Genomic DNA, 71,689 nt, shown 5'->3' on the forward strand with positions numbered 1-71,689 from the left:
GCTTCGGGTCTGTTATTTTGACAGCTCTGACGGTTGTTGGGCGCGCTCCTTTGTGGTCTTTGTTTGCCTTTTGCACGCTCCTCACATGGAGTTTATTTCCAGGGAGGGATAGGAAGCGATGTCACGTGGTTCCAAAGACACGACTGGCTATGAACCTTCAGACCAAACCCATCTGCTCTGCTTCATGAGGATGAATTCAGAACATGTCGGTCTGAACCGCCTGGTCTGAACATTTTCTGAACCAGAGAGCTGTAGGTAATGCGATTTTCGCAGACGTTTAACGCCGCGTGACTAAACAAAGGGCACCAATGAGAGTGTGCACACCGACGCGAAAAAACGCCACGCGCCAAAGCGTCAAAAAAAAAAAAACGCCTCGGGTTTGTTTTTGTTTTTTTGACGCCACGCGTCGAAATCTATTCGACCAATGAGAATGGCGCTTTTGCACACGTGTCTGGAGCTTCTGAAATTACAGTAAAACACAACTTGGGGGCGCTCAAACACAAAACTGCCTTGCTGAGCACACATACCAGCGAAGAAGATAGACGCCAAGTAGCGTCTACACAGCCGCGACGAAATAATGACGGACATTCTAAAATATCCCTGAACGAAGCACCAGTTGGAGCTACTGGTGCTTGAAATATTCATGTTTTCTTTGTATGATTCTGACAAGCGCGTAAATACTTGCTCTCTTCTTCTGAGTGAAAAGCGACTTTAAGAAGCGTAAAGTTGCGCAGCGCCACCTTGTGTACAGGAGTATTTCTGTTTTACATAAAGCGCCATCTAATGTCAGGGAAGAAAATTGCATGTTCGCTCGGCTCATCGTCAGCGAAAATCGCCTGGGTGTGAACACAAAAAACGTGGCGAAAAACGCTGGCGAATAACGCCTGGCGAATATTCGTACCGGTGTGTACGGGCCTTAAGGCGATTTAAGTTCAAACAAAACCAGAGAAGAGCAGAGATAAATAAGAAAAATGTCCTCAGACTCTACAGACCTCAAGAAAGTTAGAAGATAATTGAACAAGAAGCAGCTGTAAAAACCTTCTTGAACATTTCCAGGAGAAGATGCTTGATCACAAAGTTCAGCCCAAAAAAGAATTGCAGAGGATACAGCTTGGAATAACAGTCAAGCACAGTGGTGGCGACGTGATAATGTGGGCTCAAAAGCCTAAAACAGACAGACACACAGATTACAAGTGAAGGTGTGAGGCTCTATGTGTTCAGGAGCATTGAAGACCTGAACAAAACTGATCATTTTCTGTGATGCTGTGCACACGCTGGGCTCGGCAATGCACGTTCAAGCGCCCACGTCTGATCAAAAGTTCATGTGAACATGCGCATTTCGGCCTTCAGCATTCAAAACTGTCACCTTCACGCGCCAGGATGCAGATTTTTAATTTTAATTGTGCTGATCATGAAGAAGAAATGAACAATTGCGTTTTGTGGAGCTGTGAAAAAAAGCCTGAATCAAGATTCATCAGATTGGCACCGTGTTGACATTTCCCATCAAGCCTCTTCCAACTGCAGGTACGTGCGCTAGTATCAGGAAGTGACAGCATCGTGTGAAAACTTTTAGCATGCTCTTGAATGTGCGACACATGCCTAGCGTGTACGTACCACGATAAACTACAAAAACATTAGAGTTGCTGTGATGTCTCCAGTGCCTTCAGGTGTTCCAGAAACTACAGGGGCTTTCTGTTGTCCCTGCTACAGATAATCTGTGCCTCAGAGTTCACGTCAGCCTTCCTGTCACGCTGACTCTGTCATGGGTTACTCCTGTTTCCCACCAGGAGCTGCACCAGATCCATCAGGACAAAGGTCTGCCGGCTGCTCTGCAGGATCATTGAGCTTCTTCCTGTACGCGTTTGGAGGGCAGCAGAACACCACTGCCCCCTAGAGCGTACCTTGAGGTACTGCAGCATCTTTCTGTGCTGCACAGTTGTAACGTCTTGCTGCTGCTGCTGCTGCTTTGCTGCATCCCCTGTCATTCTGCTCACCTGGCAGGTGTGGCCAATGATCTTGATCAGCACCTGCCACGTATTTAAGTCAGAGGAAGCCTCAACCAGGGCAGGCATGCAAAGAGAGCAGAGCAGGGGGGTATACCAGAAAGCAGGTTATGCTAGTTACCACGGTTAACCTCAGCTTTCTGTTCCAAAAACAGAGGTATGTTTCAGGGTATGTCAAGTTGCCATAGCAACTCATGCTCTGAACATAAGCAGGGGGGTATTCCAGAAAGCATGTTTAAACTAGCCTGACTTTAAGCCTGAACTCTGGCTGAAATCCACCTGAACGTGCTTACTCTGGGTATGTCGGTTCCAAAAGATCGGATATGAGTTAGTGTAATTGCGCTCGACTTGGTAACCCTGGGTTAATGCACGTGCACAGCAGGTACATAAAGACATTCTCAATGGATCGCCGATTTACGGAGTCACCATGGAAACACGTGCAGAAAATAAGAGCGCTTTACGTCAGTGAGAAGGAGTCTGAGATTAATGACGGCGTATGAAGATTATGCGTCCATCAAAAAAGTAACACGGCTGCATCATCAAAAGAAAGAGTTTCTGCTTGGAGAAAAAAAACAGACAAAGTAAACACACGAGTTTCTGATCTCATTTCCATTTTCCTTGTGATATATATGTATATATATATATGTATATATATGTATATATATGTATATAACTATATGTATATATATGTATATAACTATATATATATATATATATATATATATATATATATATATATATATATATATATATATATATATCTATTTATATATATATATATAACTATTTATATATATATATATAACTATTTATATATATATATAACTATTTATATATATATATATATATATATATAACTATTTATATATATATATATATAACTATTTATATATATATATATATATAACTATTTATATATATATATATATATAACTATTTATATATATATATATATATAACTATTTATATATATATATATATAACTATTTATATATATATATATATATATATATATATAACTATTTATATATATATATATATATATATATATATATATATATAACTATTTATATATATATATATATATATATATATATATATATATATAACTATTTATATATATATATAACTATTTATATATATATATAACTATTTATATATATATATATATATATATATATATATATATATATATATATATATATATATATATATATATATATATATATATATATATATATATATATATATATATAACTTATCCAATTTTGCCACCTTAAATAAATTACTTCTATTGGTAACAAATAATTGAGTTAAATGTGTTCAACCTGATTTCTTACATCTATAAAACTCAATAATTGTTTATACAACTTAAATTTACATATTTATCTAACTAAATGTCATATCCAATTCAATTAATATTTTTATAACAATAAAAAGAACTAAAAATATGCATTTCATGCGTACAGTCTTTTATGAATTTTCCTATACTGTCATAACATCATGAGACAGTTGGGGTGCTATATAAACTCATCCTCCTCTTCCTCCCTCTCACTCATGGTGCAAAAAGAATTAAACATAACAGGACAAAATAACGACACAAAACACAGTAAAACAGCTAAACAACTAAACACATTTGGTCAAAAAGCCAGACTTAAACCCAAATCCGTCCAGACAGGCAAAGGGAATGGTATCCCACAATCCCTTGAGGTGCTGATCTAACACCAGCACCAAAGCTACACCTACTTGAAAGGATGGGAGAGGATGATGAGTTTATATAGCACCACTAGTGGAGGGTGATGTACAGTAAAGATTCAAGAGGTTTTTATTGCCATATTCTGTGTAGCTACACAGAGTAGGAATTTGCTGGGCCTTTTTGAGGAGAGAGCAGATGGATGGCTCCCACTTGAGGTCCTGCGTGATGGTGGTGCCGAGGAAACAGACAGAGTCCACTAGGGTGATGGGAGAGTCTGACAGGGTGAGAGGGGGTGAGGGGGCTGTGACTTTCCTGAAGTCCACTATCATCTCCACTGTCTTCTGGGTGTTCAGCTCCAGGTTGTTGATGCTGCACCACGACACCAGCCGGTCCACCTCCCTCCTATAGGCAGACTCATCATTATTAGAGATGAGTCCGATGAGGGTGGTGTCATCTGCAAACTTGATCAGTTTGACAGAGTCATGGCTGGAGGTGCAGCAGTTAGTGTACAGGGAGAAGAGCAGAGGGGAACGTACACAGCCCTGTGGAGTTCCTGTGCTGATGCACAGGTCTATTAGGTCTATTAGGAAGTCAGTGATCCACCTGCAGGTGGAGTCAGGCACGTTGAGCTGGAGGAGCTTTTCCTGGAGCAAAGAGGGGAGGATGGTGTTGAACGCAGAGCTGAAGTCCACGGAGTCCGCAGTTGCTCCAACTGGTGCTTGGTTCGGGGATATTTTAAAATGTCCGTCATTATTTCTTCGCGGCTGTGTAGATGCAACTCGGCGTCTATCTTCTTCGCTGGTATGTGTGCTCAGCAAGGCAGTTTTGTGTTTGAGCGCCCCCAAGTTGTGTTTTATTGTAACTTCAGAAGCTCCAGACACGTGTGCAAAAGCGCCATTCTCATATGTCGAATAGATTTCGACGCAACGCGTCAAAAAAAAAACGAACCCGAGGCGTTTTTTTTTTTTTTTTGACGCACCGACGCGTGCCGTTTTTTCGCGTCGGTGTGCACACTTTCATTGGTGCCCTTTGTTTAGTCACGAGGCGTGTGATTAAGCCTCCAAGAGTGATTGGTGGAGACAGTTAAAGGGGCGGGACTTTTCTGAAAACAGAGCTAAAGCTGCAGCAAAATCGTGGTACCGTCATTCTTATCAAAATGTGTTTGATAGAATAAACACAAAAAAATAGTATTTTATGATCTTTCATAATCCTAACTACTCTGTGTTTGATCAGGGCCTGTTTGGATGAACATAGAGCTGATATCCTGGAGATGATAAATGTTTTTAGATCAGTGAATGAGGGCAATTTCCCACGGCTCACTGGTTGAAAAACACTGGTCTATTAAATCGCTTCCAAGTTTGCTCTAAACAGGATTGATGTTCTCTATGACTCATTCATCCATTTTGTCACTGTTGCACCTTTTCCACTCACCATTAGCCTTGATTCCATTCGCAAAATGTTTTGATTGAATCAAAGATCGGATTAGATTTTAACCATGTACATGAGCCAAGAAAACCTTTTTCTGATTATAACAAACGTTTATATGCGCCACACTTTAGATCGGAATAAATCATTTGGACATGCACAGAACTCTTTAAAATACCGGAAGAGGAAACGAGTTTCACTGTAAACAAGCCAAGCTGCCTCATACCTAGATATGTGGCAGCTCGGTAATAGACGAGATGATTTTCTAAACACGCCTTTATTATTGTTATGGTTATTAAGAAGCGCCTGTTCGCTCATCATTTTAATTTCAATCCGTGTGGTCAGTGCTGTTTTTTGTGGCGGAATGAAGCTGGAAGAAGGGTTAGGAGAAGGCTAACATGCGCTAACAACATTTAGCTTTGGATGAACATAAAATCCATGCGGGAAATGGCGCAATCTGCATCTTGACTGCCCGCAAATATGTGGGAATACATAAAAAGCCAGTGTGTTACCTGGTGGAGACACAGTTCTACCGGGAGACATGGTTCTCCTGAGTCCGGTAGCTCAACCAGAGACAAAGCAGCCAACCCCTAGATCCGGCCCTGGGTTCTAATGTTTTTTTTGAAAGACAACAAGGCAAAGAACTCCAAACAGGCTGGGCTCTAACCTCATCTGCTCATGAAAACTATAAGATGAGCTGCAAAGCCGCAAAGGGGAGAGCTGCAAAAGCCCCAAAGTGTCCGGGCCATAGACATGATCCGTGTTCTTCCTAAGTTCGTCATGATATTGCCCGTCTGTTTGGTTCTGACTGTTGTCCTGACCTTATTCACTAACGTTACAGAGCAAAAAATTGGGGTAGTAAACATTGACCACTATGAAGCGTTTATTTAGTTTGTTTATGAGTCAGATCTGACGCCAATATTGGAAACAAAACGGCAAATCCTGTCGGGGAAGCACTGCGTTGATAAGGAAAACACAAATTTGTGACATTACAGAGTTTTACAGAGGAATGTTTTCAGTCTAACTTTGAATGTAGAAACTGAGTCGTCCTCTCTTACATGAGCTGGGAGTTTATTCCATAAAACAGGGGCTTGGTGGCTAAACGCTGTACCTCCAACTGTACTTTTACTAATTCAAGGAACCGCAAGCAGTCCTGCATTTAGTGCGCAAAGTGTTCTGTTTGGATGGTAAGGGACTATGAGGTCCTTAATATAGGACGGGGCCAGTCCTATATTAAGGACCTCAACTATCTTCAAAAGTTGATTTTCTCCAAAAAGGGAACTGACCATGGCCCCCAAGAAAAGCTAGGAATACGACGACCTCAAAAAGATTCTTGATGATATCAAAGCTACGCTGTATCCCCTTCTGGAACAAATGTCCGCTAAGCTAGCTCCACTGATTGAGCTAATGGAAGAGTTCCGAAGATTTCGGGCTCAAAACGAGCAACGAGAAAACCGGGTTGACATTTTGGAGAAAAGACTGGACGATGTGGAACAACAAGTAAGGATGAATAATGTCATTCTCACTGGAGTACCGATCAAAACTCGGGCTAAGCTAAATGCAGCTGGAGCTAGCATTGCTAAAGCTAATAGCGCTAGCATCGCTAGCAGTTCTGAAACGGAGATCGGTGCAGAGTCTCTGGTACAGCAAATGGAATCATTTCTCACGTCTAAAGGGATTTCCCTGGATCTAAACACCATAGAGACCTGCCACCGCTCCCCAGGAGAAAATAGACGGATAAACCAGCGATCCTCATCAGGTTTGTGAATCAAAAACACAAGCTAGCTCTGATGAATCAAAGGAAACACCTGGAAGGTTCGGCTGCTTATCTGAATGACCATCTGACCAGAAGGAATGCTGAAATCTCCAAACATGCCAGGCTTCTCAAGAAGCGTAAGCAGATTGAGAACACTTGGGTTAAAGGCTGCAGGACTTACGTCAAACCAGCCAAGGTTCTGGTTGTGAACACCATGAAGGACTTGGAGAAGTGTCTGGTCACGGACGTCTGAGCCAACATGCAATAATAAATCAAAGAGCCAAATCATTTCAAGAAATATGACGCCTTGATTCATCGCTTTCTCCGAATGTGTGACGTAGCCTGATTCTCAGCAGAGAGTTTTTGACCTGCAGACAACTTGACCTCAACTTTCACAGCCGCTGATATCAGCTGAAGAAGGAAATGGACCTGAATCTAATGTCTGCAGTCATAACAGTGAAGAAAACTATAAACTCTGTCTGTACCCAGAAGAATGGCTGACAATCAGCAGAAGAAGAAATGCCAACCTTGGACAACCGACAGATTATGGACCCTTTTTTTATTTTCCCCTTACAGCATTACTTTATTATAAAAAATAAAAAATACAAAAAAATAGTAAAACAAATGATTAATCAATTATTGAAAATGGTTAAATTGATCGACGTTTAATGAATATTACTTCACTTGCTCCAAAAATTGATAAATTGATTCAAAAATCTTTCCTAATGTAACATAATTTTGCACATGTTTTTAACTTTTGATACTTGATGAAATTTTGCTCTGAAAATCTTTTGTCTATTTTTTGTCTATTTTGTCTATTTTACGGATATAGTATTTTTTTTTTTATCATATGAATGACTTTTATAAGTAACATAATCTGCATATATTTTATATGATCTGTGACGTTGCCACAAATAGCATGCTGAGCACTGTTTTATGTATTTTGTTATGAATCCCTGCAGGGGCAAAATACTTGCTTTGTATGCCAATGTACTTTATCTGGTCAGAGCTTTATGTTTTGGGACTGTTATGAATAGACTTTGGGGAATGAGAAAAAGCAGCATGCCCCTTTAAGAAGAGGCGGATCTACGAGAGGGAGGCTGCCAATGACGCGCAGGCAGCAAGAGCAAACAGCTGATGCTTTAAAAAACAGAGAAAGACCGGGAGCGCGAAAGAGAAACTCAACGGATGGGCCGTGTCTGAGAAACTGCGTCGGATGTCCCAGAGCCGCTCCGTTTTCATGCTCCACACACTGGATTATACTCCCCACTTCCTGGAGGGCGGATTATTGCGTGGAACTTTCCTCAAGAAATCTACACGTCATCTGGAAAACGCCGGTGAGATCGACATCGAGCCTTTTTGTTTTTGTTTTGCAATGCATTGCTGGGACTGAGTTTACAAACTCCATTTAGTTGGACTCTAGGATATGAACAGAGACTTATATATATACATATGTAAAAATACGGTGGTGGTTGTATGTTTTGTTGGATGAACAGTTTTGGGCGTGGTGAATATATAATATACACCTGAACAAACCTCAAGTGGGACCTCTGAGTTGTCATTCTTTGTTTAATGTTTATGTTGCACGCACCTGTTTTTTCTTAATTTAAGCAGTTAATATTTTGAATTGCTTTATTGTACTCTTTTCCAACATTTAAGTTTGGAAAAGTTGTTACAAACTGATCTGCATTTACCATGTTGATTTCTAAAATAGTTATTTTTACATTACAATTAAGTAATTCATCTTTTTCATGTGCTTTATTGATATTTCAACATTCTTAATTCTGTCTGATAAATGTTATGAACCGGATATTGATAAATCATGTAATAAAATGGTTATAGTATAACGAGGTGGGCTTATATAAGTTTGCTTCCTTCCACTCCCTTTCAAGCAATATTTATTAATATGCCTAATTATCCTAAGTTTGATTAGTTACTGTATGAATGTATAACTGATGGTTGTATTGCTTTTGTGTATTTCTATTTGATTGCTTGAAATAAACCATTTCAAATCAAAATGATTCTGGAATCAACTGGGAGCCAATGGAGCGAAACTAACACAGGAGTGATGTGATCTCTTCTGCTAGTTCCTGCTAACAATCTAGCTGCTGCGTTCTGAACAAGCTGGAGACTTCTTAAGGAACTCTTAGGACACGCTGCTAACAAGGAGTTACAGTAATCCAGCCTCGACGTAACAAATGCATGGATGAGTTTTTCAGCATCACTCTTAGAAAGTAGATTTCTGATCTTAGCAATATTCCGCAGGTGAAAAAAGGCAGTTCTGCACGCCTGAGATATGTGAGCCTTAAATGATAAATCCTGGTCAAATAAAACCCCAAGGTTTCTAACTGTGGAATTTCCTGTAAATCATAAACATGGGGTCCTAAAATGGGTCCTAAAACTGAGCCCTGTGGGACCCCGTAGCTAACTGGAATACAGTGGGAAGACTGTCCATTTGCATCAACAAACCGATACTAACTAGTGCAGTTTCCGTACTGTGAGGTCTAAACCCCGACTGAAAGTCTTCAAAGTGGCTGTTGTCCTGTAGGTGGTGGTAAAGCTGCCTAACTACAACTCTTTCTGGATTTTAGAAATTAAGGGGAGGTGTGATTTTGGTCTATAGTTGGCCAATTCGCTATAGGATTTAAACTGGGCTTTTTCAGAAGACTGGTGCACATAACCCGTTTCCAGAGAGGTATTTATTATGGTTAACATGGAATCATTATTTAGCGGGAAGGTTTCTTTAAAAAGTCTAGTGGGGATTCAATTCAAACAGGTAGCAGAGGTTGAAGAAAACAGGAGAGAGTGTCTCACAGATCCCAAAGCTGTGATCTAAAACGTCCACTTTATGTTCAGAACAAACAATTAAAAGAAAGCTCATGATGACAAGAACAACCTTTTTAGTGTCTCTGACGATGAAACAACGTTTTTGATAGTTTTGGTCAAAAGAGGGTCCAAAAGGTTACTTCTGGTTGTCAATATCATGGGAAACTCAGATTTACATGTTTCTTCTTGACCTTTGCTGGGGGGCAGGGGAGTTCCCCTGTTTGCACTCTTCCAACCACCAAACCAAATCCAACTGAAGTGAGTTTTTCAGGGACCCAGATGGGAATGTGGGAACAGCAGGCAGACTGTCTTAGCTTGAATCTTGTTCTTTTCATGGTTGACCCAAGAAAAGCTGGCTGAACAAAAATGAAACACTGGAGAACACTTCCAGCCCCTCGCTGCTGCACTCTAGACCTCTTCAGGGGGTTCTGGAGCTCTGAATCCAGCTCCAGCGTCCAGACATTTCAGCAGAAACGGCAAAGTTTCTGTTCAAACAAGCCACAGACAACAGTGTCTGAGAGGCTCATCTGCCTGCTGGTTCACAGGCAAACAGGACACGCCCTCTTCCTTTATGTCCACGGGGCTGCTTCTGACCCTCCCAACCAACACCAAGCAGGCCACATGTGCCGGCTGCCCCCTCCTCCCGCCAAAGCTTGTCCCACCACCAATCACCCATCTGTTGCCTTGCAGCATCCCAGCAACCGTCTCCAAGCGTCTTCACGGTCAATTTTTTCAACCTTCAGCGGCAAACATCTTCTATGGTCATGAAAGCACTTTTGCTTGTGTTTTTATTTGGTTTTAGTGCGTTACCATTGAGATTTTTTTCATATTTATTTTTGTATCTTTGCTTTTCTTTTCTTTTTTAAGTCTGAGCTTTTTCTTTTTTATTATTTTATGGCACCTTGTTATACTGTGGTCGAGTTCAAGCCCCATCAACATGAAACTCACTGTGTGTGTGTCATTGAACACGTGCACCAAAGTAAACAACAAAACAAAACGGTAAATGTTTGTCCGGACCCACAGCCCTCCTCCCCTGACTTTCCTCCTTCTAACTGGTTTGAAATCCAAAGGAAATAAAACTAGGACGCTGCACAGCCTACAGTGAAGGGGATAAGTACAGTATATGATCCCTGACTGTTTTTTGTTTGTTTGTCCACTTAAAAAGAAATTGATAGACTGTCGTCCTAATGGTGGGTTCATTTAAACAGTGAGAGACAGAAAATTAGAATTTAAATAATTTGTATACATTTATTAACATTTCATTGAGGGAAGTAAGTATTTGATTCCCTAGTTCTGGTTCTGGTTCTGTTCTGGTTTACACAGACCAGTTAGACTCTTAGATCAACCCGTCATCTGAAGTGAAGACACCTGTTTGCAAGAACGTGAGCATCAATGCATCTATAGTTCTGGGGCTCCAAACCAGATCTGATACGGTGAGGTTTCCAAGATCCAAGAAGCATGTCAACACTCTAAAAAGAGTATTTGGGCTGTAGTTGGAAAGATAAACTTTTTTACATTGTTCTTACTTAATTATCTGGTTTGGTGAAAAGAAATCGTTTTCTTGAGTTCATTCAACAAAAAAATAACAAGTAGTTGTCTGACAGTTATTTTATTTTCAATCAACTTAATTCAATTAAGTTGGTGTAACTTTGGTGTGAAGCTGTTAACGCGTCATGACGTCATAATGTAAGGCAGTGCAAGGAATTATGGGATACCATTTTCTTTGCCTGTCTGGGCAGATTGGGGTGTAACCCTTGTGCTATCTTAGATGACCCCCCCCCCCCTTACATTGACGTGTTCTCCCTACCGTGACAAAGGTGGATAAAGAATAGAATAGAATAGAATGCCTTTATTGTCACTGTACACATGTACAATTCACATCACACACACATGCAGTGAAATTAAAGCCGCTCACTATTCAGTGCAAACATACAAGAGAGAAAAAACTCGCAGAATAATATAATAATAAAATAAAATAATTTCTCAAAATGAAGGGCACAATTTACAAATTACAAACTACAAAAGAACAAAATCTACAATAGAAATTTCTGCAGAGAGGTAGTTATGACAGACAGAAGAAACCTGCTGTGTCCATGAATGCAGAGATATATTGCACATAATGTATTGCACATGATGGGATGGTATTGCACATATTGGGATGGTTTTTACATGATGGGATGCGCATAGTGAGAGAGAGAGACATGGAGGTGGAGCTGTCAGTGACCGTGCATGTGGGAGTTCAGGATGGTTATGGCTCTTGGGAAAAAACTGTTTTTAAGGCGGTTTGTCCTTGATCTGATGCACCTGTAGCGCCTTCCTGAGGGCAACAGGTCAAACAGTCCAGAGCCAGGGTGGGAACTGTCTTTTATGATCTTCCCCGCTCTGCCTAGGCAACGGGAGGAATAGATGTCCGACAGGGAGGGGAGAGGGGAGCCGATGATCCTCTGAGCTGCTTTGACTACCCTCTGCAGTCTCTCCCTGTCCGCCATGGTGCTGCTGCCGTACCACACTGTAATGCAGTACGTCAGAAGGCTTTCTATGGACGTGCGGTAGAAGGTTGTCAGCAGGCTGGGGTCCAGATTGTGCTTCCTGAGGACCCGCAGAAAGTGGAGTCTCTGCTGAGCCTTCTTGATGACCTCTGTGATGTTCTCTGTCCAGGAGATGTTGTTGGACAATACAACACCCAGAAACCGGAAGGTGTGGACCCTCTCCACACGCTCTCCATTGATGTAGAAGGGAGCTGGGTCGGTGCTGTGCCTCCTGAAGTCCACGATGATCTCTTTGGTTTTCTTGGTGTTCAGAGCTAGGTTGTTGTCTGAGCACCAAGCTGCCAGCTTCAGGACCTCCTCCCTGTAGGCTGCCTCGTCTCCCTTTGAGATGAGTCCGAGAACTGTGGTGTCATCAGCAAACTTCACGATGAGGTTGCTGTCGTGCTGCGGACTGCAGTCGTAGGTGTAGAGGCAGTACAGGAGGGGGCTCAGCACACAGCCCTGTGGAGAGCCAGTGCTCAGCGTGCGTGTGGGGGAGAGGTGGGGGCCCAGCCTCACTGCCTGGGGCCGGTCAGTGAGGAAGTCCTTTACCCAGGCACATGTGAGGGGGGGCAGGGGGCAGGGGCCAAGGTGGAAAGATTTCATGTAATCCATGGACACCAGTGAAGATCACAAATCATTGAAGAAAAAAGGTTCAGAGCACTGTCTAGTGGGTCTAGATGACCCAACTCCCAATGGTAAAGTGCCTAGGACAGCAAAAGGGTTCCCTGTGAGTTTTTGTCCATTTGTTTTGTTGTCTATCTGTTTACTCTGTTTTAACTAGTAATTTAAACAGTTTATTTATTTCTGCACCATGAGTTAGAGTTTGGGAGAGGATGATGAGCAACCCCCTTGTGCGGAAAAATCGTATGTCCCAATATTAAAGACAGAGGTCACGACATGTGAGTTCTAGCCCTGTAATACGAGACATTACTGGGTCATTCATGTCTTTGATATGAAAATTACAAGGCCCATTGGTTGAATCTTTAGGAAAATGTGTTAACTTAAATTGTAGAAAAAAAAGTAAAAACATTTTTTTTAAGTTAGATCAACTTATCAAATTGAGTTGGATAACCATAAAAAATTAAGTTGAATAAACTTAATTCGATTAGGTGTTACCAATTAAAGTTGATTCAATTAAGTTGAATCAACTTTTTTTCTTTCAAGAGTGAAGGTCATGGAGTGCCCCCCCCCCCCCCCCCAGTCCCTACCTCAATCCTAAAGGAAACCTATGGAGAGAGCTGAAGATCAGAGTAACCAAGCAAACCAGATCTGAATATTTTATTTGCAGAACAAAATTCCTCCTGATATCTGAAGAAACCTGCTCATCAACCACCAGGAACCTCTGACCATTGTGCTTTATAATGGGAATTTATTTTTCTTACAAACCACTCTATTCGACAAGAAGGTTGAGATACTTATTTATGCCTATGTTATACTTACTTATGAAATGCAAATAAATAAATGCTTTTTTTTCCTTTGTGAGTTTGTATCCCAAGGGATGAAATACTTATTTTCTCCACTGTAACCACGCCACAGACCTGGTCTGGTGTAATGTTTATCATCAGTTCTATTTAACCGCAGTTTCTTTCTACATCTTCTTGAATATGTGGATGTTTGAACAGTGTTTGAGCTCATTACTGAACTCGTTCCAAAGTTTAGTTTCACACACCGACACAGAAACTTTTCTTTGTGGTTCTTATCAGTTTGATCTTGAAGTTCCTACATCTCCTCAGTTTGTTCCTCCTTCATTTTCTAAGAATTGTTTCTGGATATTGAATGGTAACGATTTCCCACTGACTCTGTATAGAAGTTGTTGGTGTAAAAATCCACAAGGTCAGACGAGTCATTGGACTACGCCACTTTTGCAAGCTCACCACGCGCACACCGTTCAAAATCTACAAATTCTGAACTGCAACATTTTTTCCACAGTAGCTTGTCAAACTTTGACAGGTGACTCCGCATCTTGATGTCTGTATTCTGATGGAGGATGTTGCTCCAGGTGGGAGAGAGCAGGAAGGCCCCCGGGTTAGTCACAGGATGTGTTTGGTGGCCTGCGACTAATGATGACGTCACACCATAAAAGAAGAACTTGGAGGTCCCGTTGTAACAACAAAGCTGCAGCATAGAGCGAGATGATCTTCTAAACAGCCTTTTATTATTGTTATGATTATAACTAAGTCACCGAGTCAAAACTGATAACTGCCGTAAAGCAAGTCAAAGTTTTATTAACACAGGATCATTATTTGCAGTACAGTACCATTATACCAATGACACCACAGCAAACGTGCGAAAAAGAAAATCACCATCGATGCAAAAACAAAAAAAATCAAACATGCAAGAAAACTGTGATGCACAGCACACTCGGTCAGATACGGCACTTATAAAATAATGTCCAGTATGAGAGGAAGTGACTTTAATAACAAAATGACAAACAAAATCGAAAAGAAGTAGTCCGCTTCTGCACTTGATTAGCCAATCATGTCGCGTGAGTCCGTGAGGAGCAGACAAACAAATCACAAAACCAAAAAACTAAAACAGGACAGCAGGGCACAGTATTCCAACACTGGTGCGTCACAAAACCTCACGCCCAGTCTTTAAAACCCCCAATAAAACAGGATTTACCTCTGCCGTGATCCACACTCTCAGCTCGAGCCAACTCACACTGCTCCCTGAGCTAACCGGCTTTCTCACAGGAAGCTAGCACCATGGCAACCACACATCAACTTCCTTTTTATACCCTCTGTACAATGCGTATAGCGTTCACTTATCGTTTTTTAAAATCCGTGTGCCCAGTGCTTTTTTTGGGCCAATATGTCACGGAAGAATAGTTTAGATTAGGTTAATGCGTGTTGACAACATTTAGATGTGGAAGAATCTGAACTGGAATTACATCAGCCTTTATTGTGTCTGGACCCGACTGGAAACACAAATTCACATGATTGTTTCCACGGTTTCTCAGGACCGCCTCCGAGAACAGACTGCGGTCCGAAAGCCTCCTCCGTTGCTGTGCAAGGCACCCCCCCCCTCCCCCGCCTAGCTACGAGTCAGGCTGCTCTGCTCAGAGACATTTAAATACAATGTGCGTGCGCGCACGATTGCACAACAGTACAAGCACAATGTGGGCAGGGTTAATCAGATTTTTTTATTTTTGGAACCACTGGCCCCTGGAGGGCACTTAAAGATGAAAACAGTTGCAAGTGGATCCAAGAATAACCGACTCAAAGATTTTAGTGCCAACCTAGTTGCATGTTAGTTTCAATTGTTTTAGACAGCTGTGTTGTCACAGTAACATTCAGTGTGGCAAGGGGGGGGGGGGGGGGGGCGCTGCACCTAGAATGAGGCTTCACGTCGTTTGAGCGACCAGCATTCATTCTTGCATTCTTTGAGGTCATGCAGTGTAATGTGGGCAGATTTATTTGACAAAGTGAAAGTGTAAAAGACAGTCCACAACCCAGACCCCTCACTCCCCACCCGGACCCATTTCCCTGAAAGCAGCTGACTTCCTTCAACAAACTGGCAGAGCGAAGGCAGACCAGACCCCTCCCACCCCTCCCAGACCCTCTTCACCTAAATCAGCAGACAGCCTCAGTGATCTGGCTGAGGGAAAATAGATGCAGCAAAACAGTTTGTGGACGTTTCAGGTAAGACGGGACTTTCTGACTGACTTTTGTTTGATTTGAGCTTTCCTGTTGATCAGAACAATTAAAATGAGTTTCTCTAACTTTTTCCTTGGCATTTAAAAACATTGTCTATGAATGAACTTCTAATGAAAAGGGAAATATGGCCTTTAGAGACAGCAAACAAGAGAACATGTTTTGACATTCAAATACAAAAAAGACACAACTATGGTTGTGGTTTTAGAATAAGCGCCTCTAGCGGTGACTGGATGAACTGCAACTGGTATTAGTGTAGAAACCATCATAGGAGCATAAATAAGATAACGTTTTCTTTAGCAAAGGCTTTCAGTAGATCTTTCTTAAAGATCCATTACTAGACTAATTTAGAGAACTGTGTGAAGCAGAGACACAACAGAACTCTTCAGGAGCAAAATAAGGACTGGTAAACTCATGAGGCTCATGTGAGATTCATGTGCAAAGATGTTTTGTTTTCTCTTAATATTTTTATGTCTGTGTTTGTAGTAAGTTTGTCTTCAACTCGCAACTCAAGATGAGGAGGATGCACCGTCCCTCTCCGATCCTTGCTTCGACAAGCAGCCCATTTCCGGGGCAAAAGAAATTCAGGTAAAAATGCATCCAAGATATTAGCCTCATGCGGATCAGAACTTCACACTCTTAAACAGGCTATCTTAGACAGGAACAAAGGTTCATTTGAACGTGGAATATTCTGGCTGCTAACCTAATAGTTTTGGTTATTTTACATTTCGCTGATTCATGTATCTGGTTCTTAAAGAAAACTTTATTGACAAAAATGACAATAGTTTTAGTTAAAATGTTTTAACTCTTTGGACAATTTTAGGTCTTGTGTAGTCTACACTCTTTTTGTTGTCCTGCTGCTTTGGCCTGTTTACTGGACTTCCTGTTCTCTTTGTTTGCATCTTCTCTGCACTCTCAGATCTGTGGGGACACAGTTCCCAGAGCTTCCAGTGAGCAGCCTGGCTCTGAGGGAGTCAGGACCTCTGCTGAGAGGTCTCCAATCCCTCAACAACCTGTCAGAGATGCTCCTCAGTACGAACTCTGACATCGTTCTTCCTGGATGTCAGACATTTGATGACATCAGACAAGAGATCGAGGACATGAAGCAGCACCTGGAAGAGTCAGAGCAGATAGCTGTTGGAGAACTGCAGCACCTCGATGAGGAGACTGAGAGTCTGACTGCAGAGCAAAGTTCTTTAGAGAAACAGAAGAAGAGGAGAGAAGGTGAACTAGGAGACTTGAGACTCCAGCTGCTCTCTCACAGGTCTTCTTTGCAGAGTTACAATGAAGCTCTGAAGACTGAGAAAGACAACCTGCGGTCTGCAGAAACAACTCTGTACAACATGAGAAAGAAAAGAGATGAAGCAGAGACAATGAGAAATGTTGGAGTTGCCATGATGTTCATTCCAATTGTGGGATTGATTCCTGGTAAGTAAATCCACAGAGCAACATCCACCAACAGAAAGTTTAATATGGAGTATTTCAGTCTGATTAGTGTCTCTTTTTCAGGGGCAGTCATGACTATTGTTGGTCAGAATGATCTAGACTCAGCCTCTGATCAGGTAGACAGAGCTCGCAGTGAGGTAGGGAGGTGTGAATCTCAGATAACGTCCTACTCCAATCAAGTGTCCCGCTATGGGGGACTCATCTCTCAAGCTCAGACCGACATCCAAGAGGCCAACAGGAGGATTCATGAAACTGGGCTCAAACTGCAAACCTTGTCTGTGACGCGATCAACTGTTGCAGACTTTCAGAGTAAAACTAGAAGAGCTGTCCATCAACTGGGGCTGCTGTGTGGAGTGGGGAGTGTGGCAGAGCTGCAGACCCGCCGTCTGATCCTGCTGGAGCCTGTGTTGAACGTGATGGAGGAAATGATGGCAGCTCTGGGACGGATGGACAGAGACGACCTGCTGCACTCTCAGAAGATGGAAAGCATCATCTGGGACATGAGAAACAACCAAAGGAGGTTGAAGGATAAAATAGCTCTGTGTGGCGATCATTCAGATGAAGGTTATTACTGAAACACTACATACTTTCTTGGAAAAAAAGGGGCTGATTTAGTGGATGATGTTGGTACACACAGTGATGCAGAGATGCTGAACTGATTGGAAGAATCAAAATAACAGCCACAGTGTGCTGAAAACCTACAGGAAACCACTGGCCTCCAGCATAGCCAGCCAGGGTTACATCACTAAGTATTGAAGTGAACTTTTCTCATCCTTTTTTGCTCCATTATACAAATAAATTCTTGAGATATTGTACAACATGATTTCTTTGATTCCATTTGTATGTTCTGTCTCTTCGAATTAAGTTCACCTATGATGAATAAAACAGACCTGTCACAACAATAGGCTGCATCCAAATGCAACAGATTTATGACCTCAGCTAAAAGTTCATAAAGCTAAATCAGGGTCAGGCAGACAGGGGTCAATGACAGGCATAAGATCATCAGAGGAGAGACAAGATGGTCAAACTCCCGGCGAGGGTCAGAGCAGGCGCCGGGCAAACAAATTCAGGGTCAAGAGACAGAAGATCAGGTCCAGATATAAAGCTCTGTAATGAATGCAGTAGCTCAAACAATACTTCACATTGAGCTGAGCTCAGTGCAGTGCTATAGTATGCTGTGGTTGATTGGATGAATGAGAGTCAGGTGTGTGGCATCCAGGAAGGGTGGCTAGAACTCTGAAGATGGTTCCCACTGGTGACCAGTGGGGGAGATACAGTTCTGACTTCTGACAGAGACTTCCTACAAGTGGCTCCACAAGCGAGGGGTCCTCCAAGGTCGAGGTCGGGCGCTGGTCTGTCCGGGTGACATCAGTGGAAGTCGCTGATCAGGGAGGGGTCAAAGATGTCGTCAGCGGCGACCCAGTAGCGTTCCTGTGGGCCGGCCCCCATCCATTTCCACCTGATATTGAAGATGACCCCCTCAGCGCCGGGAGTCTAGGATCTCCCTGACAAGATAGGCCGCCTCGCCATCCACCATCAAGAGGGGCGTGCTGACGTCACGCCATCTGGAGCTCCTCCGCCAGGCATTCAGGAGGCAGCTGGAGACGGTAGGACACGCGGGTGATCTGTCTGATTATTTGGAATGGACCCACGTACCTGGGACTGGGCGTTTTGCAAGGTAGTCGCAGCCGAAGGTTCCCACTGAGCAGGAACCAGATTGGGACCCTCTCTTCTGCGCCTGTTGGCCTGCACTTGGGTTAGACGGACGGCTTGCTTTAGCTGAACAAGAGCCGCCTCCCATGTCTCCTCACAGCGGCGGAACCACTCGTCCACAGATGGCAACTCTGTAGGTTCTCCTGACCAGGGAAAGTACAGGGGTGGAACCCCCAGCACACACTGACAGGGCGAGCACCCACGGCCGTCTTTTTGAGGGAGTTCTGTGACCTAGGGCGGCAGTGGTGCAGCGGTAGGGCGGTCGACCCATGATCATAAGATTGCAGCTTCGATTCCCGCCTTGCACGCCCATGTCTCGAAGTGTCCTTGGGCAAGACACTGAACCCCACCTTCCCTCTGGTTGGCGCCATTGTTCGGCAGCAGAGCCACCACCAGTGTGTGAATGTGTGTGGGTGAATGTGACTGTAAAGCACTTTGGGCCTTCGAAAGAGGGTAGAAAGCACTATATAAGTATACGCAATTTACCATATGCCATTTACCTCAACCCAAACATGGAATCGTGTTTTTTTTTGTTTTTTAAGCCTAGCCCTCACCTGAAACCTTAGCTTTACCCTTATCAGAAGCTGGGGAGCGTATGGTGTACTGGGGTTCTGTCCTCTACTCTCATGTACTGCACTTCTCCTCTCCTCTATTCTTGATGATTTATTACTCCATGCCTCTGTTTGGTGCGCTGTGATTCCCTCCTCCAGGGGAGTGGGAGTGATTCCAGATTCTGTGCTCCTGTACTTGGCTGTGGTCCTCACCTCTGGCTCATCTGTGCTCCTGTACCTGACTGTGTACCATGTCTCTGCTCCTGCTCCTACACTTGGCTGTGGATGTCGCCTCTGGCTCGTCTCGTGCCCCCAGCTGCCCCTCAACTCCATCTGGATGAAGCACATCTGCTGGACTATTTAAACATGTAGTTGTGGAGATAAGCTTATACTTCTCTATGGGTTCTGGTACATCGCCTTCTGTTCTGTCCTGTCATGTAGGCACCCCTGAGGTTTCTTCTTTTTTTACAGAATCCCAATTTTTAGAAGTTTTACCTTACTGCGAAGGAGGGTCTAAATGCAGGGACGCCCAGTTTAGTTTGGGCTGTTTAGTTTAGCCTTCAGCTATTGTATTCTATGACTTTATGATTCATGTTTATTACACAATTACCAGTATGAAGTCCATTAAGATAAGTGTCTCGTTCCTCTGTGTGAATTTAAGTCTTGTCTTTCCCTTCCTCCTGTGCTGCTACAGAACTTAATGTACCCTGTTTTGAGTGTGCTTAGTATTTCAATTTGCCTGCTTTCTGCAGTGGTTTTGTTTTGTAGTTTGTTTTTGTTATTAAAGCTCCTGTTGTCCTGGAACCTTCTGCCTCCTCATCCTCTCTGCTCCTGGGTGTTTCCTTCATCCCCCGTCATAACAAATAATGTAACCATCTCAGACCCAGCTGTTCTCCCTACCATGACAAAGGTGGATAAAGGTGGAAAGATTTCATGTAATCCATGGACACCAGTGAAGATCACAAATCATTGAAGAAAAAAGGTTCAGAGCACTGTCTAGTGGGGTCTAGATCACTAGACCTTTATTGCGCCACGAACCAGTTTGATGTCTGGCAAAATTCTCAGGGACCGGTATGTTACATGTGGCGGGCACACGCTGGAGCAACGCTAAACATTGTACATTGCACAGGTGTCTTCATCCTCTCCCCTTCTCACACTCATGGTGCTAAAAATAAGTAAACACAACAGGAGGAAATACCTGAGAGTGAAACAACAGAACTGCCAGATGAAAGGACCCGCATGCAAAAAGAAACACCCGTGCTCAACCCTATTTTGACCAAAGCCGGCAAAGGGGATTGATTTACTTCACTGTGATGCCAGCTCCAACAGTAACCCCTGCAGCCTGCGGAACTCCCACAGCAGACCAAACGTGCACGTGACCGATACTACAGTACAACAAAATAATGACTTCCATGAAAACTGTGGTATTTTCTAAACATAACAATAAACACGAATCATGACATGAGCAACGTCCTTTCTGCCCGCAACACTCCCTGGTCCCCATTATTATAACATTTAAACATGCCTTCAAAATAAGTGCATGGAAAATCCAACTCACCACAATGCTGAATGGTTGGAGTAAATCTCCCATTGGGATAAATCCGTATTTTAAGTAGGACTCCTGATACTATCTATTAAATGTAGCTTTCTTTTTTGGGAAGTGGAAGGCTCCTCTTCTGTCCCCTGGCTGGGCCTTTTCCACTTGGCAAATAAACTTTCCAAAGACGTTTTTTTTTTACGTTTTTTTTTACTCATTTTGGTAGTTCCTGGGTTTTATTTTAGTATCCTATCACGTGACTCAGACGAGCGAATTGGCCTGCGTCAAGAATAACATAGATGGATGGAACAGAGAATCGGGCAATTTTTCAAAATAAAACATCTTTCAGATTCCTAAATAAATAAAACGGAAGTCATGTAAGTTATTTTATTTTTTCTGTGTGGCCCGGTACCAAATGACACACGGACCGGTACCGGTCCACGGCCCGTGGGATGGGGACCACTTGTCTAGAAGACCCAACTCCTAATGTTAAAGTGCCCTTGATAGCACAAAGGTTAAAAACCACTGCGGTGTGATTCTTACAGACCACAATCGCTGCTCAATGCTGATGTAAAGGTGTTGGCTAAAATGATAGCATCCCGTCTGGAGAACGTGTGCAGTCTATAATATCCAAAGACAAAACAGCTTCATAAAAGGGCGACAATTGTTTTTAATACCCGCACACTTTTCAATTCAATTTATTCCAAACACTCAGCTGAACTTCCTGAGATTGTTATGTCTCTAGATACTGAAAAAGTATTTGATAGAGTGGAGTGGAAGTACATGTTTGCCGTACTAAAAAAATAAAAGTTATTTTCCTGGATTCGCCTTCTTTGCACATTTCACAAATCCAGTCTCCATACCAATGACGCTCACTCCGAGTATTTCCCTCTTGTACTCAGTACTCGACAGGGCTGTTCCTTATCGCCTTTGCTTTTTGCCATTGCTGTTGAGCCGTTGTCTATAATTTTAAGGTCTGCCCCATTGTGTAGAGGGGTTACTCTTAAAGGGAGTGAACACAAACTGTCCTTATATGCCGATGATTTGTCATTATATGTAACTGTTCCCATATTTTCCCTTACCTCGGTTGTGAGTATTTTAGAAAAATTCAGTTCCCTATCAGGCTGTAAATCAACGTGTATCAACGTGACCTGCTCTTATACAGATCTTGCACTAATTTCACTCCTCTTGTCACTAAAATGTATTCTGATGGGGGGCGTAGTCTCCCTCTCTCATTGATTAGGAAATAAATATTGTAAAAATAAATATTTTGCCCAAACTAATTTTCTAATTTCTGCCACTTCCTCTTTTACTATGGTAGCATTTGTGTAGCATAATTAAAAATAATAGTCAAAACCAGAAATGCTTTTGCATTTTCAAGATGAAGCTGCATTTTTTGACTCAAAAATTAAAAATGAAAAAGCAATGATAATGAAAATGGTATTTGACATTTCATTTTCAAAAAGTTCTCTGGTATAAATGTGTAGCAAAATTCATTTAGAAATGTCTAAATTGACAAATAAAATGGATTGACAGAAATGCTTTTTCATTTTCAGAATGAAGTTGCATCAAATGACTCAAAATTAAAGTGAAAGATCAATACTTCAAAATGCTTTTTCATTTTCTACTTAAAACCGTTTATTCAACTTCCCAAGATGGCCGCAAACCAGAGAGACGTGCGCAAGCCTGCTCCGATATTTTTTTTGCCAAAATCCTGTTTGTTCAAATTAACCAATTTGGGGAAAGTGTGCACGGGAAGCAAATTTTAATTGAATGAAAATGCCAACTCATGCCAAGATGGCCAAGGAAAAGAGGAAAACGGCAACACAGTCGAAGTTGTGTGACTTTGGAAAATCTCCAGAGCCAAAAACCAGCAAAGAAACAGCTGGCCCAGTGGAGGACGATGCTAATGCTAAAGAAGCTAGCTCTGTGCCCCGTACTCCGGCCAGAGCGGCCAGTGAACTTAAACTTGATGAAACTTGATGAAAAACAAGCTAGCAATCCTAACTCGCAGGCTTTATCATTTAAATTTGTGGATAATTTTACATAGTTAGGTATAGAAATCAGACGTAAACTAAACGACGTTGTTAGGGTTAACTATGAATCTTTGATAAATGAAACTACAGCCTCTGTTGATAGGTGGATGTCCTTACCTCTGTCCTTGATTGGAAGAATAAATGTTATAAAAATGAATATTCTCCCGAAAATGTTGTACGTGTTTCAGAATTTGCCATTGCCCCCACCTGATGATTTCTTTTCAAAAATAAAAAAACAATTTCTTGCATTTATTTGGAAAAATGATAAAGCACAAAATCGGTCATCCATAATGCAACTGCCAAATAACCAGGGTGGGTCAAAATGTCCAAATATAATTTGGTATCATTGGGCTACACAATTAAGATCAATAAAATTTTATTTTGAAACTATTAAGGCCCCCCATTGGAAAGAAATGGAATCTGTTGGTCTAGATTTACTACTGCAATATTATCTTTATTCAGATACGATTTTAACTTGAGTAAGAAAACTACAAATCCAATTGTTAAATACATGATAAGAATCTAGTCTAGGGTATACAAGCATACTAATGAAACTAATAACTTATCTTTGTACACCCCAATTTGGGGAAACCAGTATTTTATCCCAAGGAGGGCAGATATTGTCCTTCAAGACTGGTCTTCGAACTGACATGCAAGTATAACATTGATAGGAAATGTTTCTTTAAATTCCTTCAATTAAGGAGTTTTATTAGAGAAAGGCAGGGTGATCAATTAACTAAACAAAAAAAACATCACTCGAAAGAATGCTTTCTAAACATAGTCGGAATAAAGGCGCCATATCAGAATTTCATGATCTTTTGTTGTCCAAGTCTAAGGAAAACTCTGATTTTAAATTTAAGGCCTGGAATGAGGATCTCAAAACAACCTTGTCAAAGGAAGATTGGGAGTTAGCTTGTAGCAAAGTTCCCAAACAGATAATCAGTACTCGGTTTAGGGTTCTGCAAAACAAGTGGCTTTTGAGAACATAGATAACACCAGCTCAACTGAACCGATATGACAGTCATATCCCAGATATCTGTTGTAAGTGTGCTGAGGCTAAAGGGACTCTCTTCCACTGCATGTGGCAATGCCCTGAGATAAGAATTTTTTGGGAGGAGGTTAGAAAAGCAGTGGAGATGATTGTTTCAAAAACTGTTTCAACAAATCCTGTAATGTTTATTCTAGGTATCTTCTTCCTCTTTTGACTTCTCCCATCAGGGGTCGCCACAGCGAACAAGTTGCATGGTAAACCGGATGCCCTTCCTGATGCAACCTTCTCAAACTGGGCTTGGGACTGGCACAGAGGTAGAGAAGGGAACAGGGAGCAGCCCGGAGTCAAACCCTGGTTTCACGGACGGAAGGCGCCGCAAACCAGCACGAGCTAACCCGGCTCCCCTATGTTTGTTACGTTTATTCTAGGTATATATCCTTCAAATCCCAAGTTTACTACAAGCGAAAAAATTATGATTGACATGTGTTTTTTACAAGCAAAAAGAACCATTGCAATGTTTTGGTAGAAGAACCTGTAGGCCCAAGTTGACTCACTGGGGGAAACAGATGCTCATAGTTTTTCCATTAGAAAGGATGACATGTATTAGGAAAGGAAAGTTGGAACTGTTCGAAGACATGTGGGGTCCTCTAAAAAGTTTTGTTAGGAGTCTTAATTTGGAGAATGGATCTGTGGATGACCAAGACTAACTAAGAATACTCTTTAAACCTTAACTATTTAAAAAAAAAAAAAAAAAGAAAAATGCAGTTGTATTTGAAAAACGTATCAAAAGATGGCTTTCCTTTAATTTCCTGATTAGTTGAGGTTGATCTGTTTTTTGTTCTTGTTATTGTTTAGTTGTTTTTTGTCTGTTTTATTTTATTTATTCTATTTTATTTCACATGTACAAACTGGGTGTAAAGCTTGTGATTATGTTTGATAATGTAACAAAAATTAAAATAAAAACAATATTACAAAAAAAAAAAAAAACGCTTATTCTGTGTCATAATTTAAACGAAAATGCAGAGAGGGGATAGCATTTGCATTTTCATGAAAACTGACGAAATACGCAGAAATACAATTTTAATGTTAATTTTCTTTGTATGTGTCATCCATCATCAGAAAAATGCTAAAAACACGGTTTTCATTGGAGTGGGTCTTTAAGAGAGAAGACAAACTAGTGATCTAACAGGCTACTGAGCTCCTTCAAATGCACACTTGTTTACTCCTGTTAAAGCATGTTAGAGTTTGGTGGCACAGATTACTCAAAGGAAGAGCCTCTTTTGATTTTCTTGCCTTTTTTTCAGAGAAATACACATTTTCACCATAAAACCCATGAAAAGTTGATTGCTTTATTATAAATTTTGCAATTTGTTAAGGGAAGTTTTTTTGTGCTTTTTTGTTTTTGTATTTCTTAGAGTATTTGTCTTCTTGTCGAGCACTCCAACTGAAGGCAGACCAAGAATGAACTCTGAGTTGTGTTGAGAAGGAAAGCTCGACAAACAGCACAACTGTTTTAGACAAGCTTTATTGAATCAGTGCGAATGCATCAACAGGAAATGCAACCTCAGTCACAGGGTCACATGCGTGTGAAAATACAGGACAGGAATACAGGAAAATACAGCAAAATACAAGACTCGTCAGGCTACATGACAGACCAGCTATGCTAGCATTAGCCTCTATCTATCATTCCATCCAATCTGAGCATTTCTTTCTGAGCGCTGTAACTCTCCTGAAGCACAACACACATTTGTAAAACGATTACACAAAGACGGAACTCTAAGTATATGACACTATCTTAAACCAAGCACAAGAAAACCATTTGAATCAATTACAGACATTTCTCTGAAGCCACGTTACCTTGCATTCAATTCCCTCAACAGACTGAGGGGGAAAATGGGATACAGCCGAAGGCAGAACAGGTTTTTTAAAACAAGAAGAGTTTGATTATAGGGATTTAATATTCCTTCATTGGCCATGCTGAAAGTTAGTTAAAGTTCGTTGTGACACTTTTTGCTGTTGCTCCTGACCAAGAAAAACTCTTATTTCCATTTGTTTTATAGATATAATATAAATGTACCTTAACAATTTAAGATACATGTGGCACATGTGAAGTATAATATCATATCATGTTGTTTTATTAGCTAGACTATCATGCTTTACTAGCTTGTTTACTAGTTATGAAGTGTAAAGAAGCACTTATACACACTGTCTGGTTATGCTTAGATTTTGAGATGATTGTTTTTTGTTTCAAACATTTTTTGCATGACTTGGATTTCTTTTTTAGAGCCTGCTAGCTGAGTTTCTCCCCATCGTGTTGGTATGTTGGATGATTGAACTACATCTTAAAAACCTGCATGAGGTAATTACATCTAAAGTTGCCTCGAGGGAGATGCCTTGAGGAGCCGATCCATTAAGATGTTGGATTCCTCAAACTGTGATTTACAACTAAAACAAATGTCGCTCAGTGTTAGGAAACAACCTTAATGCTACAGGTCTTTAGGTATGAAATTCCATTGTTTCAGTAATAATTTTCTTCTCCTTCTCCAAACTCTCCCTCTCCAAACCCAGTCTGAACTATTTCTTTGATTCTTTCTGTCTCCATTGGTGGAGTAGGGGGCAGAATGGCTTTAAACTCTCCCTCAATTTGGGCCATCCTGGCATCCGTCTTCCTTTCAAATTCTTTCTTGTTCTTCAGGACCAACTGCATGATACCATCTTGAGCCTCTTGGCAGGACTCCTGCAGCTTCATTCTCTCTTGCATGAACTCTGGCTTCTCCTTGTCCATGGCCATAAGCTTACCCAAGCTGCTCACTCTGTCCATCAGGTACTTGTTGGACACTTCACAGTAGGTCCCTGAGATCATGTGGACCAGACTGGCGATGTTGGAGGCTTCAAAGGCCTGGTTGTACAGCATGTCTTTGGCAAAGAGCTTAGAGTTGTAGGACAGTTTCTTTGTGTCTTCAGATGTCTTCACAAAATTGTGCAGCGTGGTTCCAAGGCTGGTTTTCACAATGGTGGCAACCATCTGGAAGAAGCGCACCATCTTCTCCCACTGCTCCTTCACTCTACCCATGGCATCCATCCCTTTGACCAGCATTTTGATGGTGGTGTCAAAGTCAATCTCTTTGATCTTGCAGTTCTGCATCTCAATCAGGATCTCAGTCAGTTCTCTTTGGTTCTGCTCCATGTTCTGTACAGCTTTCTCATACGAGTCTCGGGTTTGCTTCAGTTGTTCTCGGCTTTGCTCGATGCGGAAACGAGCGTTCTCTGTTGCTCTCTGGCTGGCAGACTGCCTTCCAGAGTTCTCCTGTGCTTTGAACATCATTGGGGGTTTGGGGTTCAGAGCTGGAGAACCAGACATTTTTTTGCTCTTAGAGTCAAACTTTAAAGCATCTTCATACAGCTTCTTTGTGTCTTTAATCAGCTTGCGTGTCGTTTTCTGATCACATTCCTGATCTGGTGCATATATTGCCAACTGTTCACAGATGTCAATCCCTCTTTGGCAGAGACACAGAGCAGTTTCCTTTAGTTTACTATTTGAAAGATCCTTCAACTCATGATGAATTCTTTCAAACTGATCTTGAGTCCATGTAGTCTTTGCACACTTGTTCTTCTGATCATAGATCTCTTTCCAGTTGATCCCTTCTTTAGTTATAAACTGACTGAATGATGATGTGAGTTTTAGAATTGGTCCTGACCTGCTCAAAATTTTCATTTCTGAAACCATGTCTACATCGTCATCTTCATCATCATCGAAGTTTATTTCCAAGCCACCTGTCATTTTTTTAACCTTCTTGTTGATGTAAGCTGGAAATGAACTTAATATTTTCACGAAGGTTGTCAATCCTTCAACAAAATCCATGCCAATCATCTCCCACCCTGTTGGTATGGAATCCATGGACTTCTTGTACTGTTCTTGTGTCTCTTCCAGCTCCTTTGACATGGCCTCCATTGCTTTCTTGGATCGTTCATTTAGCTCCTTTGCAGTCTGTTCCTTCAACTTATTCTCCTCAAGTTTCATCCTGACCTTCTCCAGCTCTTCTCCATGAAAGTGTTCAGCATTGATGCAGGCTTCCAGCAGCTCCTGGATTATATTAATAACATCTTCATACTTCTTTTCAACGCTTTCTGCTAGCACCACACATTCGTCTGCAATACTGCGGATGTTTTCCAGCTGGTTTGGGAGGAGAGTTTCAAGGATTTCATCATTTCCTTGAAACAGAATCTTGACTGCTGCTTTCATATAATCTGGAACAGTGAAGGTATGAATCCGGATTTGATCCATGTTCTTGTGGGCTAAGTTGAATGCGTGCCAGGCTGAGTTACTGATTTGCATGAGACTAGCCCTAAAGGAGTCTGGGTACTTTATGAACTTGAATCCATCTTTTGGGGGATTCTTGTTGATGGAGAAATCAGTTGTTGATGAGATGAAGACCAGCTCCCCCATGATGGCGATGGAGAGAGGAGCAGGAGCCAGGTACTCCTCCCAGTTTGCATTGGGGTGCATCAACATCTGGGTGGTGTTCCTCATTTCTGCAGCTGTGGTCAGACTCTGGGTGGTCTTTGCAATTTGGGCGTCCATTTCCTTTAAAAGCATCAAGAAAGAAGACAGATTACAAACCCGTTTCAGCTTTTTGGAGCTCTTATGACAGTGGACATGTTTTGATGTGGTGTGTTGTAGCTAATGCTCATTTAGATGATTACACATGTAATCCAGACTCAGATCTCTTTTCATTACAACACACTGGAAAACATTACAACAAATGTTGCACCAATGCATCAGTCACTCTACCATTTGGAATTGGTTTGTTTAAAAAATCAGAGCAAAAATAATACTAAAACAAGACATAAATGTATATCTGTGCAAGGATATATCAAACAGGATAATTTGTCATTGAAATTGATTGGAAAAGATGCATACAATCACATACACTAGTAAATAATTCACTTATTACTCTTAATCATAAATAATCATGTTAGCTTATTTGCATTTAGTTCATGATGCAATGAAACTACGAAATATTAAGATTGTCAAAACTTGTGAAGAGAACGCTCAGATATTCATTCAGTAATGACACAATAATGACAAAAATGTTGACAAAAAGAAAAAAAAGGCTGGGGTGGATTGCCGAGCTTTCCAGGAAAAATGAAAAGCGTTTTATTTGTTCACGGAGCTGAGTGCAAATCTGCATGCTTGGTATGTCATCAATAGGTCTCAATGCTCAAAGAACATAACATTCAGCACCACTATGAGACTCACCACAAAGAAAAGTTTCACCATTTGAAGTTAAGAAAAGAGAAGATTGATCAACTATTAGTTGGACGGAAAAACAACCATCTACATTTACTGCAGCCGTGATGTCAGTGACGGAGCAGTTAAAGCAACGTTATTGCACACAAGTTGTAGCAAACATCCAAACCATTTTCGGATGGTGAACTTATTGAAAAATGCTGAAGGCTGCAGAAGGGTTGTGCCCCAAAAAGCAGCTGACCTTTGCCAACATCAGTCTGTCAAGGATTACAATTACAGATACAACATCTCTGAGGAGACTTGGACGGCAATGAAGGAATCCAGTCATTATTTCGTTTTCGGTCACTATTAATGAAAGCACAGACATCACAAATCTATACAGCTGTGCATATTTATTAAAGGTGTTGAAGAGGCATCATAGCGGAGTTTGATGGACACAACAGCTGATGACATAGTCAGCTCTCAGAATATGTTGGAGTGAACTGGTCACGTGATGTCAGTCTGGTCACTGATGGCGCCCCTTATAGGTCAGGAAGAAGGCAGGTGTTGCCACAAAATTCAGGCAGAAAGCAGGAAAAGACTGTTGGACATTTATTTGTGTTTTGCTCAGTTGAATGACTGTCAATGTGTTTCTGCCCAGGATCTGAATCCTGATATTAATGGCCGGGTGAAGTTTCAGGAGAGAAAGGAGGTTAACTCCAAATTCTCATGTTCACAAATGTTTGCAAGTTTAATTTAGTTTAATTTTTACTTGATTTGCACATTTACATTCTAGGAAGGTGTTTCATTTTTTCCGTAGCCCCTCTTGAGTTTATTATCGGGATCGCTTCAGTGTCAGATGTAAAATATTCAGTCTGTGAAATGAATTTTATTTGAGATCCATTTGCCCCTGTGAATGAATGTGTCATAATAAATGATTAGGCGACCATGTTGGTTGAGGCATTTTTCCAACTGAGTAAAAAAAAGGGGTGTTTTTGCTTTTATGTTATGGTCTGGCCCACTTGGGATCAGATGGGTTGAATGTGGCCCCCGAACCAAAATGAGTTTGACACCCCTGCCCTAGAAGGAATGCACCTCTCTGCTTCACCACAACACAAACTCATGTCAACAGGAGAACGGTTTCTCTTCCTGCATGTGTGAAAGCCCGTTCTTTTTCTGGCTTTTCACCAAGGCAGACACGTTTCTCTGTTTATCTCCCCATATCTAAACCGTATGCTTCATTTGTCCTGTCCCTTATAGCTGGGCACCAACTTCCTCTTTTTTCAATCTTCCAATTGGCTAGTTGGACTTTAAACCAAAATAACCTGTTTTTCCCCACGCAAAGTAACAGACGAGTAGATTTTCCTGCTTGGATGGAACTTTTCCAGGCAGATTCAGTGGAAACACGCTTTAAGGCCCGTACACACCGGGACGGAACTCTGCGCGCGTTATTCGCCAGCGTTTTTCGCCACGTTTTTTGTGTTCATACCCAGGCGATTTTCGCTGACGATGAGCCGAGCGAACATGCAATTTCATTCCCTGACATTAGATGGCGCTTAATGTAAACAGAAATACTCCTGTACACAAGGTGGCGCTGTGCAACTTTACGATTCTTAAAGTCGCTTTTCACTCAGAAGAAGAGAGCAAGTATTTACGCGCTTGTCAGAATCAAACAAAGAAAACATGAATATTTCAAGCACCAGTAGCTCCAGCTCCAGTTCCAGCGATGAAGAAATTATTGTTCTGTTGAATGATGAAAGACGCCGGAAAAGACGCCGATTTTTGGTTCATCCCATAGTTACGAAAAGAAAAGAACATGGGGAGTTTTATCGACTGGTACAAGAGCTGGAAATGTATCATGAGCGTTTTCGGGGATATTTTAGAATGTTCGTCATTATTTCTTCGCGGCAGTGTAGACGCTACTTGGCGTCTATCTTCTTCACTGGTATGTGTGCTCAGAAAGGCAGTTTTGTGTTTGAGCGCCCCCAAGTTGTGTTTTACTGTAACTCCAGAAGCTCCAGACACGTTTGCAAAAGCGCCATTCTCATTGGTCGAATAGTTTTTGACGCAGCGTTTTTTTAAAAATGACGCTTTTACGCGTGGCGTTTGTCGCGTCGGTGTGCACACTCACATTGGTGCCCTTTGTTTAGTCACGAGGTGTTAAACGTCTGCAAATATCGCGCGTGAATGTCGTCCTGGCGTGAACAGGCCTCTAGGCCGTAGGCAAACAAGATAAACATTTAGTGAACCACTAAAGCTAAACATTTAAACCTAACCTTTGAACATAAATATAAATAAAAACAGACAGTAATATTAATGCATAAAACTCAAGTTAAGCCTTAAATAACGTATAATAATTATCTCTCCATTAAAATATATTCTGTCAAAATTATACAAATATAAACATGCTGCAGAATAAAACAAAGCCTGAAAATTTAACTGATAAACTCTCCTGACTCCCAGCATCATTTTAAGCATTAAGTTCATTTCTTGGTGTGTGACGTTCTGTGTGTGTGTCTCTGGTCCTGTGTGCGTCTTTGTGAAACGGATCAGAGGGATTTGATTTTATTAAAACCTGTTATTGTAAATATCATGTTTACGTCTTATAAAATATAAAAAACTTAATCATTCAACTCATCAGTGGGATTACTCCAAAAATATTTGCCATTTTTCTAATTTTGTGCAACACCAACAGTAAAAATCCTCCAAAAAACCTCCATCCATTCAGAAACAAATGATATATTGTTCATTTATTATTTCACAAAGTGCAGCTGTTTTCCTGCATAACCTGCTGTTTTTATGTCAAACACTGACACCAACTAAACCAAAGTTTAGTTGTAAACTGAAAATGTAATGTCTTAGACCCTCATAAGGGCGGGGCCACCTTCCTAAAAATGCTAAAGCCCCCTCCACTTCCTTATGGAAGACCCATTCAAATATTAAAGACACTTAACTAACCCATGGAATTATTTCTCATTGGATGCCAGAGAAGAGAGCTTTAAGCTAATAAATTAGCTAATATGTTCATGAATTTAAATTGCATTCAAATGAGTAACTCCATGGCATAAAAACACTGCCTAAAAATGCCCCCTACCTTATGCTACCTTAAAATGAATTTATCATTTATAACTTTTCACTTTTGCCTTGTGGCAATGAATGAATCTTTAAAAGAAAACAAACAATTATTGTCACATTCATTTGAACATTTTGATTTAAATTGACCATTTTGGATGAACATTTAGATTTGGATCCAACATTTTCATAAAACAATATCTAATTCCTTTTCAGTCTTCTTATAATTTACGTCATGCAGATCAAATCTTTTTTGTTGTTCCAAGAGTCAAAAAGGAAATGGGAAAATATTCATTTTATTACAAAGCACCCTCTGACTGGAACTATCTTCCTCTATCTAGTCGTTCTTTATCAATCAATCAATCAATCAAACTTTATTTATAAAATAGCGCTTATCATGCATTTCGTGCAGCTCGAAGCGCTTTAACATTAAAAACAAAAAACACACAACATTACAGTAAAAACCCAACCCACCCTACACCCTTCCCACTCCTCTCCATTAAAGCACATGACCCACGACAATGAATGTTGACTACCAATACAAGTTAAAATAAATAAATAAATAAATAAATAAATGAATAAATAAATAAATGAATAAATAAATAAAAAAGCAAGCAAACAAACAAACAAACAAGGCTTGGCTCTGCTGTGAGGAAACGGCATTTGGGAATCTCTTCATACCAGGAGCCAGCCCGCCCACGGGAGCATGGCCACAGCGCCAACCCAGACCGGGACAACACCAGGGTCCACTTCACAGCCGTGAGGCTGCAAAATTAAACCCCAGCCGCCCCAGCAAGGGCAAGAACTCCAACAACAGCCACCGGGCAAGCCGGCAACCCTGGCAGAAAAGACTCCCACAAGAAACACTGGGGCTAAAATCACAATAAGATACTAAAATTATAAGATTTATTAAAAAATAAATAAATAAATAAATAAATAAAATAAAATAAAAAACTGAGAATAAGATGCATAAAATGAAATGAAGTATAGTATAGAATATAGCCTATATTAAAACTAATAGAATAATTTAGCAGTTAAAATCAACTGAAAGCTAAATTATAAAGGTGGGTCTTGAGCCTCTTCTTAAAAACCTCTACAGTCTCTGCGGCCCTGAGGCCCTCTGGCAGGCCGTTCCACAGGCGAGGACCGTAATGGCAGAACGAAGCCTCACCATAAGTTTTGGTCCTCACTTTAGGAACAACTAAGAGGCCAGCACCGGAGGACCTCAGGGTCCGCGAGGGCTCATATTTTAAAAGAATATCATTCAAATAAGAAGGCCCAAGACCATAAAAACACTTATAAACCATTAAAAGAATTTTAAAATCAATCCTAAAACGCACAGGGAGCCAATGCAGCGATTTTAAAATCGGTGTAATGTGTTCCCGCCCTCTGGTTCTCGTCAGAACTCGTGCTGCTGAGTTCTGCAATAGCTGTAGATTTGAAATAGACTTTTTGGGTAAACCAGAGAGCAGGGCATTACAGTAATCTAAACGACTGAAAATAAAAGCATGCATTAGCACTTCTGTGCTGGCAAGAGAGAGGAACGGGCGGACTCTGGCAATGTTTTTAAGATGATAAAATCCTGTCTTAACGACATTTTTAATGTGTGGGATAAAATCTAGCTCAGAGTCAAAAAGTACGCCCAGGTTTCTCACACATTGAGAAGGTTTAAAATTATGAAGATGTGGTAAAATCATCTCTCTCTTGTCTTCAGGACCGATGATTAATACTTCAGTTTTGTCCTGGTTGAGCTGTAAAAAGTTTTCTGCCATCCACAACTTTATATCTAAAATGCAGTTTAAAAGAGTGTTGACAGGTTCAAGGTCATCAGGAGACACGGCGATGTAAAGCTGTGTATCATCAGCATAGCTGTGAAAGTCAACGCCGTGTCTCCTGATGACATCCCCAAGAGGCAACATATATAAATTAAAAAGTATTGGCCCTAAAATCGACCCCTGGGGAACCCCACAACTTATTTCATGGATTCTTGAAGAGCACGTATCCATACTTACATAAAAGTGTCGATCTGTCAGGTAAGAGTAAAACCACTTAAGAACATTTCCAGAGAGGCCCACTAGACTACTAAGTCTGTCTAATAAAATCTGGTGATCTACTGTATCAAAAGCGGCACTAAGATCCAGCAGCACCAGAACAGAAAGTTTCTGTGAGTCATAGTTTAATCTAAGATCATTAACGATCTTTAAAAGAGCCGTCTCTGTACTATGGCTTTTCCTAAAACCAGACTGATATTTTTCTAAAATTTTTTGGGCATTTAAAAACTCATGCAGTTGAGTAGCGACACTTTTTTCTATTATTTTACTTAAAAATGGTAAGTTGGATACGGGTCTATAGTTATCCAGATTTTTTGGATCTAATTGACTCTTCTTCAGAAGGGGCCTCACCACCGCCGTCTTACAGGCAGAGGGGAAGACCCCCGTCTGAAGAGAGCAGTTAACCATGTTTAAAAGCTCTGACTCAAAGAATCCATAAAATGTTTTAAAAAGTGAAGTGGGAATGGGATCTAAAAGGCAGGTTGTAGTGTTTACTTGGGATAAAACTCGACCAAGCATCTCTGCATCAACCAGGACAAAACTCCCCAGTGTTTCTTCTGGTAAAAACAATGCTGGAGGTCTGTTAAGATCCGTGTACTGCATGGATGAAATGTTTGATCTTATAGCATTGATTTTACCCATGAAGTGGTCTGCGAAGTCCTCACATGCAGCATTAGATACGAGCATGGAGGACTTGTTGAAATCTTTGTTTATTAAAATATCAATTGTTTTAAAAAGAAATTTGGGGTTGTTTTTATTTTCTGAAATGATTTTTGAAAAATAAGAGGTTCTGGCCCGTTTAACTGAGTTATTGTAGATTTTGATTTGTTGTTTTAAAATGTCTTTATGAATGATTAAATTCGTCTTCCGGTATTTCCTCTCTGCTCTCCTGCAGTTCTGCTTCAGACCCTTAATGTCGTCAGTCTTCCATGGCATTTTAGGAGTGGTTCTTAATGTTTTTGTATTGAGTGGAGCCACTGCATCTATGGAAGACTGAAGTCTGTTATTAAAATGATCAACAATAAAATCACAGGGTGCAGGTAAAATCTGAGCAGGAGTTTGCTTAAAAACATCAATAAAACTTGCAGCCACTTCAGGAGTTAAATACCGTTTCCTCACAGTTCTCACTGACGCTTCCTGCTGGATTTGACTGGTGACATTAAAAAACACACAATAATGGTCTGATATGGCCAAATCAACAACAGAGGACACCCCAGTGGACAGACCATAGGTAATGACAAGGTCCAGGGTGTGTCCTCTGTTGTGAGTTGGCTGTGTGACATGCTGCTGAAAATCCATGCTGTTTAGAAGATTTAAAAACTCACAGGCATAGATATCATCATAATTGTCAACATGCAAATTAAAATCACCAGTAATTAAAATCCTATTGTACCTAATATGAAGAGATGATAAAAATTCAGAAAATTCCTCGATAAAACAGGAAGGAGGGGTTGGTGGTCTGTATACTGTGACAGTTAAAACAGGTGGGTCTGCAAAAAGAAAAGCATGATGCTCAAATGAACAATATTTACTAATTAAAACATTTTCAGATGATATTGTTTTGTGAGCAATCGATGCTGTACCTCCACCTTTCTTTCCTCCCCTGATTGAAAATAAAAAGTTAAAATTAGGTGGAGAAGCCTCAGTGAGAATAGCTGGTGCATCAGAGCCAAGCCAGGTTTCAGTTAAAAACAAACAGGTTAAATCATGGTCTAAAATCAGATCATTAATGACAAAATACTTATTTAAAAGTGATCTGACATTTAAAAGAGCCATCTTCATGGTTGTGGGTAAAATCTGATGTGTGCATGTCATGGGTTTTGTGACTGATGTGTGAATTGGTCGGAGACAACGAACACGCGAGGCACGTGGATATGAATGTAAATGATTTGAATGTCTATTGGTGATGCGGACTGGTATGTGATGCTGTATGGCAGAGAATGATGAGTCAGGGATGTGGGTGTCCTGGTTCAACCGTCAGCTGGATATGGTTTTGAAAGAACGGAGGGTGAAATCAATGTTCATGGTGAGAAGACGGGAACCACTATAGTTGGGGTGTAAACCGTCTGATTTGAAGAGGTATGGTCTATTGTAAAAAGTTGTGAAGTTATCAACGTATGGAATGCTTATGGAATGACAGTATGTTTTTAACCAAATGTGAAGCTGACGGACGCGTGAGAACATGATGTCTCCATAACGGGGTGCAGGCAGTGGTCCAGATATGATGCAGTTTATGTTTAACTGTTGGATGGTGTGAATCAGATGGATGAAGTCCATTTTCAGAGTCTCTGATTGCTGCAGTTTCAGGTTGTTGGTGCCTGCATGTATGATGAAAGTCTCCGCAGAGGGGTGTTTGACAGAAAGTTGGTGAGCAGAGTTTTTAATGTCATTGACGACAGCTCCAGAGAGTGAGTGTGTGTGGCACCTTCTGACCCGGACATGCCGGACAACGGAGTCTCCCACGATGAGCACGGGCTGCTGCACAGGTCCGGGTCTCCCAGAGGGGTGATGAGCAGCGGCCTCCGCTGAAGGGGGCTCAGGTGGAGAGTTGGGAGCTCCAGAGCGGTGTTTCCGGGCAGACAGTAATCCAGCGTGAAGACCTGTTTTTCTTGTGGAGAGTGGATCCCCTGAAGCCGGTGAAACGCAGGATGCGGCGCGCGAGCCCCGGGGAAGCTCGCCTGAGCGTCGGGCCACCGCCTCTTTCAGCAGACGGCGGCGTTTCCCTCTCGTGCCGGGCGCCAGCGGAACAGCAGAGGATCCGGGCGGCTGGGCCAGTGCCGCGGCTCCAGGAAGAAGCGCAAGTTGGTCAGACTCCAGCAAAGCGGGCCCCGAAGCAGCAGACGCCGTTGGACCCGTAGAGGTGGAAGCGGGAGTCGTCGCCTGGCTGGGACCAGCAGCAGAGCCGGATGCCACGGTAGGGGTTCCGCCCGATGTCGGTCCCGGTGAGCCCGCTCGGGTCGCTGACGCCGCGGTGAGGTCTTCAGCCAGCGGGGCAAAGCGGTTGGTCAGCGCTAGGTTTTCCGAGCTGACATTGTTGGGTTTGGACCCACAGATCCTCCGGCCGCGACGTGTCACCTCAGCCCACGACTGTTTGGGCGTAGAGCAGAGGGCTGGAGCCCTGGGCCCGGCATCGGCCTGGTCTTCATGGAGGTCCTGTGGACTCCTGGCCTCCACTGCAGAGCTGGTGTTGGTGGTGCTCGGAGCCCCGTCCATCCGCTCCCACCCGTTGTTTTTACGGCCACAAATTTGAATGATGTTACTCTCCGTGGCGGTGGAATGGGCTTCGGCGGGAATTTCTCCAAACCATGGAAGGGTTTGAGACAGGGAGCGGTTGGTGTTAATTGAAAGCTGTAGTTGTTGGATGTACTTCGACTGGGAAGCAGATACTGATAGAATTTTTTCTATCAGAGCAGATTTTTCTCTGAGCTCCAGTCTAAGTTTCTGAACAGTTTCCTTAAGTTGGGAATGTCCTGGGTCACAGTGGTCGGGAGTGCATGAAACTCCGTCTGGACGAGCGGCAGCCATCTTCCTCCTTGAGTGTTGCGCGTCCGTCCTCTGTTCGACCACGTTGGGGACTGTTTACATCTCCTGTTTCATCTCCTGAGTGATAAGTCATCATCAACCTAACCTCATTCTTTGCATTTAAAAATGCCGGTTTAGAACATCTTCAACACTCATGTACTGTTTTTGATTACATTTGATTTCTTTCCTGCTTTTTATTTCCTTACCTTTAAACTAACTGCTAAGAGGTGCAATAAATGACTGTGCTTGTGTGTGTGTGTGTGTGTGTGTGTGGGTGGGTGTGTGTGTGTGTGGGTGTGTGTGTGCGCCTGCTTTCTTGTTGCCTTGTATATTTTAAGTTCTTCATTGTTTTGATATATGTAAGGTTTGCTCAACTGTATCTGTCGGTATTTGCTTGTTTTGTTGTATGTCAAGGACCCCCTTGAAAACGAGATGACACATCTAAAGGGGTTTATACTACAAACAAAAATTGGAAATTTAATGGCACAAATCCCTAACAAACTTGTCCATAACTAAGTAATGTTTATAAGACCTCGTCTCCCCCATTCCCTCCATCCCATCTATCCTAAACAATCCTCAACCTCTGCTGTACATCTACAAAACCATCCACAACCTCACTCCTCCATACCTGTGTTGTCTCCCACTCTGCTAGATCCTTATCTTCCCTTCACCAGTCTCAGCACCACAAGGGGCGGGGCTTCAGATGCTCTTCTTCGCTGACACACTGTAATGTTTACCTTCAAATACACGGTCATAAAAACAAAAAGTGAATCTTAAAGTCCAGTCAGACATCAGATGAAAAAGGCTGAAGTTTGATCCACAAAGAGATCCTTCTTACCGACTGACAGTCCCAGAGCTCAGTGATCCTGACGTTCCTTCTGCTGCTCTGCTCTCTCTCTGCTACTGCGCCACCTTTTATCCCCAACTGGAGCGCTGAGGAAGTCAGCTGCTTTCCGGGAAATGAGTCGGGGGGGGGGGCTGCTTATGTGTGCTGGGTGGGTGCAAGGCCAAGCTGTTATCAGTAATACAGTATAGAGGGAGACAAAGACAGAAAGACAGAGCTTTGAACTTTATGCTTTTGCAGCTGCTGAGTCAGAATCCTCTAATTTAACATCAAATACTGAAACTAAGAAGTACCGGTACTTTTCCAACTCAGGACTTCTTCTTGGGCAGACAGTAGAAGCCTTTCTGTGGAGTCAAAGACTAAACGTCATAAAGAAAAGCTCACAAAGATCAGAGTCACAGGCCTTAAGGCTGAGATCCTGGCATTCACCCACGGCAAAAACATCATAAAGAATCTGCTGTTTCTTTCCAAACCTTTTATGCAGAAACACATGACACTATCCTGCAGGTTTTCTTCAAAACACTGAGCTTTTAAATCTTCTTGACTGGAGTCTGCAGAAGCTTCCATTCAACATTTATGTCCTTGTGTGTCAGAGAAATTTCTCCATACATTAAAAATGAACAGTAAGGTACAGTTGGCAAACAGAAACCCTGTTCTAGTCTAAAACAAAAAAGAAGCTTAAAGTGCCTGAAATAAAAAATCCGTCAGTCCTTATTTAAACTAGAAACATTTTGACCAACTGAACCATTTGATGCTGAGAAACATAATTCAATCAATAAATAATATTAAATGTAAATTGATCTGAAACATTAACACAGCAGCACCAACATATTTAATGTTTTTAGTCTAAAGAAATAGATTATAACATTGTTCTGATTTTTTTTCTAAATGATGATTGTTTATTTATGATCTCATTAAGTGCAGCTGTTTTCCTGCATTACCTGCTGTCTTTATGTCAAATACTGACACCAACTAAACACCAGGCAGACAAAGAATACACTGATGGAACATAAAGACACGTCATCAAAATGTCTGCAATAGTTCATAAAGAATGACAATATTAGCATGAGCTGAGTCATTTAAAGGCAGTGATGATCCTGGTGTTGCACGATCCAGACAGCGCTTGCAGCTCTCCGCATGCTCCGTTCCACCTGCAGCCTGAGCCCACTACCCCTTCCCTCTCCTTCTCACACACGCGTGTGACCCGTGACGGGAACACGCAAATGCAGGGACGGTTATTCACAGTTTCACAGTGTACAAACTCTGTGATAGAACAGGTAATGGGAAACCAATAGTGGACCAGAATTTTTTCCAAGTCCTTAGCCGCTGTCACCACCACCCCCCAGTGACATTTGCACCCCGGGCAATTGCCCGTATTTAAAGAAAAAAAGAAAAAAAGATGAACATAAAGAAACCACCCAACAGCAGAACAGCAGAGGTGAAAAGGTCATCTGGGGTGTCGTCTCATGAACCGTTTCCATCCCTAAGACTAGTTTCCTGTTTATCAATCAATATAAAACAGAAATATAAAACAGTTTATTATCATTTATACTCGCATTTTCAGAAGTCATTCAGGTTTTTGTTGCAGGTTTATGTGACAAAGTGAAAGCAGGAAATACAGTGCAGTGCAGAGACCCCATACCCCTCCCAGACCCATTTCCTCTAAATCAGAGGACTTCTTCCATGAGCTCGCTGGGAAAAACCATGGCCAGAATTCAGACCCCTCCCAGACCCATTTCCCCTAAATCAGAGGACCGCCTCAGTGTTCTGGCTGAGGACAGACGGCCGCTGCAGAAGCAGACAGAGCAGAGAGGCTGCAGGAAGGTTTCAGGTAAGACAGCTCTCTTTGGGTTCAAACCTTTTTTCTTTGCATGATCCGAACTAGAAGAAAGAGTTTCTTTTGGAACATGTTTATAGACATTTTTTTCTTCTCTCTCATAATTTCCTCTAAGCTATCATTGAAACACATTGTGTGTCTCACGTCTGAATAAATGTATTATACATGAAAAGAAAAAAACTGTTCTGTAGTGACTGCAAACACGAAACTGCAGAAACAGGAGAAAACTGTTGACAGTTGAATTCTAAATAAAGTGGTTGTGGCTTTAGAAAACGTCCCCATGACTCAATGAAATGCAACTAGTTTAGCTAAGGAAGCAGATGAGCTTTCCTTTAGCACAGAATGACAGAGGATTTTCCTCACTGATTTCTGTGAACTGTTTGAAGCAGAGACGCATCTGCACTCGTCACAGGTCAGAGGAGGACGATCAAGTCATCAGGCTCAAGTAAGATGGAACTGTGGGGATTCTTTCCCTGTGTATTTATTTCTGCGTTTGAACTGTGACCTTTTTTTAAACCTTCAGCATGGCCTTAAGGACGTTCACGGCGATGATAATCGAATACTTTCAAGAAACACCTTTGACCCTCGACCTTTCACAGATACTTCACTATGCCAGGTAAACAACCTCATTTAAACTAGAGCTTCACAAACTTTGAGAGGCTTCTTTAAGGAACAATACAGATTTGATTTGAATGGAAAAGCTGTTCAAGCTGATCTTTAGCTGAAAACCGTTGGCTATTTTATATTTGGCTGATCCATGTTGATTTTACTTTTCGGTCTAGATTCATGTATTTCTCATTTGCACAGCTTTAACGGGCACACAAAATAATGTTTCAGTTCAACCCGAAGAAGATCAGACAGACAACAAAAATATACAAACAGTTCAGGGCTGAATGCAGAGCATCTGGCCTTTGCTCAGTGTGGGAGTAGATGGGTTACAAGAAGGGGACACGCTTATTGGTGGTAGTGTGCATCACCACACTGCATACTATGTTCATACACAGGAAAAAATAAAAAAATCTTAACACAGAAGCACAATACACACAAAAACACGAGTACATCTGGTGGAGTGGACGGCTGGAGGGGCACGCGTGGACTGGCAGCAGCCATGGGAGGCGCGCCCGTACCAGACTGTGCACAGGAGGGGAGGGGTTTGGCAAGACGACGGCAAAAGCAGGACGAGCACCAGCAGAGCAACGTCCTCCACATTACAGCCAGCTTTCACGCTCTGTAGAAGTGGACATGTTTGGGAGAGCCAAGGCCAGAGAGCACTCAGCTCAATTGTTGTCATTGGTCTTTAGACAAAAGCTTTCTTAAATGACAAGATTTGTTTGTTTTTTTCCAACGTAAATAGGTAAAACATCGTTTGTAATCTATCCTTTTGCTTGTTTCTCAGTCTTTTGGCCTGTGTTGGACTTCCTGTTCTCTTCTTCTCTGCAGTCTGAGCTCTGTGGAGACACGGCACACAGACCTGAGCAGCCTGGCTCTGAGGGAGTCAGGACCTCTGCTGAGAGGTCTCCAATCCCTCAACAACCTGTCAGAGATGCTCCTCAGTACGGACTCTGACATCGTTCTTCCTGGATGTCAGACATTTGATGACATCAGACAAGAGATCGAGGACATGAAGCAGCACCTGGAAGAGTCAGAGCAGATAGCTGTTGGAGAACTGCAGCACCTCGATGAGGAGACTGAGAGTCTGACTGCAGAGCAAAGTTCTTTAGAGGAACAGAAGAAGAGGAGAGAAGGTGAACTAGGAGACTTGAGACTCCAGCTGCTCTCTCACAGGTCTTCTTTGCAGAGTTACAATGAAGCTCTGAAGACTGAGAAAGACAACCTGCGGTCTGCAGAAACAACTCTGTACAACATGAGAAAGAAAAGAGATGAAGCAGAGACAATGAGAAATGTTGGAGTTGCCATGATGTTCATTCCAATTGTGGGATTGATTCCTGGTAAGTAAATCCACAGAGCAACATCCACCAACAGAAACTTTAATATTAAGAGTTTCAGTCTGATTAGTGTCTCTTTTTCAGGGGCAGTCATGACTATTGTTGGTCAGAAGGATCTAGACTCAGCCTCTGAGCAGGTAGACCGAGCTCGCAGTGAGGTAGGGAGGTGTGAATCTCAGATAATGTCCTACTCCAACCAAGTGTCCCACTATGAGGGACTCATCTCTCAAGCTCAGACCGACATCCAAGAGGCCAACAGGAGGATTCATGAAACTGGGCTCAAACTGCAAACCTTGTCTGTGACGCGATCAACTGTTGCAGACTTTCAGAGTAAAACTAGAAGAGCTGTCCATCAACTGGGGCTGCTGTGTGGAGTGGGGAGTGTGGCAGAGCTGCAGACCCGCCGTCTGATCCTGCTGGAGCCTGTGTTGAACGTGATGGAGGAAATGATGGCAGCTCTGGGACGGATGGACAGAGACGACCTGCTGCACTCTCAGAAGATGGAAAGCATCATGTGGGACATGAGAAACAACCAAAGGAGGTTGAAGGATAAAATAGCTCTGTGTGGCGATCATTCAGATGAAGGTTATTACTGAAACACTACATACTCTTGGAAAAAAAGGGGCTGATTTAGTGGATGATGTTGGTACACACAGTGATGCAGAGATGCTGAACTGATTGGAAGAATCAAAATAACAGCCACAGTGTGCTGAAAACCTACAGGAAACCACTGGCCTCCAGCATAGCCAGCCAGGGTTACATCACTAAGTATTGAAGTGAACTTTTCTTATCCTTTTCTGCTCCATTATACAAATAAATTCTTGAGATATTGTACAACATGATTTCTTGGATTCCATTTGTATGTTCTGTCTCTTATGAATAAGGTGTACCTATGATGAATATAACAGACCTACTAATACTACTACTAAAACTTTGTTCTTAACATTAACATGTCTAACAGGAAGAGGACTCAAACCAATTACCAAAATGAACAGGTTTTTTATTAAGGTTTAATTAAATTACCAACTTGCAGGAACAGTGCAGAAGTTGATGGAATGCTGAAAAAACAGCCATCCCAGGGGCTTCATAGAAAAAGTCTGGACAAAAATGTGGCATAAACCATGGGAAATTTTGTGTATGCAACACTTAATGCAAATGTTTGTATTCATCAAGAAAACACCTGCAGAAAAAGACGCATTTAGAGGAGCAGGAAGGGCTGTACAATGATGATGTGGTTAGCACTCTTTCCTCACAGTGATAATTTTATTTATTTTATTTAACCTTTATTTAACTAGGAAAGTCCCTTTGAGATTAAAAACCTCCTTTCCAAGGGAGTCCTGGCCAAAAGGCAGTACATTTTAATACAAAAAATATATATAAACAAACATCCTTCAAATTACACAAATCAGGACAAGCAGTTGCATATTTTTGTTTCAGTCTCTGATGCTTTGAGCTTGTTCTTAAAAAAATTCAATGATACCAGTTCAGTTAGCTTCCAGTCTTTCTGCAGCATATTCCAAGCAAAAGGAGCAGAGCTCTGTGCAGCAAATGGAACAGAAAGCAACAACTTTAGATCTCAAGGAGTGAGATTCCACACTTCTCCTTGTGATTAAAGAACAAATGTAGGGAGGCAGTAACCCAAGCAAGGCCTTGTAAACTAAAGTGTACCAATGTCCCTGCCTCCTAGTGGCCAGACAAGGCCATTGTACTCAAGTACCAAGGTACTTGTACTCATGAACCACCTGTATGACATTTCCATCCAAGGTGGGCACCATTGGAATTGTTTCAGGGACCTTCTTTGAGGTTTTTTTTTTTTTTATTTGAATTAGGACAGTGCACAGGAGCTAAATTTCATCCGTTGTCCAAAGGCAGGATAAAAGGTTCAACAGTTACATTTACAACACACTTAAACAGCACAATATTAGTGGTAAAATATTTACAAAGGTTATTTACAATAAAAATCAAGTCTAAAAAAGTCAAAGGAAGTCCAAGAAAAACAACAGTAACTAATGTCTGCAGGACTGGTTTGTTTTCAGCCATTGTTTAAGAGCTATTTGGAATAATAATAATTGTGTGCTTCTGATTGACACCACAGTTTGGCTAAATTTAGTCCTGCGCCTTTGAACATTACAATCCTCTCAAGTTAAACCCTGGGGCCTCATTTATTAAACTTTGCGTAGGATTTGTGTCAGAAGTGTAGTACGGATGAAACATAGGACGTGCGTACGCACAGAAATATTCGGATTTATAAAACCGTGCGCACGCACATCCTACGCATCTTTCCCTTAATAAATCACAACCAATTCTAAATGCTGCGCAGCTTTTGCGGCTTCATGACACGCCCATAGTTGCCCATAAATAGTCCGTGAAACGCCCACAAATGAATATTTATTGATTGCGAAATCAATGCAAACACAGAGAGGAAATCAAAAAAACGTAACTTCACTCAATGTGAAGTAGAAGTTATCGTTGGCGAGGTGGAAAAGAGGAGAAAAGTGTTGTTTGGAGGGCACAGTGTGGGCATTACTAATGCCAAAAAGCCACGTGAGCGGCAGACGCCGTTAATGCTGTAGCCTCACAACCTCGGACCGTGGCCGAAATAAAAAAGAAATGGTCGGACATCAAAGTCGAGGCAAAAAACGTCTAGCACTGCATCGCCAGAGTGTCTCTGCCACGGGGAGGGGGGGGCACCGGAGCGCCAGATGCACCGGGTGACACGCGTGGTTCTTCCGAGTGCTCTTCTGTAACGCCGGGCCCAAAAGCCCGCAGAGGTCCAACAGGACGGCTCGAGGAAGTCGGTACCGGCTCATAAGCCACTCGTCCTCGTTTACCAGCAAGTCTTCTTGTTGTCTAAAGATGCGTTCACTCCGAATTCTTCGATTGCCACATCTTCTAAGAGCGCAAGATCAGCCATTGTGCGTCATTACGCATTCTGATGGGGCATTTTATTTCCCTCCATTTAATTACATCTGACAAGCTACAGATGTCGGTAATAATCCACGTGGAAATGAGAAATTGTTCAGCCCAATGTAATTTCTTGTAACTTTCTGAATGGTTGAGACATACGCCATACATTGTTTATCAAAAATAAAACAAACTAAAGGCATATGCATGAAAACCATAATTCCGTAGCTTATGAAGAAATGTTTTACTATGAAAACAACTTTCCCCAGTGGAAAATTAGTACGTCTGTCCGTCCGTCCGCACGCCCGCACCTATATCTGCTCCTCCAGACGGACACACTGATGAGAATATCAGTTTTGTACATTATTTCGTTCTGTTAACTATATTATTTATGAGGATGAATTGCACAACATGCCAATATTGCAGAACATATTTCACTTTTCTTTTTGCAAATAAGTGTTCATTTGAATTTCTGTTGTAATTTTCGTTTGATTTTTTTGTTTGTTTCACTGCTGATCAATCAAACGGGTGTTGGTGTAGCTGTTGATTGTAAGACTTGCTTTGTGAAGTCTTCATGTTATTTCTGAGAGGCAGTATTGTCATTTTCACTTTCACGTGTTTCTTCCATCTGCCGACGGTGTCGCCGTTTCTCCTTTCACCCGTTTTTGTGCGTACGCCTGGGTCAGAGCTTGCGTGAAGGACCGCACATTTTCCCGTCAAGTTTGCTTTTTATAAATATCAACTATTGCGTAGAGAGTGGTGTACGCCTTCTTTTGTGCGTACGCAACGTTTATAAATGAGGCCCCTGGTGTCCATTCCAACATTTGTTTTTTTACTTATAAAATTTAACAAGCGGGGAGGGGCCAGCCCATTCAAAACCTTAAAAATGAGACAGGCATCCATGTACATTTTGTAACTTTCAAAATCCAGTAGGCCAGTCTTGGTGAGAATGTCACAGTAATGACAACGCAGAGGCTTTTTGTTTAAAACTTTCAGGGTTCTCTTAAACAGAGACTTGAGGGGTTTCAAAGTGCCTTCATTTGTCTGGGACCATGTAGTAAGACAGTAAGTTATATCACTAAAAATCAATGAATGCATGAAAACCTTTGCTGCCTCAGTAGTCAGAGAATACCTTATTTGCTTAAAATTTAACAATATTGGATATTTTCTTTACATGATCTTTAAAAGTTAAGTTTGAATTGAAGATTACGCCAACATACTTGAATTGTTCTACAACTTCCAACCGCTCCCCTTTGACCACTACAGATGGTTGTTCTTCCCTCGTTGGCTGATGAGAAAAAACATACATACCATCTTTTTAGTATTGAGATGTAAGCACGACTTTTGGGGTCACTGAAAGACTGGAACCTTGGCTCCAGACAGAACTGCAGCTGCTTCAGCTTTTTTTTGGCATGAGCATACAGAACTGTATCGTCTGCATGTAATTGTATTTTTTTTTTTGCATACATCTGGCAGGTTGTTCACATACAAGCTGAATAGAAGTGGCCCAAGTAGTGAGCCTTGAGGGACTCCATCTGAACAACTACGTCTGCTGGACTTTAAATATTTAGTTGTAGAGTTAGATAGGGTTAATTCTTCTCTATGAGTTCTGGTAAATCCCCTTTCCGTCCTGGGCTTTCTGCAGGGTTTCAATGGACTGAGCAAGAGATGATTCATAACAGCAAATAACTGTGTCATCAGCATAAAAATGCAGATTAGCATCACAGACATTTTGACCCAAGTCCTTGACACATTGGCACAGATGAATCATTTCCCTTTAATAAAGATATAACAAAAGCTTGTTTCCAAACTGATGGAATTTCTTTAGTTCTGATTGAAAGATTAAAAATAATTGTAAGACCCAGGTTTAAATCTCAACTGTGTCCTTTCTTCGTGGAGTTTACATATTCTCTCTGTGCATGGGTGGCTTTTCTCATGCACCTGAGCATCGCGCCACAGTCCAAAGATATGTATTGTGAGTCAACTGGTGATTCTTAACTGACTGTGTTTGTGGCCTTGTGATGAACATGCAAACAATCTGGTGCCAGTCGGAGTGATATGTGGCAGGGAGTCTTCTATAGATTCTTTGAATTTGTATACCAGATGTCGTATGATGATGTGTGTATCTATGGCTTAACCAACTGGTTAGGGGGGCCTGGCTCTGTCCTGGGCCGCACACTGGAGTCCATGGAGGAGGTGGCGGACAGGAGGACGTTGGCTAAGCTAACATCCATCATGGATAACCCCTGCCACCCCCTGCACCAAACTGTAGATGCGCTGACCAGCTCCTTCAGCACCAGACTGTTGCCCCCACAGTGCAAGAAGGAGCTACTGCAGGTCACTCCCCCCCCCCACAGCCATCAGACTGTACAACACGGTTTTTCATACAATCATTTATTTACTTATTGTTGCAGTTGTTGTTGTTTTCAGTTGTATTTTTGTTCTTACAATGGTTGTTTTTGTGTGTACTTTTACTTATCTATTAATTTGCTATAATTTTAATTTTACTTTGTTGTGCAGGATGCAGATGTTGTTCTATTTGTTTATAAAGTTTTTACGCTTAATCCTGAAAGATACTGGTCACTTTACTTTACCGATCACTTTACTTTTTTGAATGTTACTTTTACTGTTTTTGGATGTCTGTTTTTTTTTTGCTGCCACAGACAAAAATAATCGTTGAAGGGGGGTACTGTCATGTTGCCTCTGGCAGTCTCTCCTCCCCCTCCCCTCTCTGCTCTGCCTTCCTGATTGGACCCAGCTGTGGACACTCACCTCATCACCTACCTGCCTTCTTATGGAGATCCAGCTCCAGCTTTCATCGCCAATTCGTTGCCCCTTTTGGTACTAAGTAGGGGTGTGTATTGCCAAGAGTCTGGTAATACGATACATATCCCGATACGCGCCCCGTGATACGATATGTATCCCGATATATGACTTTGAAAAATCTTTACCTGATTTTCAATGTCTTCCACTGTAATAAAATGTTCAAATTCAGTTAAATTATTGATCGCACTGTTAAGCATTGGAACTGTATCTCAGATATAAGTTGCGTGTACCAAAGCAAATTCGTAGTGCTTTTATTTTGGTAAGTTAAAATATAGTAAGGGAACAGTCAACTCTGTCAGATTTCCACAACAAAATATTTTTCAGTATAAGAAAAAGCAAAGAATGAATGTTCCTTAACCAATAAATTTGTATTGGGAAAATAAAATGCTTTTATTTCCTACATTGCATAATGTAGCTTCTCCAGTGCTTTTAAATGGTTCAGGAGCATGAATGGTGCTTCAAAAATAAAGGGGGGGCACTGATTCTTTCCAAAAACAATAAAGTGTGATGATGAGGCAGCATGACAGAACGAAAGGAAAGATGCTTTGTTTACATATCTGCTCTGCAGCCACGCTTCTCACACGTGGAAGTAAACTAACGCTCCTTGCCACGATGTCGGCCTTTTTTCAGAGCATTGTACACGTCACTCTGATTCATCAGGTCGCTAAACTAGAATCTTTTTCTGGGAGGTTCTGCAGAACTTTTGCCTGCTTTGCCGATAGCATTTTAGCTGATGCTAAGCGCATTAGCCTATTAGCCGCTGAGGCTGCTGTGCTTCACTCATTTTTAACTGAGCTGCTAAAAAGCACCACAATCCACGCTTTTATGTGTTACTGGCAGCAACATGGCACAGAGTTTCTGTTTGGTACCCATCCCAATTAAAAACAAAGTAGTTCATGTCTTGTAACAACAGAACAAGCTGCCTCTGGCTGCAGTCTTCCTTGTTGTCTTGTGGGGTGCTGCTCAAAGAGGCTTCGTGTGCTCTGCTGCCAACTAGCGGTCGGGGGGGTAAGTGGAAAACAAGAGTCAGACGCTGAAGGACAATCAAAAATAATTAAAGAAATATCGTCCTGGCAGCATTTTCAATTGATACAAGTATCGCCAAATGAACTATCGCGATATTTTAACAAATCAATTTTTTCTAACACCCCTAGTACTAAGCCTGGTCATTTGTTTTGAGACCATGCTCACGTACTCAAGTTCTATGTTAACCTTGCTTCTCTGCCTCATCTACAGGACTAATTACCACGAGTGTCCACCTGGGTCTTTCCTCCCAAAGAGCAGTCTGATCCTCACCTGCTATCCTAGCCTCCAGCCACGCCACGACATCAGCCAAACCAAGATCATCAAGCCACGCCAAGATCTCAAGCCACGCCACAACTCCAAGTCATTACTCCCGGTCGTCATGCCAGTATCATCTTGCTGCCGGACAATCTCCACTATACTCACCCTTGGATCCTCGTCCAGGAAAATAAATTCCTTTATTCGCCATCTAACTCTCCTGTGTTTCTTTCCGGGTTCCAGCGTCTTCTGGGTCTGTCCCCCCATCAGATCATGACAGAACGAACTGGCAAAACTCGGAAAGTCTCCGCTTCACCGTCTCCTAGCAGGGAATCATTCTAGGTCGTCAGGCCGATGCTTTATCTCAGATGGCTTCTGCTTAATAGGACCTGTTTCTTAATGGGATTTCACAAACCCTGGTGGAATTAACCAGACAATTCTCTGCTAATCCCACAGCTACGGCTTCACTTCCGATCTCCAGCAACATGACCACTCCCACTTCCGCTACGTCACTGGAAAACTTCCGGCTTCAGCCTGAAGCCTTTTAAGGTGATGTAGAAGCTTGCAGAGGTTTTTTCCTTCAGTGTCAATCAATTTTCTAACAAGCACCCAGGTACCACACGACAGATCACAGTAAAGTCGCTTTAATCGTAGATTCTCTCAGAAATAAGGCTTTGCAATGGCCCAAGGATTTGTTTTCTTCCAACCCTATCTCCCATCTGCCTTTTGATCATTTCATAAGAGAATTCAGGTTAATTTTTGAAGAACTTTGCAAGGAGGAGGAGGCCACACGTAATTTGCTGAGCCTCAAGCAACGCAATCGTTCCGTTAGTGACCACGTGATCGACTTACATAGAAGCCGGTTGGCCTGATATAGCGCTAAAGGGCGTTTTTTTTTTTTTTATCAATCCCTGAATGAAACCATCAAGGATGACTTATGCTCCCAACCTGAAACTCATACCTTTGAAGACCTTGTCTCCGCAGCTCTGTGCTCAGATGTTCGCCTCAGGGAACGGCAGGCGGAACGGAACCACCAAAATCGCAAGCAACCATCTCACTCAACTCAAGATACCTCTACTTTGAAACCACCTCCTCAATTCTTACAAGAATCCACAGGTAAATTTATGGAAGAACCCATGCAGATTGGTCACTCTAAGTTAACTCCAGAAGAACGTAAAAGATGCAAGGAAGAAGGTACTACTTGCTTGTGGTAACCATGGTCACGTAGTTTCGCAATGCCAGCTGCATTTAAACAGCAGAACCCCCCCGTTAGAAAACAGGCTGCGGGCGGGTAATTCAGTACTATCTACTGAATAGAACTTTTATATAGTCCTGTCAAGCTTTGTTCAATTCAATTCAATTCAATTTTATTTTATTTTTATAGCCCAAAATCACAACAACAGTCGTCTCGATGGGCTTTGAAGTGAAACATGAACTCAAAAGGATCACGAATACATAGAGTTCAATAGGAAAATACCAAAATGAACTAACAAACTGACTAAGCTATACTGGCATCCCTGCCCTTAAACCCCCCTTCGCGGTAAGGAAAAACTCCTAAAAAAACGGATTCCGGAAAAACGAAGAAGCAGGAGCAGAGACGAGGTACTCGGTCAGGTACAGAGCAGAGACGAGCCAGAGGCAGGATCCACAGCCAGGTGTAGGAGCAGGAGCAAAGGCGAGGTAAACGGTCAGGAACAGGAGCACGGATGAGCCAACTGGAGTCTGGAAGCACTCCCACTCCCCAGGAGGGGAGAGGAAAAGAGGGACAATACATGAATCGCACTGCACCAAACAGAGGCATGGAGAACTAAATGATAAATTATGATCAAGAATAGAGGAGATGAAGGGTAGAAGTAAAAACAGGAAAGAGGACAGAACCCCAGTGCACCATAGTTACCCCAGCTTCAACTTCTAGCAGCCTTTTAAAAGAAATAGCTATTATTAAGTTTAATTTAAACAAACTAACATTAAGTTAAATAATCTCTGAATACTAACTAGTCTGACAATAAGCCTGTCCAAAGAGGAATGTTTTCAGTCTAGCTTTGAATGTAAAAACTGAGTCGGCCTCTCTTACATGAGCTGGGAGTTTATTCCATAAGACAGGGGCTTGGTGGCTAAAGGCTCTACCTCCAACCGTACTTTTACTAATTCTAGGAACCACAAGCAGTCCTGCATTTTGCGAGCGAAGTGTTCTCATTGGATGGTAAGGGACTATGAGGTCCTTAATATAGGACGGGGCCATTCCATGTAAGGCCTTATAGGTTAACAGGAGGATCTTGAACTTGATTCTGGAATCAACTGGGAGCCAATGGAGCGAAACTAACACAGGAGTGATGTGATCTCTTCTGCTAGTTCCAGCTAACAATCTAGCTGCTGCGTTCTGAACAAGCTGGAGACTTCTTAAGGAACTCTTAGGACACGCTGCTAACAAGGAGTTACAGTAATCCAGCCTCGACGTAACAAATGCATGGATGAGTTTTTCAGCATCACTCTTAGAAAGTATATTTCTGATCTTAGCAATATTCCGCAGGTGAAAAAAGGCAGTTCTGCACGCCTGAGATATGTGAGCCTTAAATGATAAATCCTGGTCAAGTAAAACCCCAAGGTTTCTAACTGTGGAATTGGGGGCTATACTTATGCCATCCAGGGAGACTATCTGAGCAGACAGAGTATCTCTGAGGTTTTTAGGACCACGTATAATGACCTCAGTTTTTTCTGGGTTCAAGAGGAGGTAATTAATTGTCATCCAGGTCTTGATGTCTCTGATGCAGGCATTTAGTTTCTCTATATCCTCATTCTGGTCAGGTTTCATGGATAAATACAACTGCGTATCGTCGGCATAACAATGAAAATTAATGCTGTGTTTTCTGATTATGTTTCCTAGGGGTAGCATATAAAGCGTAAACAGGATGGGTCCTAAGACTGAGCCCTGTGGGACTCCATAGTTAACTCGAGTGCTCTGAGAGGAATGGCCATTTACATTAACGAACTGATACCTATCGGACAGATAGGATTTAAACCACTGGAGAGCAGATCCTCTGATCCCTATGTCATGCTCTAATCTATGGAGTAAAATACCGTGGTCGATAGTGTCAAAGGCAGCACTGAGGTCCAACAGGACCAGAATAGAAAGTAGTCCCTTTTCTGAGGCCAATAACAAGTCATTAGAGTCTCTAACTAGTGCAGTTTCCGTGCTGTGGTGAGGTCTAAACCCCGACTGAAAGTCTTCAAAATGGCTGTTGTCCTGTAGGTGGCAGTAAAGCTACTTAACTACAACTCTTTCTAGGATTTTAGAAATAAAGGGCAGGTTTGATATCGGTCTATAGTTGGCCAAGATGCTAGGATCCAAACTGGGCTTTTTCAGAAGAGGTTTAACAACTGCATATTTAAAGGACTGTGGCACGTAACCCGTTTCCAGAGAGGTATTTATCATTGTTAATATGGAATCATTAATTAGGGGAAAAGTTTCTTTAAAAAGTCTAGTGGGAATTGGGTCTAACAGACACGTTGAGGATTTGAAGGACGTAATAATTGATGTTATTTCCACTTGATCCACAATAGTGAAGCAGTCTAATGTTACAGAGGTTTCTATGGATGCCTCCATTTCTACCGCTTCAGCCTGCTCTGGGCTGATAGTAGGAATAACTTGATTTAACTTATGTCTAATATTTGAGATTTTACTATCGAAAAATGTAAGAAAATCATCAGAGCTGAGAGAAACAGGAACATGTGGTTCTACTGAGCTCTGACTGCGAGTTAATTTAGCTATAGTGCTAAAAAGAAATCTTGGATTGTTTCCATTCTCTGATTTTAAGGTTGAATAGTATTGGCTTCTAGCTCTACGCAGAGCTTTTTTATAATTTAATAGGCTATGTTTCCAGATATCCAGAGACTGCTCTGAACCTGAGCGGCGCCATTCTCTTTCCAACTTACGGGTTTCTTGTTTAATAGAACAAGTTTCAGCGTTTAACCACGGTGCTACTCGGTTTTGTCTAACGAACTTAGGTTTTAAGGGGGCAACAACATCGAGTGTACTCCCGAGGGCTTGTAAGGCATCATTAACAAAGTGGTCATTTATACTAGGACTGATGCTATGGGAGCTGGTCTCAGAGTATTTTCTCAGAATATCACTAAGTACTGGCTGAACTGTGTGTTTAAACTCAGACACAGAACGGTCAGTTAAGGTTCTTCTAAGCTGTTTCTTATTCACTGGGACAGAAGGATGTTCCAGTGTAAACTGGAAGGTAATCAGAAAGTGATCAGAAATGATGGGGTTAAGAGGAAGGACACTCAGCTGGCTGATCTCTATCCCATGGGTTAGAACAAGGTCCAGGGTGTGCTTATGACAGTGAGTGGGTTCATTCACACTTTGGGTGAAACCAACATCATCTAATAAAGCTGCAAAAGCCGTTCCTAGGCAGTCACTGGGGTCATCAACATGAATATTAAAATCCCCTAATATTATAATTTGATCAGAATCTAAGACAATAGTCGATAGGAAGTCGGAAAACTCAGTTAAAAATTCTGAATATAAATAATTATTAGTAAAACAGGTTTTCGAGTTTTCCTGTTTGGGTGACTTAAAGACAATATGATGTTTTCAAATGAATTATAAGCATTTTTAACTTTAGGGCTGAGAAGTAATCTAGACTGTGATTTTACTGCCAAACCACCTCCTTTCCCTGAAATCCTGGATTTCTGATAGTTAGCATAAGTGGGGGGGGGTTGCTTCATTCAATCTAACATAGTCACCCTGTTGGAGCCAAGTTTCTGTTAAGGCTAAAAAACTAAGATTGTTATCAGTAATTAACTCATTGACTAAGAGGGACTTGGAGGAAATGGATCGAATGTTTAATAAACCACATTTAATGACATAGTTCTGCTTGTGAGAACTGCTGTCTGTCACTTTGAGGTTTCTATGACGCGCTCCTTTCATTTGTCTTTCAGCACATAAGCTAAAGCTAGGACCTGCTTGACTTTCCCTGCATGGGTTTTGCACCGGCACTAACCCTAAGGGAGGCTGAGGGGAGCGTTTTACACTGCTGCTCTGCGCCCGGGTCTCCTTTCTGGGTTGTCAGGTAGACAGACTAAGCCTAGCAGAAATGTTTCTAGAAAGAAGAGTGGCACCGTACTTTGTCCTCAAGCTGAGGTTTTCGATTTCTAAGCCTTGATTGACTCCGGTGCAAAGTTTTATTGACCATCACCTTGTTGGTAAACTGAATCTGCCCACAGAACTGCTCCACAGGACTGCTAAATGGTGCTACTCTGCCCAAAGGCAGACTATTAAATTTTTCAGGTCCAGAGAAAGCAGCTATTGAGAGTTACATCCAGGAGGCACTTTCTTCGGGACACATCCGTCCATCCTATTCTCCTGTTGGTGCAGGGGTTTTTTTTGTTGAAAAGAAGGACAAAACCCTACGCCCATGTATTGATTATTGCGAACTAAATCAGATACCTGTCAAGGACAAATATTCACTCCCTCTGATTAGCTCTGTTTTTGATTCCATCCAGGAAGCTCAAATTCTCTCAAAATTAGACCTCTGAAACGCCTATAATCTCGTCCGTATTAAGGAGGGTCATGAATGGGCGACTGCTTTCAATACACCTTTGGGCCATTTTGAATATTTAGTGATGCCCTTTGGCCTTACTAACGCTCCCGCTGTCTTAGGATATTGTATCTGACCGTGGTCCTCAGTTGATATCCCAGGTTTGGAAGGCTTTTTGCTCTGCTTTGGGAGCCACTGTCAGCCTCACCTCTGTATACCATCCCCAGTCCAAAGGCCCGGTGGAGCGGGCAAATCACAAGTTGGAGGCACCACTCCGATGCCTTAATACTAAAAATGTTAATGACTGGTCCAATCATCTTGTTTGCATTGACTACGCTCACAACACTCATCCATCTTCCGCCACAGGGATGTCTCCGTTCGAGGCCTCCCTCGGGTACTCACCACCTCTGTTTCCGCCCCAGGAATTCGATTTGGCAGTGCCCTAGGTCCAACACAGGGCTGCTCTCCTGCGCACCAATGAGAGCAAATGCTGCATTGCAAATTGTAACAGGGTGGTGGGGCCCGCTTAACAACCTGGTCAGAGGGTTTGGCTCTCGTCACAGAACATCCCTATCCAGGCTACCTCCCGTAAACTGGTTCCTCGATTCATCGGACCATACGTCATTGAGAGGATCATCAACCCCTCCTGTGTCCGCTTATGGCTACCAGCTACCCTCAAGATACACCCGTCATTCCATGTTTCCCAGATCCGCTTCCCCTCCCCTCGCCCGTATCATCGACGGCGCCCCGGCCTTCACTGTCAGCCGGGTGTTGGATGTTTGGCGCCGGGGTCTCCAGTTCTTGGTGGACTGGGAGGGTTACGGTCCCAAGGAACGGTCTTGGATCTCCCGTTCCCTCATCCTGCACTGTAAGCCCGGATAAGTTGAATTTACTTAAAAAATTTGAGGAAACCGGTTGCCTTAAAATTTTTAAGTAATGGGTTATAGGGTGGAATTATCATTTTAAGTTCAAAATACTAAATGCCAAGTTGATTTCACTTACAATCTCTAGTAATATCAATTAACTTGTCACATGAACTCCACTTACTATTTTAAGTTGAAGTAACTAAACCTTTGTATTCATTGCATTTGCTAAACTAGAACGTTTCAATTAAGAAAAATATGCAACACAAAAGTTTTTTTTTACTGTTTTATCTAAAAACAGCATTACGTTACAGGGTTAAAATGTGTGTCATTCATGCCCTGAACATTGCATAAAACAAAGCACCATCAAAAACACTTATTGTGTTAATAATGTGTACATCCTTATTACAACAAATCACATTAAAACGGTATTGTAACTTACACTCCTATTAGGGAAATGTTTTAGCTTTTAGTTGGTATTGTAACTAAAATACCAAACTCATTTGAAATGAAATATTTTTAAAGCCTGTGTCATGGAAACCTGTGCAAAAATCAGTGCAAAAACCACAGAACACATGTACCCTAAACCTTACACAACAATAAACATGTTTTCATAAAAGTCCAACATTACAAACTGTGGCAAACAAATCTGGAACAGTAGAAGGGCCATTTTGAACACGATTTATGCTTCCAGCTGATTTTTCAAAGTTTGAATTTTGGGTACCAGCTCACTTTTACCCAGTTTTTCGCATTACTTACTGAATAAAGTTTAAAGTGTTTTTCATGCACTTGGTTTCAGTCCAGGTGTAGGGCATAGATCAGGCCGAAAAGGACACAGAAGGCCTGTGGTAGGTTCAACAGTTCATCCTTTACCACAGACCCTTCCAAGATGATCCCTACTCTGGATGGGTTGAGCTGGGTATTTTCTTGACCAAGGCAGAGAATTCCCACTGAAGTTTCACTGTACGAGTCCTTGTCGGTAACATCCTATCATTGAAAGAAACATTTTGACAAGGAGAGAACATAAACATGCCAGTTAGAAAATGGTTTTTGTGCAAAAAAATAACATGTGACTGTTCATAATGAACAGCATTGTACAACATAAACCACACTGAAAGTATTTTATATTAAAAGGACAATATCGAGTTTTTATCAAATACCATATTCAGATCTGTACAGGTTGCAACACTTTGCCCAAAATATGTAGTTTACTCACTCTGAGTCACAGCCATGCTGATTTATTTATTCATTTATTTTTTCCCCCCAATGGAGCAACCAGAACCTATCGATTGCAATCAGAACTCCCCATTTGAGTTTTAGACCCAAAAACATTTTCACAAGTTCCAACTGGTGCCAGTAAAGTTAAAAAACGTTTTGGGAAATTGTAAAAGGATTCATACAACTCTAGTTATTGGGAGCATTTTTTTCAATAGGACTGGGACTGAAAGTGGGTAAACTATCTTTGCTTGGCCATAAAATAGAGACTTAATGGAGACACTGATGCTGATCAAATAATTTTGAAAATTAATGGCAGTGTTCATTAACAGTTAAAAAGGAGACAAAAGGAGCATGCACCTGCAACATTTACAAAAACAAATTAACTTACAGAGCATGTTCTGAAGAAGGCAGAAGAATCATCCGCCAAGATGACAGGGAGTCCCCGAAGACAAAGGCACCTGATGTCTGTTGGCTCAGTGGTCTGCAAAATAGTGGACACAACAGTTAAAATGTATCTTGCTAAGGATACTCACATCAGGGTTTCCCATTCATTCATGCATTTGTGGTGGCCCATGTGTGTGAGCCTGTGTGTGTCTGAGTTTGAGTGTGTGTGAATGTGTGTGTGTGTTTGTGTGAGACTGTCAGTAAGTTTGTGTGTGTGTGTGTGTGTGTGTGCGAGTGCAACTACCTCCAGGTTGTTGTCTTTTGGTGTGAGTGTGTCCACCTCCATCTCCATGTTTGTGTGTGTCCACCTCCATGTCGGCGTGTGTATGTGTGTGTGTGAGTGAAATTTGCAACAAGAAATATGTAGAGCAGTCATAGAAAGTGTAGAAATGGCATAGCTATGTAGCAAAAGCAATGTCTTTAGGTTATCTGACACTAAGTGTTGGCAATGGAAATGTGTACTTTTCAATAAAAATATAGGATATATTTAACCCTTTTGTTGTGCCTTAATCCCCAAACACCACCACTAATATACTCTAATTATGTGGGAAACACTGCACACGTATTTATCAAATAAATTCATCACAATGTTTATGTACAAGAAGACAACAGGATAGGAAAATGGAGGACAAAAAAGAATATTAGGTAATGAAGAGAGAAAAGGAGACGATTAAGGAAGGGAAATGAGATGGTTAGAATGAAAAAGACAGCAATAAAAAGATAAAGAGCAGAGAAGAAAGAAGAGAAAAATTGAGATGAACAGAGAAAGGAAAGATGTAGTAGACTAATGTAGTCAAACCCACCTTTGTCTGACGTAAAAGCTCGGCCAAAAGCTGGCCGGTAAGGCCTTTCTTCTTCCGAAAAAGGTCCATCAGCCTTGGAGAGAAATGGTGAAGTTCATCAAAGAAATTATCTTGGAGACTTTTCCCCACCACTCTGGAGAACTCGTAAAAAACCTGAAACGAAACATGTATTGCATATGAAGCTAAAAACAAGAATCTATGGACAAATTGTATTTAACATTACAGTGACACATGCATCTTTTTTAAACACTCTGGAGTAATACATACCTGGCTTTCGGTGAAAAGAGCTGGCCATCTATGTAACATCTGGCTGATGGCAGGCTTGTTTTGGACAACTTCTTTTCTCCGAAGCGCAAATGTCAGGTCCATCTTTTTCTTAACAAGGGACCCATTTGGCTTCGTCTTCATCATTTCATTGACCAAAACCTGGCGAGCTTCTTCCAGGTTGTGGTCATCCCTCCCCTCTGGATATTCAGGTAGGAAATTTAATTCTCCTTTCCTTGGCTTTTTTATGCCTTTGTGAGAAGGGTCGGCATTTGCAGTGTACCTTCCACGTTTACCACCATTGACAGTGACATCAACTCGTCCAATCTGGCGCATTTTGGTTCTGTAGTTTCCCATCTTGAACTTGAGACTGTTCTTCCATCCATTCCAGCCGGAGGATGACCCTGATTCTTTGAGACAAGGGTGGGTTTGTACTAAAGCTTTTGCAACTGCTTCAAAATCTTCCTTTTCTGGTATGCTTTAAATGCATACATGGTCTCGGCCAATTTCTCCAGTATATCATGTTTCAACTCTTTTGTCACCTTAAGACATGTTCCATCTCTCAGATACAACAGGTTACCTTGACGAAGTCTGTACTCAACATCAACTGAAAATTTGGGAATGTCAAATACCTCTGGCCACTGAAAACTTCTATCCAGAGAGGAGTTAGACAGGATCTCTGTGTCTGCCTGGCTGCTTGTGTCACCATATGATTCAGTGTCTGCTGAGGTTGGTACCAGCTCAATCATAGGGATGATTTTGATTGTTGGCTTCTCTGGGAGCTCAGAGAGATTGGTGAGGTTACACAGTTCATTGTTAAATTCAGGATCTTGGTACTGTAAGGTGAAACTATAGTTTGCTTTGAGATTGCCTTTGAGCCAGCCAATCAAATCCTCAAGCGTGTCAGGTCGTTTTGTCGTCATCTTTCTTATATCCCCCTCTGAGACAATAACCCTCATGGTTATATTCTCTTGCTCAGCCATCTGGGAAATCATGATAAAAGACAGGTATTTAGCAAATAACATATCGTCTCAGTGTTACCATAAATTCTCCTTGTACCCTATATCCTGATAATGGGAAGACATCATTCAAGTCTGACATCTGAACCACAACCAAAGAGGGGACGTCATTAAAGACAAGTTGGTAAGATCTTAAATGCTCACAATACCATGCTGTCATTTTGTGGCAAACAAACATAATTTCTGTGTTAACAGCCACAATTTTTTGAATCTGGGCAAATTCAGGGAGACCTGAGCATGAGCCAGTACAGAGTTTCATGCCCGGATGATATTTGATTCCATCTACACAAACAGATGATGCATTAAGAACCGACTCAGGCTTTGTAATGTTTTGCGCGAGTACTCTCTGAATGTTCAAAGGGAAAGAGGCAAGCAAAACTGGGGTAACCTTTGTCATCTCAACTGACGGTCTGAAAAAAGAGCTAGAATCAAGGTGATAACTGACTGCTTTCTGGTGTTTGGTAGCAAGTGTCATGGCAACATTTTTGAAGTTTTGCACATTGCGAATTGCCTTTTAAAAGAACTTGTGCTTCCCCTCAAAGCGCATTGTCCAAACATCACACAGGGGACCAAATTTCCTTACAAGCTGAGGGCAATGTTCCAAAAAGTGATGTTTTGGCCTTAAATGAAAATCTGGAAATGTTGACAGCAGCAGCTGTCTGTGCTCTGCTATTTTACAGTCCAGGAAATGCAGTGTCTCCTCAGTATGTCTTGATGCAACAGCTAGCTCAACCACATCTTTGAGAAGCATGATAATTTCCCAAGTGTTGTCACCCTCAGGGACACAGTGACCAATAAGAAAAGGAAGAAGCCTTATGAGACACCAATTTTCATGGCCATTTCCACCAATGTTTTTTTTGGCAGAAAATCCCTTTCCAATAATCTGAGGTCGGTCTGTTTTGTCAGTAAATGTGTAGTTAAAGTGTCTGATGGCCTGATTTAACATTTCTAGTGTGAAATAACCCTTGTCTATCATGTCTTTAAGACAAAGGGACAACTCAGTTGGAACAATGCCTTCCAATATATCATGCAAGATGTCAGGAGGGTAACCAGTGACTACATGAAAGTGCTCAAGATTCTCAGTTAAAGGACATGCTCTTTTCACACCATAAATCCGACTCAATGCTGGATCCTCTCTCACCTCCTGCACCTGCTTATCATGGGAGTCTTTGTCTAGAAGTTTAAAGTAATCAGAGCATACCTCTTGGTATTGTTTGTCAAAACTGCTTGCCGAACAGAATCTGCAGAACTTGTCAGTAGTGAAGCTCTCCAGGAATCCTGCCAGGGAGTGGGCACCAAGATTATCAGCAACAACATATAAGACTGTGCCTTTCACACTCTCACCTAGTTGTTCCAAGTAAACACCATTTTGCTCCAATAACTTTAGATCATAAATAAGAGGTTGCAGAACTTTAGCGTAACCACACTCTTTGACTGTAGAGGTATTGCACAATAGTGCAAGTTGGATTGAGTTTAGGGTTGACCTGTATTTTGCAGGTATGTTGGCAATGACCCAGTATATGGCACACATTTTATGTTTCAGCTTTGATGTTCCTAGAGGATTGGCTACTTCGAAGTCATCAATGTAAAGTGTAAGAGCAATTGTGAACTCATCCCTTGCAAGAAGAGAGTTTTTATTAAAGCACTGCCCATCTACATATGAGCTATATTCCTGTGGGACATGGACTTTTTCTGACATGGCTTTATCCAATATGTCAGTTTTGTTCAGCAACTTCTGGAGCATGGGAACAATAGGGACATATGCAAGTGTTTTTTTGCCTTTTTCCACACAATATTCAATGGGGTTCACCAGTGGAAACTCTCTACGTACATAGGCCGCTCTCTTTTTAGCAGTTCCTAGGGATCCATCTTTGGCACAAAATGACATTATGTTACTTTCTGACACGACATTGATAACCTCTCTCACAACGGTTTCATTAATGTCAGCATAATATTTCTTTAGTACATCCCTTACTCTGTTATGCAGAAGTGGCTGTGACAGCTTATTGATTTGACAAAGCTGCTGTATTACTTCTTGCACAGAACTCTCTGGTATGTGAAGGACAGTCTGCATCTTTAACAGAAGAGATGCCAAGTTGTGCTCAAGCTGTTTTTCTAAATCACGAAGATCATTCTCACTAGCTTCTACACTGACATCTTCTAAATCGTCCATATCATCAGCATGTGACATTTGGTCTTGTGCAGCATCATTGTCATCACTTACATTATCCAAACCAATGATTTCTGACTTGAAACTTTTCCAGTTCTGGTCATGGTGTACTTTACTGTGTGCTTTGAAAGTGGAGTATATACTTGTTTCAAAGTTACAGTCTTTATATGGGCACCTGTCTTTATGGTTTACTTTTAAGTGTGCTGTATGCAGGTGAGTTTAGTAGTCAGTCTGAGAACAAGACTCGTCAAACCCACATGACAGACAGCAAAATTTAACTGGTGCATCTGGCTGCTGATCAACAGTTTTGGTGTGAAGGCGAGATAAATGTACTTTTAGTGCATTGAGTGATTTAAATGTACATGGACATTCCTGGTATAAACAAGGAAAAGGCTCTGTTCTTGCATAACTTCCATGTTTTAGCCTATAATGTTTAAATAGCCGTGCTCTCTTTTCACAGTTAAGAGGGCAATACTTACACTTCCAAAGCATATTTTTCAGAGGTTGGTATTCAGTTTGTTGCCAATATCAGGATACTGGTGGTTTTAAAGGAATATCTTCCTATGATCTGCAACACAATAAAACAAAGAAAATAAGAGACAAGGGAACTTATATAAGCTACAGTGGTCTACTGCAACAATATACCTGTATTTTCAAAGTAGCTAACATTAAAGATATAATGTAATTGTTAGGGGTGTAACGTTATTGCTATACTCTGTTATAATCCGGTTGCAATTCACTTGGAGGTAAAATAATCACTAATGCAAAACATGTCGTGCATAAGACAATAATACAATTAATGGTGAAAGTCATTTACATTAAACGTTAATAATAGGAAAAAACAATGCAATGTGGTCGCTTACACTCTTCTTCCCACTGAGTGCGTGTCCCTCGCTCAGCGTGGATCGGGCTGTGTCACCAAGACGCTTAAATTACAGGTAGAAAAATGTCTAGTTAAACAGGTTACAACAGCATTACACTGCTCACAAAAGCGCCTCCAGTAAGAAAAAAAAGTAAATAACGTTGCGCTCCCATCCCCGCCGCCATGAATATGCGTGGTTATCGCCTGCGGCGCCTCTAATCTGCCGAGACTAGGCAGTTCAAAGCCAGGCGGCGCCCGCTAACGCTACAGAGATTTAAATTGTCCAGTTGAACTGATTAAAACGACAGTTTTCCAAGTTCACAAAGAGCGCGTCAAGCAATAAAAACGGCAATTTGGCTAGCTAAAGCCATCAAACAGGTGGTTACGGTCACGGTGATGTTCGTTGAACTTAATAAAAGTACGTATTTCTCTCTAAAGTTACACATAAAAAGCCCCTTCGGTGATAAAAGTGACTTACTTGGCTAGCTAAGTAACTAACGGATGAAAATGTTAATGTCCATCGACGTCAAACTGCTTCACTTGGACATCTCACAAACAGCGCACCAAGTGAAAAAAAACTTGTAACGTTAGCTAGCAGGTGAAAATGGCTGCCGACCTAGATAAGATAACGTCCTCCCAGTACTCACCAGCATCCCCTTGTATCAACACACAAACACGGAAACATTAACTTGAATGACTCAGCAGCAACGTTAGCTAAATCAAAGTTACTTACCGTCTCTGGCGAGTTTTGGTAGACACTGGACAGTCCGGTGCGCGGCGAGAAAGTGACGTCTTCTCGGCAAAAAACAGGGACACGGCGGCAAAGTGACGTCTTCTCTGCGGCAAAGTGACAGCGATCACGTTCCCATCATGCATTGCATCACTAAAACTTGGAAATTTGAAGCTATTTCACTTAAAATTATTCACTGGCTCAACTAGGTCTACAAATTAGTATAACATACTTACATCTGCTAGTAATGCAATCAAAACTTAATCGATTTGAGCCATGTAAGTACATTATACTTTAAATGTTTGATTAGATATGAAATCCGGGTTTACAGTGTGGATCCTATCCTCATCGATGACTTCTACCGGGCTCACCCTGATCGTCGCCCTGGACTGCCAGGCGGCGGTCGTTGAGGGGGGGTACTGTCATGTTGCCTCTGGCAGTCTCTCCTCCCCGTCCCCTCTCTGCTATGCCTTCCTGATTGGACCCAGCTGTGGACACTCACCTCATCACCTACCTGCCTTCTTATGGAGATCAAGCTCTAGCTTTCATCGCCAGTTCCTAGCGCCTTATGGTACTAAGCCTGGTCATTTGTTTTGAGTCTATGCTCACGTACTCAAGTTCTATGTTAACCTTGCTTCTCTGCCTCATCTACAGAACTAATTACCACGAGTGTCCACCTGGGTCTTTCCTCCTAAAGAGCAGTCTGATCCTCACCTGCTATCCTAGCCTCCAGCCACGCCACGACATCAGCCAAACCAAGATCATTAAGCCACAGCAAGATCTCAAGCCACGCCACAACTCCAAGCCATTACTCCCGGTCGCTATGCCAGTAACATCTCGCCGATGGACAATCTCCAACATACTCACCCTTGCATCCTCGTCCAGGAAAATAAATTCCTGTGTTTCTTTCCGGGTTCCAGCGTATGGGTCTGTCCCGCCAAGCAGATCGTGGAACTATGTAATCTGATCTAATCTAACGAGCATCAACACATTGTAATGTTTTAGAGTGCTGAGCTGTGGATCCTTGGAAGTGACTTCCATCAGTCTTTTGTCACTTTTTAACAAACACTACTTAATTTCAATAATGTATGTTATCAAAAATTATTTTGGCTTCTTCAAATAATGTTTAAACACAATCAAATAATAATACAAAACAGTTTTTTTTTCAAAACATAAATTGAATTTTCTTAAATCCCAAGATTCTTTTCTCTCTCTCTTTTTTCACAGGCGCACACTCATACTAGAGTCAATAAAATGTCCATGTGAACGCATATCGCGCATATGTCTATATTGGCCTCAGTCCAGTAATCTAAACAAAAGACGCCCCACAAACATAAACTGTTATACCAGTTAGAAAAAAACATGTGTTTGGGTAACCAAGAAGGAATAACAATGTCGATCTCACCAGCTGGTCTCTTTGATCAGTTTGTTTGAAATGCACCCACTCATCGGATCGCGCACGTCACTCCACTCGTCTTCGTCTTTCAAAAAACCTCCGGTTTCTGTTCCCCCGTCACTCATCTGGACGCCGTTCTGACCCCATTTAATAACTTTGGGGCGTGACTTTCGTGCGTCAGGTGAACCGTCCATAACATAAATAAATAAACTCATGAAAATAATACAAAGAACACATCCAGAATGTCAGTGGATAACATATATTCAGCACAAGAAAAAACATGCTAGTCCCTTTATATATAAACACTGGTAGAACTAATGTTTTTTTTCTTTATGTTTTTCCATAGTCATAATGTGACCCCGTCACAACTGACTGCAACGCTGGTCATGACTGCATGCACCTGGGCTTCCATTCCCTCATTTAATGCTTGGTCCATATATGGAATGGCTTTGCGAGACAACGTATCAGCAACTGCTATGTCTTTTCCAGGTGAGTGGGTTATGCTGATGTCATATCTCTGGAGCTGTAAACTCATTCTCTGTGGCCGTGGTGGAGCAGCAGCAAGGGGGTTTCTTTATGATGGACTCCGGTGGGTACCGGATGTTCTCGGGCTGCCGGATGTTCTCGGGGTCCTTCGACCAATGATGACGTCACACTATTTGATTGGCTGTAAGTTTGCACGACCAATTTAATAATAACGTTGCAAAGTTTTTTTTTACACTTTATTGACAATGGAGGTATCATACATTAATTTTTTTTTTACTTAACAACAACATTAACAATTGAGGTGACATACATTAAATATGAACAATAACCATGTAATCAACATTACCTCGAAGATCAATCAACAATGCCGAACAAAACATATTAACATAGAAAATAAAGAATAAAGGAAATAAAAACAAAAAGATAATGAACATAAGACACAAATAAATAAAAGCAAATAAGTAAAACAAAAATAAAATAAAAGAACATAGAACATAGTCTAATACTGGTTAGGGGTACTCGTGAAGTTTGTATTTCTGAACAAAACTAAGCAATCTCAAGCCATTCTTTTTCATGTAATGAAGTGAGTGAAAGTAAAAACAGAGCTCTTTATAAAATGACGACGTCGCTAAGTCGTAAAATTGCTAAACGTAAAATCGCTCGCTAAGTAGTTTGTCCAACTGGTGTTACTGTAGGGTGACGTCGAAGGACCCCCGAAGGACCCCGAGAACATACTGCAGCCCGAGTCGATCCGGTACCCACACCAGCAGTTCTTGCACAGGACCTGGTCTAAGGTGGACTCAGTGCATAAAATGCGATAAAAATCAACCTATTTCACATTTTCACAAATCAGAGGAAGGTTTCACAAATCAGAAACTGTGTATAATTTGTTCTTTACTATTTAAATTATAATTTAATATAGGGGTGTGCCAAAATATCGATATGGCGATATATCGCGATATTTAGTCCCGCGATTGATTCTCGAGATGTCTTCGTCAAGTATCGACCTTTTATTTACGTTTAAAGACCCCGTAAAACGTTATATTAACCATCCTTTGGTTTGGGGTGGGGGCTGCTCTCCTGGTTGGGCTGGGGCGGTGCTCCCTTTCCCTCCGTGCCTCCCTGCTCTCTGGCTCTGGGGGCCCCGCGGCGCTCCTGCTGGCCCTGGCCTGGGTGGCGGGCTGGGTCGCCCGGGGGGCGGTTGTTCCCTGCCTGCTCCCGTGTGGCATTGGGGGTTCCGGCTGCCGCTGCTGCTGCGGCGGGGGTCTTGGTGTGGGGATGGCTGGACACTCTCCTTCCTTCTTTTCACATTCCACCATCCATTTTAGAAAAACATAAACACTCACCTGAGCACTGGTGTTAGCTCACCTTTGCACTCACAGTTTGCATGATTGAATGACTGAAATATTTCACACTAGTTGGTTTAAAGGCATAGGTATGCGTGTGTGAACACTATCGATTTTGTGTACATGTTGACATGTGGACATTTTTACAGCTAGCAGGTGTGTTGATAACATTTGAGTGTGTGTGTGGACAGGCCCCGCCCTTTCTGTACTACATTTGAACCTTACCGTAATGATAAACAACCAGTAAACTTGTTGCTTTGTGCTGCTTCGTGGTCTTATCCCCCCCCTCCTATTGTCACCCTCTTACCCCCCCCCCTCTCTCTCTGGCATCCCTCTCTCTTCTTCCCTTCTTTCCTTTTCCGTCCGGTCCAACACCAAAGATTTTCAAACATGATTGAAATTACTAAAGTTTGACCTCAATTACAAAAGGGGTTTATTCAGACATACCTTTGGTCTGTCTGAAGATTAATAACCCCTCTTGTTAAAGCAAAATATGTCCAACACAAGAGGCCGTCAGCTCCCCCCTGTCTGCCCAGCTGTTGGACAGGACAAGTTAAAGAAAAAAAACATCCTTTGGTAAGACAATTCTTCGGAAGGTCGATAGGGGGTGCTCATTGCGAGATTGGCTGTTGCGGGCAGACGAAGAAGAACACACATTCAAACAAAGCTGGCGGGGGGAAAAACAATGAGAAGCGAAAGCAGCAACTTAAAAGATGCCCCGGCAGCACGGAAGCCGCATCAACGGAGTTGTGTGAGAAAACCGTGTCTGTTGCTGGCCTGAAGCCGACACAGCCCAGCGCGGATACTTTTTTCCAGACGAAGTAACCGCCGTCTTCTGCAAGACAGAGCACCGGCAATAACAAACGGAAAACAAAATGGGAGGTGGAGAACGAGGTATTTCGTTTTTTATTGAATGCATTAGAGCCACGCTTTGACATTCCCTCTTGGAAATACTGAAAAAAGGATCCCTGCGCTGTACGGCCAGACCAAAGTTACGGTTGAGATGGAAACGGAAGAAAGAGTGGCATCCCTGCTCATAGACCCCCCCTTCTCCTCTAAGCAGCGGTAGACGAGCGGCTTGACGCTAAAAAGCCTGTGGTTCTCCAGAAAAACACGAACATTTAAACATACATCACATGCAGCTTTTCCCCAATCGTGTTGAGGAAGATGTTTAATTTTGGATGCACTTTAAGTTCTACGACGGAGTTTTAGGGCCACGGTGAGGAAAAAAAATTCTGGCCAACGTGACGAGTTTTTTCTCGTCATGATGAGATTAAAGTCGTTGTGACGAGAAAAAAACTCGACACAAAGTTTCGAGATTAAAGTCGTCATGTCGAGAATAAAGTCGACATGACGACTTTAATCTCATCATGACGAGATAAACTCGAAATAAAGTTTCGAGAAAAAAGTAGATTTACGCGGTCAAATGAGAGTGGACGCGCTACAGCATAACAGCTCTTAGTTATATACAGTGAGTATATGAATAATTAATTACATTACGTCAACAAACTATTGTTAGGTTGATTATTGTAAATTAGTACCGTAATTTCCGCACTATAAGCCGCGGCTTATTCAGTGACGCGGCTAATTTATGGTTTTATTGGCGGCCGCCATGTACGCATTTTCGGACACAGTGAATGGTTTGTATTCTCTATCTAACATCAAGCACAAGTCATTTGTTTTTCAACACACCTCTAAGCAGCCAAACAGCATGGACTTGACTTCAGGTCTTAGACACTTCAGTCATGGTTCAACAAAACGAAACACGCATGCCCGGCCGCATCCCAGAATCCTTTGGTGCCATTAGACCCAACGTGCACATGATCGCCACTACAATATGATGAAGCTTTCAAGTTAAAAGCAATCGTTAAAAACAGCGTGAAAAAATCCACCATCACCATCGGGTTTGGAAAAGCCGGTCAGCTGCGTGACGGAGAGAATAGCGCATGGAGTGAATTTACCTCAAGTATCGACCTTTTATTTACGTTTAAAGACCCCGTAAAACGTTATATTAACCATCCTTTGGTTTGGGGTGGGGGCTGCTCTCCTGGTTGGGCTGGGGCGGTGCTCCCTTTCCCTCCGTGCCTCCCTGCTCTCTGGCTCTGGGGGCCCCGCGGCGCTCCTGCTGGCCCTGGCCTGGGTGGCGGGCTGGGTCGCCCGGGGGGCGGTTGTTCCCTGCCTGCTCCCGTGTGGCATTGGGGGTTCCGGCTGCCGCTGCTGCTGCGGCGGGGGTCTTGGTGTGGGGATGGCTGGACACTCTCCTTCCTTCTTTTCACATTCCACCATCCATTTTAGAAAAACATAAACACTCACCTGAGCACTGGTGTTAGCTCACCTTTGCACTCACAGTTTGCATGATTGAATGACTGAAATATTTCACACTAGTTGGTTTAAAGGCATAGGTATGCGTGTGTGAACACTATCGATTTTGTGTACATGTTGACATGTGGACATTTTTACAGCTAGCAGGTGTGTTGATAACATTTGAGTGTGTGTGTGGACAGGCCCCGCCCTTTCTGTACTACATTTGAACCTTACCGTAATGATAAACAACCAGTAAACTTGTTGCTTTGTGCTGCTTCGTGGTCTTATCCCCCCCCTCCTATTGTCACCCTCTTACCCCCCCCCCCTCTCTCTGGCATCCCTCTCTCTTCTTCCCTTCTTTCCTTTTCCGTCCGGTCCAACACCAAAGATTTTCAAACATGATTGAAATTACTAAAGTTTGACCTCAATTACAAAAGGGGTTTATTCAGACATACCTTTGGTCTGTCTGAAGATTAATAACCCCTCTTGTTAAAGCAAAATATGTCCAACACAAGAGGCCGTCAGCTCCCCCCTGTCTGCCCAGCTGTTGGACAGGACAAGTTAAAGAAAAAAAACATCCTTTGGTAAGACAATTCTTCGGAAGGTCGATAGGGGGCGCTCATTGCGAGATTGGCTGTTGCGGGCAGACGAAGAAGAACACACATTCAAACAAAGCTGGCGGGGGGAAAAACAATGAGAAGCGAAAGCAGCAACTTAAAAGATGCCCCGGCAGCACGGAAGCCGCATCAACGGAGTTGTGTGAGAAAACCGTGTCTGTTGCTGGCCTGAAGCCGACACAGCCCAGCGCGGATACTTTTTTCCAGACGAAGTAACCGCCGTCTTCTGCAAGACAGAGCACCGGCAATAACAAACGGAAAACAAAATGGGAGGTGGAGAACGAGGTATTTCGTTTTTTATTGAATGCATTAGAGCCACGCTTTGACATTCCCTCTTGGAAATACTGAAAAAAGGATCCCTGCGCTGTACGGCCAGACCAAAGTTACGGTTGAGATGGAAACGGAAGAAAGAGTGGCATCCCTGCTCATAGACCCCCCCTTCTCCTCTAAGCAGCGGTAGACGAGCGGCTTGACGCTAAAAAGCCTGTGGTTCTCCAGAAAAACACGAACATTTAAACATACATCACATGCAGCTTTTCCCCAATCGTGTTGAGGAAGATGTTTAATTTTGGATGCACTTTAAGTTCTACGACGGAGTTTTAGGGCCACGGTGAGGAAAAAAAATTCTGGCCAACGTGACGAGTTTTTTCTCGTCATGATGAGATTAAAGTCGTTGTGACGAGAAAAAAACTCGACACAAAGTTTCGAGATTAAAGTCGTCATGTCGAGAATAAAGTCGACATGACGACTTTAATCTCATCATGACGAGATAAACTCGAAATAAAGTTTCGAGAAAAAAGTAGATTTACGCGGTCAAATGAGAGTGGACGCGCTACAGCATAACAGCTCTTAGTTATATACAGTGAGTATATGAATAATTAATTACATTACGTCAACAAACTATTGTTAGGTTGATTATTGTAAATTAGTACCGTAATTTCCGCACTATAAGCCGCGGCTTATTCAGTGACGCGGCTAATTTATGGTTTTATTGGCGGCCGCCATGTACGCATTTTCGGACACAGTGAATGGTTTGTATTCTCTATCTAACATCAAGCACAAGTCATTTGTTTTTCAACACACCTCTAAGCAGCCAAACAGCATGGACTTGACTTCAGGTCTTAGACACTTCAGTCATGGTTCAACAAAACGAAACACGCATGCCCGGCCGCATCCCAGAATCCTTTGGTGCCATTAGACCCAACGTGCACATGATCGCCACTACAATATGATGAAGCTTTCAAGTTAAAAGCAATCGTTAAAAACAGCGTGAAAAAATCCACCATCACCATCGGGTTTGGAAAAGCCGGTCAGCTGCGTGACGGAGAGAATAGCGCATGGAGTGAATTTACCTCAGAGTCATAGTGACCCGCGCGCTTTTCAGTCGTCGCTGCTTTATTTTACTAGTGTGTTTTTTAACCAGCCCTGTTAGTACCATAACGCTGCCGCGACACAAGCGGAAGGAGAGCTTTTCCCGTTCACCCCTCCATGCACTGCTGATACTTGCTCATTCTTAAACATGTACAACAGTATGGCGAGCCGGGCATTGGCCCCGCCTTTAGCCCCTAAGACTCATGGGAAATGGGGGATCGCGGATGTAAATTTCCTCATCATAACTGAGGGATGTAATGTTGATTATATGGTTACTGTTTGTAATTTTATGTATGATACCTAGATTGTCAATAAGTTAAAAATAAATAAATAAAATAAATAAATTAAAAAAAACCATAACTGAGGAACTTGTGAACAGAATAGAGTTCCATGCTGTTTGGCAGATGTAGATAAACTCAAATACATGAGCCTGAGGCAAAGCTCACTCTACCCACAGTGTGCTAATGCATCACACTTACTCTGGGAGTCAGGACGTGATTTGTCAGGATGACATTGTTGCCTAATACATGCGGCTTGTACTCCGACGCGGCTTGTCTATGTATAAAAGAGGTT

General features: G+C 42.0%; 4 protein-coding genes and 1 long non-coding RNA gene across 5 annotated transcripts; 2 read left to right on the top strand and 3 right to left on the bottom strand.

Annotated features, from left to right (window-relative positions):
- The first annotated feature begins 15,737 nt into the window (after positions 1-15,737).
- On the top strand, positions 15,738-18,159 carry LOC111948495. Its single transcript, XM_023961898.1, has 4 exons — positions 15,738-15,878; positions 16,377-16,478; positions 16,810-17,318; positions 17,400-18,159. The coding sequence occupies exons 2-4, from the start codon at positions 16,405-16,407 to the stop codon at positions 17,909-17,911; spliced, it is 1,095 nt and encodes a 364-aa protein (XP_023817666.1). The 5' UTR covers positions 15,738-15,878; positions 16,377-16,404; the 3' UTR covers positions 17,912-18,159.
- A 7,513-nt stretch (positions 18,160-25,672) lies between these two features.
- LOC101157387 lies at positions 25,673-38,990 on the bottom strand. The gene is made up of 3 exons (XM_023961899.1): positions 38,878-38,990; positions 38,668-38,776; positions 25,673-28,749 (listed from the first exon to the last, which is right to left on the bottom strand). The coding sequence occupies exon 3, from the start codon at positions 28,744-28,746 to the stop codon at positions 26,683-26,685; it is 2,064 nt and encodes a 687-aa protein (XP_023817667.1). The 5' UTR covers positions 28,747-28,749; positions 38,668-38,776; positions 38,878-38,990; the 3' UTR covers positions 25,673-26,682.
- Positions 38,991-40,575: 1,585 nt separating this feature from the next.
- LOC105355531 lies at positions 40,576-43,505 on the top strand. The gene is made up of 5 exons (XM_011483036.3): positions 40,576-40,714; positions 41,110-41,165; positions 41,244-41,336; positions 42,161-42,669; positions 42,751-43,505. The coding sequence occupies exons 3-5, from the start codon at positions 41,245-41,247 to the stop codon at positions 43,260-43,262; spliced, it is 1,113 nt and encodes a 370-aa protein (XP_011481338.3). The 5' UTR covers positions 40,576-40,714; positions 41,110-41,165; position 41,244; the 3' UTR covers positions 43,263-43,505.
- Positions 43,506-57,527: 14,022 nt separating this feature from the next.
- On the bottom strand, positions 57,528-63,923 carry LOC110016269. The gene is made up of 3 exons (XR_002874500.1): positions 63,600-63,923; positions 62,868-62,930; positions 57,528-57,785 (listed from the first exon to the last, which is right to left on the bottom strand). It is a non-coding gene; the product is annotated as an uncharacterized LOC110016269 (long non-coding RNA).
- Positions 58,825-61,747, bottom strand: LOC111948496. Its single transcript, XM_023961901.1, has 2 exons — positions 61,036-61,747; positions 58,825-59,798 (listed from the first exon to the last, which is right to left on the bottom strand). Exons 1-2 carry the CDS (start codon positions 61,720-61,722, stop codon positions 59,250-59,252), a joined length of 1,236 nt encoding a protein of 411 aa, XP_023817669.1. The 5' UTR covers positions 61,723-61,747; the 3' UTR covers positions 58,825-59,249.
- Positions 63,924-71,689: the final 7,766 nt, after the last annotated feature.

Source organism: Oryzias latipes, chromosome 13 (assembly GCF_002234675.1).
Source record: "Oryzias latipes chromosome 13, ASM223467v1".
In the NCBI taxonomy this organism is placed as follows: domain Eukaryota; kingdom Metazoa; phylum Chordata; class Actinopteri; order Beloniformes; family Adrianichthyidae; genus Oryzias; species Oryzias latipes.

Bases quoted from the DNA above. Each gene is read 5' to 3' on its own strand.
- LOC111948495 (XM_023961898.1), top strand. From the start codon at position 16,405: ATGAGGAGGATGCACCGTCCCTCTCCGATCCTTGCTTCGACAAGCAGC. The intron at 16,479-16,809 runs GTAAAAATGCAT...CTGCACTCTCAG, and splicing joins CCGGGGCAAAAGAAATTCAG to ATCTGTGGGGACACAGTTCC. The intron at 17,319-17,399 runs GTAAGTAAATCC...TCTCTTTTTCAG, and splicing joins AATTGTGGGATTGATTCCTG to GGGCAGTCATGACTATTGTT.
- LOC101157387 (XM_023961899.1), bottom strand. From the start codon at position 28,746: ATGGACGCCCAAATTGCAAAGACCACCCAGAGTCTGACCACAGCTGCA.
- LOC105355531 (XM_011483036.3), top strand. From the start codon at position 41,245: ATGGCCTTAAGGACGTTCACGGCGATGATAATCGAATACTTTCAAGAA. The intron at 41,337-42,160 runs GTAAACAACCTC...TCTTCTCTGCAG, and splicing joins CAGATACTTCACTATGCCAG to TCTGAGCTCTGTGGAGACAC. The intron at 42,670-42,750 runs GTAAGTAAATCC...TCTCTTTTTCAG, and splicing joins AATTGTGGGATTGATTCCTG to GGGCAGTCATGACTATTGTT.
- LOC111948496 (XM_023961901.1), bottom strand. From the start codon at position 61,722: ATGTCATTTTGTGCCAAAGATGGATCCCTAGGAACTGCTAAAAAGAGA. The intron at 59,799-61,035 runs GTATGCTCTGAT...ATGATTTCCCAG, and splicing joins TTGACAAACAATACCAAGAG to ATGGCTGAGCAAGAGAATAT.